This window comes from Magallana gigas, chromosome 5 (assembly GCF_963853765.1).
Source record: "Magallana gigas chromosome 5, xbMagGiga1.1, whole genome shotgun sequence".
In the NCBI taxonomy this organism is placed as follows: domain Eukaryota; kingdom Metazoa; phylum Mollusca; class Bivalvia; order Ostreida; family Ostreidae; genus Magallana; species Magallana gigas.
In genome coordinates this window covers 35500221-35560740 of record NC_088857.1, presented here as the reverse complement: position 1 = coordinate 35560740, position 60520 = coordinate 35500221, and the positions used below count along the sequence as shown (strand labels likewise).

Below are 60520 nucleotides of genomic sequence, written 5' to 3'. Positions count from 1 at the left end.
CACCAAAGCAATACACATGGCACACAAGGTTTCCAGTTAGAGGTACAGAGCTTGACACAACATAATGACGATGCCGATCAGTCTAACCCAGAAAACGTCTATTTAGCACTGGATATGACATGTCAGGAAACTTCTGAAACCCCTTATGAGGAATTGAAAATATAAAGTGACTTATGCATAAAAACCTTTCAGAATAATTTTTTTTACTTATTTCATTTTCTTATCTTTTTATAAATTCATGATTTACATGTCTTTTATTTTTATTTATTATTTATACCAACGAGCGTATATTAAAGCTATAGATAAATTGTACATTTTTATGAAGTATTCATTTTAGTGCACCTTAGTTGAATTTTAGTAAAAGATCGGTCTGACTCCGTAAGCATTGTATGCAGCGGAAATATTTAAAATATTATAAGTGGCTCTAACATTTTGAAATTTAATCCTTTGTTTGACGTCACATAGCTGGGCCAATCTTCGTTCAAATCTTTTTTTTTTAATCATGAAGTTTAAATTTGTTTATTTGAAGAGCATTGCCTACTAAATAAACAGAAACTTAAGTAGGATAGGCATGTTAAAAGTTTCCTCTTCGAGAGCGACTTGCATTATTCATATATATATATATATATATATATATATATATATATATATATATATATATATATATATATATATAATTCATATATTGTAGATTGTAGGAACTATTTTGTTTTCTTATTACGACCCCCCCCCCCCCCAAGTACAATAACCAAAACCCTACAAGCAATGTAAAGTTTACATTTACACTGGACACATGCTGGTGTAATACAAGGAATTTTGTTTGAAATGACCAATTATGAGGCAACGAGGTTGTGTGTTCATGGGTTTGGTTTAAAGATTCCTCCTTTGACGATTTTGTTGCGTTTAATTTCTTGATTCTTGACAAAATTTTATGTTGTTTCAGTTTATCCCTGTTATTTGTAATGGTATATGTACCCTGTTAAATAAAATCAAAATGTTTTACATAAATATATGAGTCTTGCTCGTCTTAAAAGGTCCATACCTCTAGGTAAAGTCATTTTTAAGATATACTGCATAGGATATTTTCAATATTTTGATATTGTTTCAGAAAGGGTGTATATATAAAATTATACAGCGCAATATTTCATCAAGAAGTCTACCACATTGCCTGACCAGAAATGAGTCAAACATAAACATAAATTGCCGTCTCATTCACCTCAAAAGTATACCGAGAGGTCAAAGTCATATACAGTAAAACACGCTTATAACGAAGTCCCAGGGACGGCCAATTCAACTTCGTTATAAGCGTAATTCGTTATATCCGTCAAGTTTACAACATGAAATAGAGACTTATGGAATGAAATTCACTTCGCTGTAAGCGTCAATTCATTATAAGCGTGTTCGCTATAACCGTGTTTTACTGTATATGAAATGATTAGAATAAGTATTGTGAGTTTTTTGGTGACTGATACTAGTCCACTAAGTAAACTCAAATATATAGAGTTTTTTGTACTATATAAATACGTAATATCTTCTTCATTACGGAGTCATCTCTTAAGAACTTATTATTTGAAAATATAAAATGAACACAAAATAGAATTCAACACAGAATATAACGTATTCTTTGAACAATTATACAATTATCCGCAATCAAATTCAAACAAAGTAAATATACCTGTAAAATAAAATGATAAAGTAATGGAAATATCAGTAAAAATCAATAAAAATAACAGTGCTAGTATGTTTTGAACACTCGCTCCATATACATTTGCTTCTATATTTCCACTCTAAGCGCTACACCGCGAAAGTACATAAAAAGACCTTTAAATTGCAGTACGTTTTTCAAGGTATTTAGACCTAGACGTTTTATAATCTCTAAACCTGAATAAAGAAAATTACGTTTTTGAAATAGAGTGGATCTTCTTATCAAATTTTTTATGTGAAAAAATGTAGACCTTTTCACTTTCTTTCGTCATTGGTTCCCTAAAAAATGAACCAACTCTATGCGAAAAATACATAGAGTTAACACTTATATAATTGTCTATTAAATAAATAAATAAGTAGAACTAAAAGTTGCTTTGATAGGCTTTTGAGCTGGTGCACAGACTCTTAACGGGATATTTCCCATATCACGGGTCATACAATTGTAGAATTTTGCAATATTATATTGACTTTTAAAGTTAAAATAATCTTTGACTTCTCTAACACTTTAAATATACTAGTTTTGTTCATTTTAGGGTTAATATAACGTATAACTATTCTGATGTATCAAAGCGATATGTGCCGCATTTATGGTTATTTTCACGAAGTTTGAAACCAGATAGACCCAAAGTTTGTCAGTACGATGAGCTGTGTAAAACAATATATTGTGTCAAATGCTGCACATTATTTATAGATGTTAATTGAGTTTCAAGGTTATTTAATGTAAGGGAAAATGGGAATTTTCAGATGTATATTTCTAAATGATTCACGTTTTATGAAGATTGTTGCTCGTGGGCAAGAAACTTAAACAGCAAGGAGATAGAGGCATGACAATTTATTTGTTTGTAAAATTAATTAAAAGGAAAAGTCATATGTAAATAATTTTAAGTTATATCTTCAGAACTTTCCTCACGAATGAATAAAACTATATCAATAACATAAAGACTATAATTTTTTGAGAAAATATAGAACGTCGAATAAATACCTGTCTCCGAATACGTTTGCCCACTATCAGCATATCGGTCGCTTTCGGGTCGATATGATGTCTTTTGAATCTTTTAGAATAGTCTAAGTTTGGTAATACTTCAAGCATCAATGTTGAACTACTTATAGTAAATCAAATTATGAAATTTTTACTTTTGTAAAATTAAACCTTCAGCACAGTAAACGCAAAAAGTTTAACAACGTTTAACCAATATAAGTAAAGTTTCAGAGTGGTAACGTATGAGTGCTTACTTTAAACGTTTTACAATAAGTTACACACATTTAACTTATACAAACAATGTTTAACTCTCATGATAGCTATCCATCTTTTTCTTTTAGTCATTCAGTTATTTTCTGTACAATCTATATTTTGCCAAAAAGATCTCTAGGTATTTACTTTCCTTTATAAAAGTGTAAGGTTTCACCACAATTCATATCTAAATGGACATGGTTACGATTTGAGCTAAACATTTTTAGATTTCATTTATCTATTTTTGATATTACACTTTTCACTAGAGTACTTCTAATGCTCAACCAAAATTTGGATGTCAGTTGTATATTTCTAAGCAAGATACAGCGAGAGTTCTCATTTCTTTCTTATATAAACCAGGCTCGTTCTAAGTTTTTGTTGAATACATAGGACGAATAAGCAGGTAAAGGTAATACTGTTTCAAACTTTCTTTCTATTTGGTAGCTCGTAATGAACCAAGATGCACGGTTTCTGGTTTGGTTTTTTTTTAAACTGAATTTATTTTAAACCTAGTAGTTTCTATTGCACACTTGGTTTACATATTAACACAAAAAACGTGTGCGCTCTGTAATTTCTCTCTCGCTGTAATTTACTTTTTGTATAGAAATTGGTATTTTGATTTAAATTTATTATTAAAAATTGTATAGAGGACGACTGAATGTATTTTAAATAAAATGATAAATAAAAAATGATCCCATGTAGGAATTTAAGATAAAGAAAAAAGATTTTGACTTTAAAATACTTGGGATCGTTACTTGTTATTGTGAAAGGAAACAACCAACGATAAGAAGCATGGATTTCCGTCAGAAGGAAGCTTCATAATTGACATTTTCATTTTTGATCTACAGATTTTTCCTGGTTTAAATTAAGATGCAGACAAATCTTTTGAATCAATGTCAGAAAGAATAAATAAATCCACAAATTAAAAAAAAGCAAATTAAGGCATCTTTTTTGCATGATAGACAATTTTTATAAGTAGAAACCATGCTCAAAATCATGACTAGTATGTATGATTATAACAAACTTAAAATATATTAGTTGATGGTTCAGAATCTTTTTTATTTTAAGTTAACTTAGCTAATAAGACGAATTTTATGAGACAAAAAGAGGTACAATCAAAACTAAAAGGCTTGTTGTGCCCATTTGCTTCTGTATGAAATGCATACAAACTTTTAGAATATTTTTGGTTTAGATATTTTCTTTTCTTCCCTGCCATTTTTCGGTATATTTACAAAATATACTGCCCTATTTAGATCACATTATGATTGAATTTTACCAATAATTGATTGAACACACCTTTCATATCATTAGAACCGATATATTAATTTAGAATATTATATGATGGAGAATATAGACTAGAGGTGAATTCGAAAATAAATAATTGCCCAAAAGCAGAAAAAAGAACCTCTTAAATCCTGAGAACTTTATTCTTATCAGCGTCAAATTTTCATTGTAAGCTATATTCCCTAATATCCTTTTCGGTTAAGCATTTAATTGTCTTTCTGTCCTTCAATACGACCGTTCTTGTGTGCGGATTTAGTTTGATATTTTTGTTTGAAAAAGAAAACTGTGACCGAGCACTGATACAAAATTAACCGGAAAAACTAAAAGTGATGCCAAAAGTTTTACTCACAGAAAATGGCATATTTGTGAATGTGTGCTCTCTTTCTCAAAATTCCGGATTACAGTTCTTACATGTATGTAATGTAAGTCTGATATCTGAACCAATAATGAGGCTATGTGATTAGTGTATCATGTTTACTTTATGACTACAACTATTTACGAGAATCAAGTGGAATAATAATCATTTTATGATTTATTGGAATGTCAATTAAATCTTTGATACAAAGAAAGCTTTCTTAAATCAGCTGAACTCATTACCACCATGAGTCAACTTGAAGATGGGGTCAAAAATGATAAAAACTGGGCTTGAGAACTGTCATATGGGTGAGCAATGTAGCTTAATACAAAATTTACAAGATGTCAGACAATGTCATGTTGTAAATTTTGAAATTACACCCAACCAGTAATTATAAATTCAAAATCTATAACATGAAAGTACACTTACTAGTATATCAATGCTTCAGCTACAACAGAATTTCACATAAACGCAAATGCACTGCACGTCATTCAATTCTGCAACGACTTTTAGAAATAAATCTAAAATATTTCTACCCCAAAACGTAAGAAAAAAGTTCAGCATTTTTATTTCTAAAATTTTACAACGGTGCCTTAATGCTCTCTGTTGATTTTTAAGATGACCCATTATCTCCGATTTAAACTTTAGGTATTTTTATTTTAGTTTCATTACATGTAGAAGGAGCATATACATGTTGTTATCCTTTATTTTTCGGAGAGTTTAAAGAGTCTTGGCACAGACAATGGACAAATTATCGTAGAAAGTATTGTTTCCGATACTAGTATGTGGATCTTTAAAGATGCATGTATTTCAAATTTGTGCATTAAGATTTTTTTTTAATTTTCTCCGAAACGATAGATAATCAGGCAACCAAACTTCAATCAATCATGGACACTTACATGCAGATGTAAAGATATAGATAGACCTACTTGTAAAAATGTGCTTGCCGTCTTCATTAGCATTCACCAAAAGTTTTTATTTCCCTTCTGTTTTATTGTATTTTATTTTTGATTTTCTTTCTTAATTATTTTATTTTAGCTCACTTGAGCTGAAAGTTCAAGTGAGCTTTTCTGATCACTATTTGTCCGGCGTCCGTCCGTCTGTCTGTCTCTCCGTCCGTCTGTAAACTTTTTTATTTACACTTTCGACTTCTTCTCCAGAACTACCGAGATAATTTCAACCAAACTTGGCACAAAGCTTCCTTAGGTGAAGGGAATTCAAGTTTGTTAAAATGAAGCGCCATGTACTCTTTCAAAGGGAAATAATTAAGAATTATTAAAACGTTGTTAGTATCTTCAAAAAATTCTTCTCAAAAACCAATTGGCCAGAAAAGCTGTTTCTTGTGTAAAAGCATCCTTAATTAGGTATTCCTAAGATCCCCTGGGGGTACGGTGGGGCCTCAATAGAGAGTAAAAATGTTTAACATAGAAATATAAAGAAAAAATCTTTTTAAAAAAACAAGTTGGCCAGAAAAGCTGAAACTTGTGTGAAAGCATCCTTAGGTAACGAGATTCAAGTTTGTTCAATCCATAATCCCCAGGTATACGGTGGGGCCACAATGGGGGATGGAGTTTTTACATAGAAGAAAAGCAGTTGGCCAGAAAAAGCTGTAACTTGTGTGAAAGCTTCCTTAAGCAGTGTTGATTCTAGTTTGTTCAAACCATGATCCCCGGGGATACGGTGGGGCCAATATGAGGGGTCAAAATTTTACATAAAATATATAGAGAAAAATTTTCTTCTCAAAATATAGTTGGCCAGAAAAGCTGTAACTTGTTTGGAAGAATCCTCAGTTATTGTAGATTGAAGTTTGTCCAAATCATGATTCCCGGGGTATAGTGGGGCCACGATGGGGGGTCGAAATTTTACATAGGAATATATAGAGAAAAAAGTTTCAAAAATTCCTCTTAAAAACCAATTGGCCAGAAAATTTGTAACTTGTGTGGAAGCACCCTCTGGTGGTGTCGATTCTAGTTTGTTAAAACCATGATCCCGGGGGTAGGGTGGGGCCACCATTGGGGTCGAATTGTTACCTAGGAATGTAATGAGTAATATCTTCTTTTTGAAAATCAATTAAGCAGAAAAGCTGTTACTTGAGTGGAAGCATCCTCAGAGAAAAATCTTAAAAATCAAATAAAAAAGATGAGGCTATAATGAGATGGGGGTCAAATTTTTACATAGGAAATAAATTTGAGTATTCTCAAAAATATATAGTTTTATTAATATGTAATAATATTGATATTTATTGATTCTCAGTTGTTTAGACTGTAGCAGTTGATAATTCTTGGGTCACACAAATGGTTTAAAGATTGATTATATTTATATGAACAGTTATTTACGATCTTTTAGAGAATGGCAATGCTCAGTATGTGATATAACTATTAAATCTTTAGTTACAAAAGGGACTCAACATAATTAAGAACATCTGTAGAATATTTTTAAAATCTTTTAATACAGGATCTGTTTTACTCATTCATTGTCCCAATATTTTGGATATGACTTCAAGTAGCAGATCTAAATATCTCTTATGTTTCTCAGGTGAGCAAGGTGGCCCATGGGCCTCTTGTTTTTGTTTTGTTTTCTGCTTTGTTTCGTTTAATTATTTAGTTTTTATGAATGATAATAGATGACTCTCAAGCACTGCTGTATAAACAATGAGATTCTTTCTTCCACCGTGTTGTCTTACTTTCCAAATGATATTTTGATGTGCTGTGCAAAATCGATTTCAAAATTCCGTTATTCGATTCCGGTCGTTACTAGAAGAAATTCGTGTTTTTTTTAATCAACTTAACCTCGCAATTCAATTGATACGGCTATAATCCGAAGAGCGAGTGCATTTCATACACACTAAAATTCATCGGCACAGATGATAAAAATTCGAGCAAAAACAATCTTATGTCCTTTCATGATAACACCAGTAGCAAAAATAATAAGTGTAGAAAATTAAAAGTGGTCTGATGGAAAGGATAATTTTGCAAAGCTTTTTTGTAGCTCATTATATATTTATATACATTTTTTATTTCGTATTGAACCTTATTAAAGGTTTACATTTTGACAGCAAAAAATATATAGTGTTTTTTCCCTGTCTTTTTAAAACCCATTTAGCACTTTGCAAACTAATAAAAAAATCTTCCATCCTGCAAAAGAAGATCTTCCATGTGCATTACTCTGGATGTAGTGACCCGTCTCGATATAGAGTGTGGGATTTGTTCGAGTGAAAACGTCGTCCCCGGCGTTGGCATGGGTCACCACAATACCCGTCCCTCCTGCCTCGGCTCTGCCGTGACCAGAATGAAAATAAACTGAACCTACGTCCTCTTTGTTTTTCATCAACTGAATGCTATGGTCATAATTGTTACCTGTTCGAAAAGTCCACGTGAAAACGTACACGCCCGATTTAGGTACCAAGAATACCCCTGTATGAGGGCGGTACCCGTTTCCAATGTTAGTTTTGACAACATCGTAAACCAAAACGCGTCCTCTCCATGGAGACCATAGAATTGATGACATGAAGGCGTAAAATGCGATGGTATCTCCAGAGGTGGAATGGGGTGAAAGAAGTCGCTCTACAAATATAAATTTATGATGCAAATAAAATACGATGTACTCATAAAAATCAAAATTTTCTGTTATATTTTTTATAATAACTAATATATATAAATAACTTTATATATATATATATATATATATATATATATATATATATATATATATATATATATATATATATATATATATATATATATATATATATATAATTAGTTGCATGGTCAACGAATTCAAATTCTTCTTACTTTGAATTTTGTCGACGCCTTGTAATCCGTTTTCAAACTCCTTTTTTTTAATACAACATTATAGTAACTGTTTCCATCCGACAGATTTCGCATCTTCTGTGACCAATACATGCATCTTTTCCAGTCTTAATTGGCGATTGTTGAGAGAATGTATGAACCTGTTGATATTCAACCCATCTCTTTTCAGCTTTGCTAAAAATCGATTTTGGTTCGCTTCAACTACATCCAATTTAGAAAAGTTGCTTTTCAAATTCCTAAGTTCGTTTAGAAATTGATCCTTTAGTTCCTTAACTTCGTTCCGATTATCTGAGAGTAATCGTTCAAGGTGATCGTTACGTTGGCTTTGAACATGAACAAGATTTTTCAACTCATTCACCGTGCTCTGGAGAGTCTTAATTTGTTCGTGTACATTTAAATGCTCCACGTCGTTCATGGCGCTCGTCCAAGTTGGAAAAACAAGGAAAGAGAACACAAAAAAATTCATCGCTTCTGAAACTCGTATCGATTTCTCATTAAACAGTATATGCTGTTCAATATAAAATGTTTTATGAAAAAATTTTAACCGTTATATATATAACATATACACCATAAATGACTATTACATTTTTTTTGATACAATGTATACAGTCATACATGTATCCATGATGACGTCTGTCAAATAGGGAATTGTCTTCAATTTTGACCTCAAATCCTTTCTCATCATGGACATTTTACTTTTTGTTTTGAATGACGACATTATGCATGATCTATGAAAACCTTATTACATAAATATCAAATATTATTATGTTTGTATAGATGTAAATCTTCTTTGTATCATGTAAAATATGTATATTTTATATATATATATATATATATATATATATATATATATATATATATATATATATATATATATATATATATATATATATATATATATATATATATATATATATATATATATGTTAGTTTTTTCCGAAAAATGACGGTCAAGGGACAAAACTTTTGGATTCAACGAAGAAAAATAGTGGCAGTAAAAGCAGTAAGTGGCGTCAAAAGGTATACAAAGTTGAGAATGCGAGTATCAGTATCCGATCAACAAGGAGTGAATTACTTATGAATTAAGGAGGATGGTCTAGGGAGGGATTTCGTGAAATGTGGATGTTGTTAGTGCATAAATCATGTCATAACTGGTGTAAATTTAGCGACACTGAGAGTACGAAACACATGGACTGTCTTCAGCAATAAAATGCTTTCTTTGGTGATTTATTCGGGATATAAAGATGGCGACATTGCAGAAAAATTACTTAACCCGTGTTATTTCACTATGCAAATTTAAGTAATTTGATTTTTCTAGGCGGGGGGGGGGGTGTCCGGACTTGAGCATATGTACATGTACATGCATTACACATATTTCGTTTGTAACTTGGCTTTTTATCTTCAAAGGTTGATCAAGCATCGAAAGCATATCCATTCTAGACATAATTTTTTTTTTAATATCAATATGCTGTCATATACGAAGGTTTTCAAACATTTATGGTAAAATTTAAGGGCATTAGAATACTGGTACATGTACTAAAAAATCAAACAAATACGCTATTGTCTTCTTATTGTCCTGGAACTAAGATACTAAACAATGTCATATAAAATCCAGAATGTGTTAATTACCATTTATTGTAGATATAGAAATTTAGCCCCCAATCACCTGTAGATATAGAAATTTAAGGCTCAATCACCTGCAGATATAAAAATTTAGGGCCCAATCACCGTAATACATGTACGTCTAATCGATAATTTATCATATTACCAACTGCTGCTAATTAAATAAATGCACATTTTATTTAACAATACTAAATCCCGACCAGGTGTTATAGACCCGGTGAGCCTAACATATATGGATACAAATTTTACATTTTTATTACAATCACATATAATATTACTGTAAAAACTTAAAAATTAATGTTTCATTTATTACTAAAAGGACCCATTTGGAAATAGGTTTTTGAGCTTTCATTGGTTATCATAGTATCACAGTTATGGTCTATAAAGCACCTTGTCTATTAAATTATAATCATTTAATATTGAAACACATTATGTAAAATATGTATGTTTATATGTATGATGACATGATACCAAATAAATGTACTACTACTATCGACATAATAGATATACATACACGCATAACATATATGGATAAATAAATTAATACACGTAATCAAATATACACAAAACCATCACATTATTCTTATTATTATGTTAATCTTTAAATTCTTCAATTATAATGAAATCAACACTAGTATATTTTTTTACGATTTCAGTTTTATTTATACTGTATCGATCGATTAATTGCCGACTATACTCTGTCCCGAGTTTTTGCTTCCACCACTTTTTGCTTGATATTTCAATAACGGTAAATACCTTTGTGCTCAAACTATGTTCATCCACTAATATGAAAAATGCCCAGATCATCTGTTTTGAAACGCCCCCTCTACCGCTTCAGGTTTCAATACACATCCAAAAATTGAAAGTCTACGGAGATTTTGCATTGAATCAGCCATTAATAAGCCCGGATGATAATGTTAAAAAATTGCGCGATGTATTCCGAGTGTATTCCGAATGGAGAAAAGATGTAAACATTTCCCATTACAAATCTCCGTAAGAAAATTGTTTTCGTTCCTGTGAAATTTTATGAGTGAAAAGGGATAATTGTTCAATGAAGACATCTTAGATATATTCCCTTTCATCGATTTCAATTGTATTTCTTTCACAGGTATGTGTATTTTTATTAAAAATCATCAAAAATTGATGGAAGCAATAACTTGGGACAGACTATAGTTAAAATGCTCTGGCATCGCTAACACAATTATTGCAGGCATGTAGCTTCAGGGGGGAGGGGGCTGCCCCTCGCATTTTTTAACACAGCAAACAGTTTTCTTAAATTTACATATAAAAAACCGAATTATCAAGGAGTTGGACCCCTCACAATTTTTGTGCGAATCATGTAAAAATATTAACAGTGAAATTGAAGTTATAGAAAAACGCATACTCCTAACCCCCCCCCCCTTTCCCCACAACGGATTAGGATTTTCATGTTTGCGAATTAATTTATTTTCTTTTATTTAAAAAAACGATGACTCGTGTCTGTATCTTGTAATTTTTATTGATTTAATGTACGTGATTATGAAAACAGTTTTATACGTTTTTTCTTACGGAAAACGCACCCTAATTTGTCGGTACGTGAATCCTGACCACCACTCCCATCCCCTAAGGACCTCCCCCATTCCCCCACCCCCCCCCCCTCCCATCTTGAGAAAAATTCTGGATCCGCGCATGAATACGTTCCCGATATCTCAAAGGTACGTTTTCTCCAGGTTACGTTTTCTCCAGGGTACATGTACATGTACCTCTTTGCACGCCATCTAGCGTTAATCCAGTGCATGACTGTTGGTTTAGCATCGGTGATCGTTTGTTTTGCATCGAAGCCTGTTGATTTTTCAAAAAAGGCTGTTGATTTTGTTTTAAGTTGGTGAGACTAGTACTGTTACGAATTTTACCATGTTTTAAAAAATTAGTTTTTCGTTTTGCATTAACGTCTTTTTTCCCCTTTCCGCCGCCCATACTAGTATAACTGAATATGAATTTAAATATAAACAACAAAAGCTGTCATTGGGGGTCAAATGAGCTATAAAGATATCGACCATTACGGAAAAATCAATGCGTAACCGTTGTGGATAACCCGGTTACGTATTCACATCAAAAACTGGTTGCGTATATTACATTTACATCATAGTCAGGATATAAAACAAATAAATACACATACAAAACAATTAACTGCATGCAATTCAAACGCCATCTTCTAACTGTTAAAACGCTAAATATCATTTTAACTGTAAATTAGTGCCGATTTCACCAATGCTAACAGTGTTTAAATCCTGGTGAGCTTTAGATTACGTTTACGATTTCGTATTTGTCATTCAGGCCACAGGCATTGAGGGATATCTAAATATAGGATTTTAAGGTTCATAGATTAGACCTGTATGTAAACAACTGTCATACGATAAGTATATGATATCATTACGGTGCATGCACGTATGGAGGCGTCCTCTGAAGTAAACTCTGACTTGGCCAGAGAGAGAAGCAGGGCCACTTTTGACAAGGAAAACCTGATCAACTTTCTTTATGGAGGACCCGCGGCTGTTCGGAAGAAACGGTATCTTGGTAAGCTAGTTAATGGGTTAATGAATCGGGGTCATAAAACAGAACGATGTCCACTGTTAATAATATTAGCAAATCCCATGATATACACGATTAGACATCTTTTAAATGGTCGCGTTTAAAGAAAACAAAGTTCTGCACGTGTATTTGCTTTTGTAGTCAGATTTGTTATGAAAACAGAAAGGAACGACAACTCTGCAAGACTTTAATAAAGCGTTGCGATCGTCTTCTTATATTTGGGTGAACAGCGATGTGATGAGCTCTAAACATATTTACAAAGTTAATATATAAACTAAATTTATAACATAGTCATTATAATTTTGTTTAATTTTGTTTATTTATCAAACACAAAGGTTTTAGTTTAAACACTTTTTAGCTCACCTGAGCCGCTGTAGAGTTGTTGGCGTTGTTGTCGTATAAAAGAAAAAAGCACGACATTATACGTACTTCTCAAGAAGTTAATTGGCTTTTGAAATACTAGTATGTGACAATGAAAGATAGTATACAGAACTTTTGGGTTAGTCATTTTTCATCTATGTTGGTCAAAAAGGCAGGCGGAGAGAGAGAGAGAGAGAGAGAGAGAGATTCAGGGAATATATATATAGAAAAGAAACAATGAAAACAGAGGCTTTAGTTAATGAAAACTTATATGAAATCAAGCTTTTATGTTGATTTTTTTTTATTTAATTGTTTAAGCGTGTGTTTTCCTAAAGTTAAAAATTATTACAAGAATAATGATGATTATTTTTAACATCAGATTGAAAATTAATAAAAGCCTTTCTCTGCCAAAAGGAGCTTATTGTTTTAATCACAGGTTATCATTTCTACAAGTACAATGTACTTACACACTTGAAAAAAGTACTGTTTTAATCCATAATACGATCTAGTAAGGATTTGAAATAAAGATGAGCAAAAATCTTTAGAAAACATCATCAAACAAGACCCAGTTCTACAGAGAGGGCGACGATGGGCATTCCAGTCCCGAGAGGAACGCGCCGACACAGGTGTGTGGAAACACCTGTATGTGGACAAACTACAGGCGGATCTAGGAGTGACTGATGTCAAGGAGCGGGAGTACCTCCGAGAGTAAGACAGTAAAATCAAAGTGTAAAATCAAAATCAAACTAAAGGAAATGCTATCGTTACTTATTTGTACATGTGCCACGCCTCATACAGACTATACTATTTTGATGACTGTGAAAGACTTTTATGATATATCAGACTTTCAATTCATACTTATTTTTTAATTATATATATCAAACCGTTCAAAATGTTCAGATCACTCATATGAACAAACCCACTGCAATAAACCTTAACCAGTGAGTAATTTCAACTGTAGGGAACATTATGAATCTGAGTATTTTTCAAAGACTAATAACATGCGTTACGCTACGTTAAAATTGATATTGATTAAAGCCAAAAAATGCAATAACTGCTTATCTATTTATCATATTTAACAGTTTATCAATATATAAAACGTTGCACATGCATGTTGGCAAGTCTCTAAATCCAAAAAAGTACATGCATAAATATTGTATTGCAAGACATTTACATATAGGTTGAAGTGAAATGCAGAATTTAACGACTTCATTTGTTTTAGAACACTTGGATATCTAGTATAAAACTAAAGCGCACATAGAGAAACTACTACCACACGCTTCATCCAATCTTTTAAAAAATTGTATCGATATTATATCACTTTTGTTCACTTAGTGCGGCAGCTGCACACGAAGGATATGTACTGGGTCTCCACTTCGGTATGATCATTCCAACAATCAAAAACCAAGCCTCCGAAGAACAGCAGAAGAAATGGTTACCGATGGCAGAGAGCATGCGCATGATTGCCACGTATGCTCAAACAGAGTTGGGACATGGTTGGTGTTCATAATTTTTTAGCGTTCTGAAGAAAAGATAAATATAAAAATGTATATTAACGAATGTACTTTCAGGAACGTTTATACGAGGTTTGGAGACCACCGCTACTTATGACCCGAAAACGGAAGAATTCATCTTGAATACCCCAACATTGTCAGCCATTAAGTACTGGCCTGGTGGATGTAAGGCTATTGAACCTAACCTTGAGTTTCTGCCAATTTTAAAAGAATTATTATATTATACGAAATACGAGGGTTGTCCCAAAATAGCGTAGACAAGTGGCGTTATTCAGTTAATCGAAGACAAAGGAAGATGAAATTTGTGCCACAAAGGGTTCAAGAAATTTGCATTCAAATAATGTTTTAAAATCGAACATTGTTTGAGATTAAATTAGTGAAATGAAAGCATGTTAGATCAGAAATTCGACATGCGGCGCAATGTCAAAAACAAAAAGTTAAAATCAACATAATTAATTGAAAATTGGGAGGAAAAGTACTTTTCGAATGAAAAAATTCAAATAAAACATACACTGATATTTGATAATAATTCTATTATTTACTCAGAAAATGTTTTGGCTATAACAAAACTTTTAAATATTTTATAGCGCGTTTTGTGACAAGTTGAAAAGTTAACTGGTAATAAAATGACGTTGTCAGCGCGTAAGGCGGCGCAGCAGTAACTGATACAATTTTGTAAAGACCATGAAATAAATCCTATGCGGCTTTGGAAGTAAATGAAATTAACAAAATCGATGAGAAATGCGTTTTGTGAATAAAAAGTTAAACAACATTGAAACTATTTGAACAAGTATGATGACAATAAGTGGAAAAAAGAAACCCCGAACGATATCAGTGGACGTCAAAATGTTGAACGACACATTCGGTAAGACGGACGTTAGACAACAAGTAATACGGGGCAAGTTTGGAGCCGACAGATCGTTTGTATTTAGAAAATGTTTAAAAAATACAAAACTAGAAATATATATTGAATGTGCAAGCAGGGTACATGTTCAAAGATAATATAATTTCTAAGACATTATCGGAAATAAAACGTAAATGTTATCGTAAGCGATATGGAGGGTTTAGCAACAACGTCAAACTGGAAATTTTCGACGTCGCATATTGCGCTGCCTGACAAAACTTGTTGTTACTAATTATTCATTTTCTCGAGAAATAAAAAAAAGTACAGATTTGAACTTTTCAGCATTGTTTGCCAAAGGGTCATTGAAGAAAACACAGAAGTCTAATGAAATTGCTGTGAACAGATTGTAAATTATGTGTCCTGTCTACATTATTTTGGGACAACCCTCGTATATATACGAATGAGGTACTTTAATTACTTACTGTGCATTCTGCATCTTCATTCTTTCAATCAATAGTGGGTAAAACCGTTAACCATTGTGTGCTAATGGCCCAGCTGTTTACTGAGGGGGTCAGTCGTGGAATCCATATGTTCATGGTTCAAGTCAGAGACTTGGATTCCCACCTACCTTTACCAGGTCAGAGGGCCTTTTTCTAACAGCATCGAAAGTTCTTTTTGTTTGAAAACTAGATCTGAATCCTTCCTAAACAATCAGCAATTAGAAACAATTTGAATCTTCAGTTTGCCTTAGTGCTTGCTTTTGTTCTGATTTCAGTCATTTAATGCAAAAATGAATGACAAAGTCTTTAATATCTTTTAACTACTAGTATATTTAATAAAGACGCAATTTTAAGTGTAATTATGATAGTATTTCACCAACAGGTATAGAAATAGGAGATATAGGACCCAAGTTTGGATTTGAAGAAATGGACAATGGCTACTTAAAAATTGACAACGTTCGCATTCCTAGAGAGAATATGCTCATGAAATACTCAAAGGTAATATCTGAAATTTAATAAAGTTTCCTTTTACTAATTTGATTACACCCAAGGGATCTTTGATTCTATCACAGTATTAATTTGTCCTGCCATAGAAAAGAAATTGGAAACTTTTGCGGATATCCCGATTTTTTTTTTCATGGGCAGAGGTCCAGAGTCTATTTTCATACTGAACTTTATTGTGTTAGTTTAATATTTTTGAATTTCTCAATTTTTCGGTGTGTGTGTGTGTGTGGGGGGGGGGGGGGGGGGGGGGGGGGGGTCTGTGCCCCCTTCCCACCACCCGCGCATGTATGCATGCAGATATTAAACATTGTATTATATATAATGTTACATACAGGTCTTAAAAGACGGAACTTACCAACAACCTCCCAGTGATAAGCTAGCGTACGGTTCAATGGTGCTCTTGCGGTGCAGTATTACTGCTAGTGTGGCCAAATGCCTTGCTGAGGCATGTGTGATATCCATCCGGTACAGCGCCGTGCGGCGGCAAACAGAGATTAGCCCAGGGTAGATAATTATAGCATAAATTTTTAAAAAAAAACCACATTTTACATCCTCTAAATCGAAACTTACTTATATGAATATAATGATTGGATTTTCCAATAAACACGAACAGCAAAGATTTTTTTTAATCCATTTTCTATATATTCCTGCTCCTCGAGAAGCTTTTCCAATGGGATATTGTATGTGAAAAATGTTGTTTTGGTCTGTCAATCAGTTGGGTTTTTTCTGTCTATCATATTGGTCATTTTTGTTAAACTACCAAATGATCGAATGAAAGGCCAGAGGTCAATACATGTATTGGTATAAGGTCATGGTCATAAATTTATGTTGTACTTTACCAATGTCGGGGCGATATTGCTTTACAAACCCATATATATAAGCTATAGTGATTAATAATCATATTTAAGGTATACAGTGATTGATAGACCTGAATTATTTCAAACAGAGGTGAAGAGGCCCAGATCCTTGACTATCAAACTCAACAATACCATCTCTTTCCCCTGCTGGCAACCTCCTTTGCAATGCAATTTGCGGGCAACTTCATAGACGACTTCTACAGGGAGAAATATCCGGACATTGCAAAGGGGCGATTTGATTTTTTGCCGCAAGTGAGTCATGAATGAGAGCATAGTGACAGTGCTTATCTTAAATAGTGTGTGTCAAGAAAATTTGATTCGGTTTGATTTACGCTTGTAGGCTTGTATTCATTGATAAATTTAGTTTTGAAAAGTATGAAATGTCGATTTTAAAATAATCGAATAATTTATTACAATTGAAATAGAAAGTATGCTATTCATTTCATTTTCTTTAAAACTCGAGAAATTCATTGTTTTAACATTGAGGGTGAATTAAATTTGAATGAATCTCGTCTAAATGTCAAAATCATTTCTAAATATGATAGAAAGAGATAATCTAAGCATTTGCAAGCGTAACAATAAACCATAGATTGTTGTTGTCATAGACTCTATGTATCTCCTTCAGAAAAGAACCCGGTAGAAAGTTACAGGAAAATAATCAAATTTTAAAGATAAAGATGTGGAATGTTTCTTTACACTAAATAATATTTTGTAGTTTTAAAAAAATCGTTTTTAAAAGTTTGAAGTAAATTTGAAGGCTAATACACATATATAAGTTAACAACCTAGCCTCATCTCATTGTGACACGTGCTATAACCATTGTAACACATACTACATTAACTATGCTCAGCTTCACGCAATGAGCGCTGGTCTGAAGGCGTTTAGTGCTTGGACGTGTTCGGCCGGCGTGGAGACCTGTCGTCAGTGTTGTGGGGGACACGGATACTCCCACGCTAGTGGACTACCCAAAATCTACGTAGACTGCACCCCTGCCTGTACATACGAGGGGGAAAACATGGTTCTCATGCTTCAAGTAGCCAGGTTAATCATCGATTTCTGGCCCATGCCTATAGTTAATATCTGAATTTTTCGATATTCTTAAAACAGTGGCACTGTTTGAGCAGAACGTTTTCCTGTGAGATTTATTTTTGCTTTTCTTTACTGTTGTCACAAAGTGGCCATTGTTGACTGTAGGTTCCTTATGAAGGAGTATAGCAAACTGATGAACGGTCAACCGTTGTCGAGTGTCGTACAGTTTCTGAAGTGCGACTTAACAATGAAATCTTGCATGGCAGAGGAGGTGGCTTTAAAATGTCTTGTTTTGGCGTATCAACACAGGGTTACAAGGTTGTAATTTTTTTTCTTTCTTACTATTAAACGCTTCAATCGTTAAAATTCATTCTTTTAGATTAAAAAGTTAATTCTACGACATGCAATTCAATTTATCCAATAAATCTAATTTATTCAATACAATAGATTAGTGGCAGATGCTGCAAACTGCATTCAAGACATAATAGGTGAAGGCAAAAGTCAACAAGAGGCCTGGAATTCTTGTACTGTTCGGCTATTTTGGGCTGCTAGAGTATGTTTATCCTTTTGTATCTTTCCTTTTCTTTACACTAACACAAAAAGATACTTTACTGTACTTATTTTCATCATTTTCTTTTTTAAGGCCTTTTGCCACGCATTTGTTGTTGAGAACTTTGTGAACACCGTTTCTGAGAAACATTTAGATGAGAAAACTAGAGAGGTTTTGACTTCATTGTGTCGGCTCTATGGAGTCCATGGCATCATCACAAACCTTGGGGAATTTATACAGGTAGTGTCTTGCGCGTTTGTATACTTTTATCTTCGTTCAAGATCAGAAGATGAATAACTATAGCTATATTAGAACCCCCTTGTTAAATTATTGGCGTTCCCGTTAAAATCAACAACCCAGAAAAATATTGACAGAGTCTGGCCAACATATTCTTTTGACAATTTACCTTTTATGTTGTCACTTGGCTTTCTTCCGAAATGTTTACAGTCATAAAAAAGTAAGCTTCATTTTCCGAAGTTGGTGAGGGGCAAATAATGAAATATCTAAGGCAAATCAAGCGACAACATTAGAATTTATTGGCATATTTTAAATTGTTTTAGAATTTATTTCGAAACTTTTCGATCCGGATTCGTGCAAAACTAAAGATGTCGAGCATATTTTCGCAAAATTTGGCAGCTACGTAATTTGAACACTGCGCTGTTAAATGACATAAAAATACTTGAATTTACTAGGTAAACAATGTATAACCTTTTTATATTAATTTTTAGGATGATTTTTTCAATTCCGAGCAAATTCAAATCTTGAGCCACACACTAACAGTATTGTTGAGGGAGATCAGGCCCAATGCTGTGGCCTTGGTGGATGCCTACGATTTCCCTGACACAGTGTTACAGAGCTGTTTGGGGCGCTTTGATGGTCAAGTTTACCAAGCTTTGTATGACTACGCCAAAAGCTCGCCATTAAACGAAAAAGAGGTCAGGTTTACTTTTCATGTCCAAAGTAGTCATTTACTGTAGAGTTCCTATCCAACGTCAGAAATAAATAGCAAGAACTACTTCCAACGGACTTAAATATTTTTTGATTTCATTATTAGGTTTTATTTTCTGTGTTGGCAATTCGTGAACTATATATTAATATATAATTAATAACATATTATGTTATATACACCACATTTGTCATCACTATACAACGTACTACATCAAAATATTTAGGGATCTAGAATTCTTTGAAATGACCCATTAAAGACAGTTTTGTTATATTCTGAACTACATGTATATGCATGTAATTTGTGTCATTTTTAAACTTTTACAATTTACTTTAAGGTGTTCTTTTAAATTCGAGATTTATATTTTTATATTTCATTTTTTAGACTCAATTCTACTGCTATGATTATACACGTATAGCATTGTCCATTTTATTTCCAGGTGCTGGACTCCTACTACAAATACATCAAGCCAGCTCAAATGCCAAACAAAGAGCTTTTCTCGCGACTGTAGTAACCAGTGACTTATATAATTAATGGTTTTGATGATTCTTGAGATCCATTATTTATTTTCATTGTGAGAGAAATGTTCTTGTTGACCTAAACAAAACACTCCCACAGTCTGATGATATGCATATCGAAGCATATTGTGCATGATTCTGCTACTTAATGAAATATTTGTTGTTATATATTTATACGGTATATATATTGTATATCCTGATTTTGAAATAAAAAAAATACTATAGAATAACTCATTAGATAACCATGTTGATGTTTTCTTTATGAGAACAAAACGATTATTCTATATAGAGATTTTTTATTCATTTATTTTTAAATAGTTCTACGTATTTATTGAAAGTTTATTTCCTTAAAGGGACTTGGACACGATTTTAGATCAAAAATTTTATTTTTATTCTTTATGTATAAAATGGTTAACTGGTGCATTTTAAATGATTGACCACATATTGAATGTTAAAGTCAAGTTACAAGCGAGATACAGAGGTAAGAATTTGTTGTTTTGTAAACAAAGCTCAGTTTTTAATTTAAAAAAAAATGTAATGTAGAGAATTACAATTTCTAAGACAAGATGACATGTAAAAAACAATTTAAACTAATTCAATATCTTTATAAATACTGTTATCAACAAAAGAAAGATATATTTGATTGAAACTTACACCAATACAAAACATGTAAAAATGACAATATTCGAACTTTGTTTGCAAAACAAAGTTTTATGAACTCTGTATCTTGCTTATAACTTGATATTTGACTTTCAAATTATGACATAGCATTATTAACTTCTATATTTATCAGTATAAACATTGAAAAAGGAAAAATAAAATTTGAAAATTTTAAGTCAAATCGTGTCCAAGTCCCTTTAAAAGACTTGGAAATGACAAATCTCTGAACTTTTTGAAACGTCCACGTGGAACTGTTTTTGCACCGTTTTTATTATGATATCCACGCACCAAAAGTAGTTTTTGCATCTTCAATTATAAAGAGGCTTAAATGAAAAATTAGCATATTTCATGTATTATGTTTTTTTTTAATTTTTTTTTTTTTTTTTGGGGGGGGGGGGGGGGGGGGGTTCTGAAATCCTTAGTATACAAACTTAAACGTTAATCATCAACCGTGTGCTATATATTACGCTATGTCAAACGTTGCGAATCGATGGATGAAAAAAGCATTCGGGGAAAAATTACATCAAAAATTAAATCAAAGCTGAGTATTACGGGTATCTGCAGTCACATGTATGTTCATATAAAAGCCATTTCCGTGCATAGAGAACACCATACAACGTATGTACAAGACGATAAATCACTGAATGACAATCTAAAGCAATCTACAGGACTTAGTTTTCCTGGTTCACTTGTATGCTTGTACATAAAATAATTAAGGCGACTCCAGTGGCACCTGTCGTATTAATGCGGATTAAAGTTCATTATATTCAAAATACTTTCACCGGATAAACATTTTCAAAATTTACACTATTTGACCAAGAAATGTTTTAAAAATTTTTGAAAAGGTAAAAACTACATGTACAAAAGCTCCATCTGGATTCGATCTCATGACTTACAGATCCATAGATAACATGCACGGATATAGAGGGGATCAGGGGGTCCGGACACCCCCCCTTGCAAAATTCCAATTTCTTTAAATTACATTAAAAAAAAATATTTGGATCTGCACATGGATAACGCTCAAGATAACCCTTTGCGCCATGCTGTCAGGCAACAAAGCGTAATAGCTGTGCAGATGAGTTTGAACAATATGTTGCACTTTCAGTCACACTATGTTGTCTGTTTTTACATTCTTTGAGTATTATGAGATGATTATTATAGAAAGGGTGTGAAGACTTGGTTTCTGAGTGAAAAAAGGTTTGTTTTGAAATATACAAAGAAAATTACATGAAAAGTGTTGGTGCTTTTTTTCAACTTTTAATCAAGTTCAAAATAATATCAAATATCAACAGAAATAATTCTACCTATTAATCATCAAATAAAATGGATACATACAATGTATGCCTGCACATAAATTGGTGTCCAAGAATAGTATGTCCCTATGTACAAGTGAGTTTCTCTTGTTGAAACACACCCAGAGACACTCAGATGTCTTAATTAAATAACCACTGGGTGTTCTTCATCATATGGAAAGATAAATCTAAAATTTGCTCTTTGATTGGTTTATCCTCCACACTTCTTCATTGTCTCTTGTTACTGATTCTTGAAAGAAAGAAAGAAAAAGACATAAAGTTACAATTTTGTTAAAATATTTACACAAGATCTGTACTTTAACATGATATTTGTTCCCCTGTTCTATCAGACATGTGTTTACTTGCCAACTCTATTGTCCTTGAGAAGCTTGGTGAGATGGTGATATACATTTCCTGTGGCTGCTCTCTCTAACTCTGGGATCAATTCCTTGACAAAAAAGATAGAAAGGAATTCAAATTAAAGACATCCACAGCTGTCTGTATCAAAAGCTTCATAAAGATCTGATTATCAGACTTACAAGCTTATTTTTATCTAAAAATGCATACTTCCACACTGAGTATGTTACACCATACATTTTAAGCATAAATTATGTACATGTATGCAATTATTAGTTACATGTACATGGATTACAATGTTGTAAAATGAATTTGCTTTTGTGGTACCCATTCCCCATCCTCTCTACTTTCAAAATTGGTGTATCAGGACAGCTATAACACTATATTTAATTCCCAGATACAAATATTCCATAGATTTTTATCAAAAAGTGGAGAAAAAAATTTACTCCATTCTATCATATACTAGTATTAAATGTATTATAAACTGTTGCATCTTGGGATTGGAATAATATTACATTTGCTTCATAACATCATTACATCTTAATGGATAATGACTAATAATCTTTGGAATTAAAGTAGAATGTAAAAAAGCTTATCGCATGGATTGACTAGTGTAAAGTTGTGTCTGTAGTAAAGTACAGCCTTCAAATTACCGGGTATGCCCTAGGCAGAGGCATATTGATTTGGTCAACTCATATTGGTACATTGATGAAGATATGACCACAATTCTACATAATGCTTTGTCCAAACGTTTTGTGTAATACTCTAACACTAAGACAAATGCACTCACGTCATAAACATTTTTCACTATTTCCAGTGGAGTGAATAGCTTGTCTGGATTCTGTTTTAACAAGTCCATGATTTGCTTCTCCCGCTTTAGACGATGACTGATGTAAAACTGTAATTTTTCCACTGGATTTGTGATAACTGATCCATGGGCAGGAAATATCACTGCTGGTTTCAAATCTTTCATTTTTTCCAAAGACATCATGTACGTATGCAAATCTTCAAAAATCTATAAAATTTGAAGCAGCATGAATTTAATGTAACAGATTTTGTGGAAGAATTTGACTCTTGCCGACAAACTTATTCATAGCTTGTGATGATTTAAATGGTGATTTAAATGATGCCATCAGATACATGTATCAAGCATCCCTACTAATGCTGGATAATGTGGAGATTTCATGGTGGCTCAATTTTCATAGAATTGGTGTGTACCTTTCATCCACGAATTAATAAACTAGGATTTTAAAGTCATACTTATTTTTGTAGCTATGAGACACTACATGAAAAGATACTGGTAAAATTTAAGTGATCCACAAAAATCCCCCCCACCAATTTTAATGATTTCTCAGTATATGGTAGGTAGCTCAATCAGGCTTTTTCTGAAGGGATTTGCACTCAGAAGAGACAAGATTAAGTCTCTCTAAAGAGGAATATTAATACAATTTATCATGTGTATTGGGTTTTTCTTGTTTCTGACGAGTGGGTTAATCCCTATTTTAGCCCAAATAGAATATTTTTGGTAACTTTTAGTTGACAACTGAAAATTGCTTGGTTTGTAAGCCAGAAAACCACAGTTCAAACCCCCAGAAGGGGCAATATATGTCTCTGCCTCTATATTTATTTAAGAAAATCTAATACATGTAATTTAAGGTGATCTTAAATACCGGTAATGTAAAATTAATGATTCTATATTTGTGTGCATGCATATTATACCGATGTAGATTCCGCATATATATTGTCCCCGGAAAATAAGGCTTTTTCTTCATCTAAGAACAAACAGATGTGATCATCTGCGTGGCCTGGAGTGAAAATAGTCCTGAAATTAAAACGAAAGTAAACATAGAGACAGGAATAAAGACATGCTAATGCCTAAGAAGAAAAAAAATGTGTGTTTAAGGTAACACTGATGAAAAAATTAGGTAAGTTGGGATTTTTTTTATTTTATCATATTTTTGTTGCATGAAGGCACAAAAAGAAATATAAAATCCTTAGAATGATTGTTTGTGATATATCTAAAAACAAGTTTTTAATGGAAATAATATGAAAATCACAATCGGATGAAAAGAGACATCTAAAAATGGTAGGATCGGGGCATAAGTGCTTGAATATATCCTTAACCTTAGGGTTGCTCCCTCTGTTTTGTACAGATGACCATCTTCCACAAAATTGCATTTAATAGGACCAAGATCTACTTCTGGCTTTTCAGGTGGTCTTCTAAATTTGGAAACTCTGGATTTTTCATCTGTGGAAATAGTGATTGTGTTAATTCATTTCTCATTTAACATAAAGATCATGATAATCATTGTGATCAAGATTGTCTTGTTTACCCCTAAGTTGCCAATGTTTTTTTTGTCCCCCTCTGCTTCCCATACACTGGGATTGGAGATCAAGGACCAAAAACATTGGATAGTAAAGAATTAAGAGAAAGAATTAACTTAATTCTCTCATGAATGTTCCATATACATTTAATTTTAATAATCTTTTAAATTATTACCTGTTGTTGAAGAAAATGATGAACACTTCATCAGTCTTGCACAATAAGGTATACTGACCCTTGATCACATTCCGACAGACTTCAATAGTTCCTCCACAATGATCATGGTGCCAGTGGGTCAGAATTATCTCCTGAATGCTAATCTTGAAGTCTTGCAAGGTCTTCTGCAAATTCTGAATGTAATTTGGTATTCCTGATTCACCAGTATCAATTAAAATTCTCCTGAAATACATATACCAAAATGAATCATTATTAGAATAAATTTCATATCCCAACAATCTTATCTCAGCATTTTGTAATCTAATTTAAACCCTAATTTTTTTTATCATTGACTTTTTTAGGTTTTGACTGGTTTTTCAGGAATTAATATCGACTCAGCTATAATTTATAGGTAGATAAAATGATCTATGGATAAAATGACAGATGCACTCTTACGGACCTGGTTTGTGGCCTGGTCATAGTAAGATTATTTTTTCTAGTTTATAGGGAAAAGAGTATAGGTCAAAATCTATTAAAATAGGACATTTAATACAAAAGCTTTGCTTTTGACATGATTGCATTTTCACTGGTACAACACTCTGTCATGAGAGTCAATTTTTTTTAATAATCAGATATAATTAGCTGAGCTGACATGTAATATTTATTCACAAACAATTAATATACACTGCTGTTGCAAATATGGCCAAACCATATTTGTAACCAATTTTACAAGTACCCACTGTAACTAGTCACAACCTGACAACTACATAAAAGTTTGTAAATCATTTATAATCATTTATAATCAAGCAATGTTTAAAATAGCTACATCCCTACCTTTCTCCCGTTCCCACCAAATAAGTATTTGTTCCTTGAAGCGTCAGTGGACTTGGATTGCATCCTAATACTCTAATTACTCTGTCTGAAAGTTTTTCAATATTTGGAATGAACGGCAATTTTGGCGTTCCCATTTTCAACCTATAAACATTCAACCACGTGTTTGTCACATGACCGGTTCTTTGACAGTTCGTCCCTAAACTTGAAGGCTTGTATCTATAAATTATAGCAGGGACGTATATACTAGTATATACGTCCCTGATTATAGGTACATGAGGACCTGTGCATATTTTATCTCTTATAACTTTTATTTATTTATCGTAAACTTCCAAGGAAGTTGATCAATCGCGCAATTGTAAATACTTGAGCATTGGTGTGATATTATGAAAACCACACATTACGTACAATCTATCAAATTTTAAACGCATTCATAAAATGTCAGCTTCCACAAAAAAGGTGTATCAAAAAATAACAAGGATTTATTTCTGAAGAGCTATTATTTCTGAAAGAGCATATGAAAGGATATTTTTAACGTAAATTCTTTTGATTTGAGATTTTGGTAGTAATGGTGTTGGGATTCATTGTTCTAACAAACTTTTTTCTCTGTATTTTCAGAGACATCCATAAAATGTTATGTGTTATCACAGTTATGTACATGTCTCTGGTATTTTGAACAGTGTTGAAGATGTTGAATACATCCATTAATTCGTTCAACTACATGTTTTCATCTTTATTTATTACAGCTAACATGGACGATGACGATGATTTTGGCGACTTTGGTGGATTTGAGGTAAGATTAACCAGCTGTTAACTAGAACAAGATTTCCCCAAAATTAATAAACTTGACCAGGTTGGTATCAATCGCCCGAATAGGAAATGATAGCCCATTTGGGATATAATATCCTATATGGGATATAATATCCGAAATGGGATATGAATTTGAAGTGTAAAATATGGAAAATTATTTTGCTAAAATATGGTACAGTCGTTTTACTGGTAACAAATATTTGCCAGTATCGAATAATTTTTAGAAAAATTATTGGTGAAAAACGAAGTTAAGGTTTTAAAAAATCCAAGCTAGGTAATTATAATACAGAAATAAATATTCTATCGGTGTGTGGATTTGTTTGACATTTGCACGATTATTTACCGTATTATTTACAAATAATAAAGGTGACCCAGGTATGAACTGCTGGAAGTGCAAGCCAGAAAAAAACGAAAGTGTGATAACAATTAAACCTAACTATGAAAATAGGTTTGTTATTGAACACTTTTAAGTGGATAATTAGTAATTGTAATCCATTTAATGAGATAATGCATCATATCAAATAATAATCAAATAATAATTGAGCTTTGAATGAAATTACGACTTCAGATAGAACCACGTGTAGTTTTCCTAGTATCGGTTCATTGCGACAGAAGTATTATTTGGCTGGATATATTAATAAATATACAGACAAAACAAAGGCAAATGGCAACTACTTATCATTAATTACTTTTATAAAGTGTTTTCATGAAAATTCAATTTCATAAATTAACGCAAAATGAAAACTGTTCAAGTCCAGTTTCAATTTGACAGGGAAACCGTACAATAAAAATAACGATCATAATATTTGTTTAAAATAACATATTTCCACAATTATTTTTTCTTCTTCATCAATAAGTCCATTGACATGTACCTCTAGTGCATTTTTGAAATTAATCCACCCCAAAATATTCGGTCAGAACTGATAGAGGGCGCTTGATTCGTTACTGGAAAACGTATTCAAAACTAGGAAAATGGAGGGGATGTTGAAATTACTATCTCCGTAATTCATCCTTTATATTTTCGGAAATTTGATACTACAATTTAGAACAACAAAGAAACGTGATTTAAACAAAAAATAAAAACATTTGGAAATCCGATAATAATAGTCGGATGCACGACGAAACAGCATACTGGTTCGTTACCGGTAAAACGACTGTACATAAATCTGGATTAGAAAAGATGAAAAATGTAACTACTTTTGGTAAACAAATTTTTCTGTAACTGTACTGGCGTGCGACCAGTTCTTGCCAGGTACCATTTTTTGCCAGTGTTTTAATCATTACATCATTTTTCATATATAATTTTATGTGTTCATGAAAAAATGACATCGAAATGCACTGGCAAGAAATTGTCCTTGGCGAGAACTGGTGGCACACCAGTACAGTACTTGTTATTATGGAGATTAATCCTTTAGTATATCCAAAACTTTTTGGGGATTAACCTTACAAAATACACACTTATAGGAAAGCTTGTTAACCAAAAGTTTTTGCATTTGATATACATTAATGCAGATTTATATAAAAAGTTACAAAATCAAAAAATTTTCATTTTTTGCACTTTGAATTTATATTCGATTTCGGCTATTATAGGCTATTATAGCCCATTTGGGTGATTGGTCCAAATCCGATTCAGCATGCACCTTAAAGGGACGTCCTTACTGTATATCAAAAAGTTAGAAAGGCTACTGTAATATTTAAAGTAAATTTATTTTCTCCATGCACATTTTTTACATACTAGGAAAAGGAACTGTCCTTTGACCAAAAGATAAGCCATTTATTATGAATCAAATCCTTGTTACACCGTCTAATATTTAGCTGAACGTTTCTACAGTTTGATGTCACAATTTTTGAAGGCTTGAATCCCCATGTAAATGTTACTTGAGAACAACCAACTTAATGACATTTACACCGAGTATTGCACAATTAATTCATGTATATTTAAGAAATAAATTGCAATTTAAAAAGTTCACTGAGATATGAACTTGGTTGGTCACGTGATCAAATCATGTAAAGCCCGAAGGGCATCTCTGAAGATTTGATCACATACCAACCAAGTTCATATCCCAGTGAACTTTTTATTATTGCTGTTTATTACTTATATTTATGTTTGAGAATGGCAAATCATTCAGAATCATTGATGTAACTGTGTTTTTACGTTTACAATATTGCAAGCGATAAGCCTGTGCAGTTATCATTGTGACGTCATGGAAGCATTCACACAGAATTGAATGTCTTCACTATTCTATAGGTTCATATAAGGAAGCATATTTGCAAATGTAAATATCATCTAATAAGTACATGTAATTTGCTGCAATCCTTTAGGTAGCACGTGTAAACAAATGTACATTGAAACACTCTTACAGTTAAGTTCATCATGCTTATAACAAATTCACACTACATGTAACAGCCAAGTCAGTTTCATTCCCCATCAATCTTGAAACAGTACATAAATACATCTTTGTATTATTAAATTTTATGAATATAACAAACTACTGCTAGAATAAGTCTGAACTGTACTGTAATAAAAAAAAAAAAAAAAGTTGATAGTTGGAATCAATGGGAGTCCAACTAGAAATTGGGCTGTATTTTATTTAAGCCAGGAGCTCTACACCTAAGTGTCCAGGCTGATACCCACAGTTGTTTCAACAAAAAAATTGTATATGTAATCAATATGTTTAATAGATTTTGTGAATTAAAATGTCCCTGATAAATGTTTTCAACTTTTTGGAATGTTTAACTACATTTTTTTGATTTATTAAGTTAGATTTATTGCCTCATTATTTAGGCAGCAGAACCAGCCTTTCCAACTGTTGATGAAATACAACCCAATGTAGAGGCTGGTCCCTCACCATGGGCCATATTAGATACAGGTGGTTGTGCTTAAATACATTTTATACAGACAATTGTTATTAGGGAATATTGTGATTGTGTTCGCGAATCAAATGAAAAAGCTAAATCAGCTAGAACAAGATCTTGATGTATCATATTATGCCAATACTATTGTGTGTATTACTAAGTAAAAATAAATTCTGTATATCAGCTAGAAGTCAGGTTGGAATGCGACCAGACCTCCTGTGTGTTCAAAACCAGTTCCCCCCTGTCTTGGATCCGACAGTTCTACAGCAACAAACCAACGGGGAGGTGGAAGAGAGCAGCGAGCAGCCGACTGAGCCTCCCTGCCAATTCCCACAAGTCCTGGATAATCCTGATAATGCAAGTAGTAATAAATTATCATATCCAAATAATCCTGGCCTGGTTTTTGTTAAGTTTCAGCATTCAGTTTTGTTTTCTGATGTTTTAGCTATATAGAAATACTAAATAGGAAGTCTGTGTGTTCAGAAAGGAAAATAATTTACACACTTTCTATTTACTGTTACATTTAGTGGGAATATGTATCTAAGAAAGAAATTAAATGATTCAAGAAGCTTTTATTTTCCTTACCCATACTCTGAAAAATCTGTATAACAAAAGATATTAGTATAATAGTTGATGAGTAGCATAAGACCTGCAATCACTTTCCCTTGAGATGGAAATATTAAACATATTTTCATCTTTTTGGAAACCATATCAGTGTGCTGCTTAACACTTTGGGAAATGAGTTAAATTATGAAATATAGCTCAACAGTTACTCTATGTACCTACATTTTTAGTAATGATGGCATATGACAGTATGACACTTACACCCATCCTCATGCAGTGCTGTTAGTTACTCACTGAGCTGCTAGTTTCCCAGATTCAATCACTGTTGGTATTTTTCTAGAGTTTGCTTTATCCTGATTAAGCTGACTTATGTTTATATTTTATCTATAGAATGCAGCATCATTAGTCAATGATATTTTGGATGGCAGTTTCAACAGAACTTCGGAACCCAATTCTTTGAATGGTCGACCCAATGGTGAAGTTACTCTACAAGCCCCAGACGTTCAAGAAACAGACAACACAGAGGCCTCTAGACCCCCAACATTCCACTGCCAAGCTTCTCTATCGAGAAACAATGAAGCCACCACAATGCCAATCTCAAGTGATGCACTGCCAACCTCGACAGGAAATGAAAGAGGTACATTTCAGCCATTCCAGTCAAACATTACTCCAGCAGCTGAAAGCACCAGTGAAACTGCAGTGGTGGGTGGGCTGAATATCGTGGAAGTAGAAGTTCCCCTCCAGTCAGACACTGACACAGATAATGCTGGTGTTTCCCAAGGGTCTCCAATGTCCCATGTGCTTAGACTTGTAAGTTTCTTTTTTTTCCATGATGTCTTGCTTGATAATTAGCATACAAACTTTTTCATATATACAGACATATTTTTCTTTTATTGATTTTGTATGTCTGGTTTAGTTTTGAAAGGTGTTTAGTTTTTGAAGGGTATTTCATTCAAAAGTCTTTTGCAGTGTGTTTCTAATTTCAGTTTGAAAAACCTTAAGTTTTGTGATTTTCATAAGCAATCTTGCCACAAGACTAATAGAATAATAAGTAAATGCAGGGTTTTACAATGTACCAGTCCTTTCAAAATCGTCATGTCAATTTGATACTGGTATCTATACAAATGGCATGTAATTAAGTGTTGTATATAAGCATTGTGTATATTTTTTATCATCATGATCTTTTCCTGAATGTGAGTATTCATGTACAAGCATGACCTGGATTCAATTGTGTTTTATAGGATACTCAACCCAAACCTGTAGAACCCCAGTTAAATTTGAAGCAAATTCAACAGGAGTCATCTGATGCCGTAGAGAGTGTTGTACAGGAATACAAGGTAATGGGGCCCTAGGGCAAGGCTAATGTTCCATGATGTCTTATGTCTCATAAAATCTTCTATTTTCCATTTCTCCCACATATTTAGGTACAGGATTTGTCAAGTTTTCTGCTATAGTGAGTATAAAGCAAGGGACGGGATCCAAAGACATAAGAAATAAATATACATGTACCATGAAATCTTCATCAATATACATGTATTTATTTATATTACAAAAAATTGACCTGTCCAGTAGCAATGTAATATATACCTGTACATTGTACTGATATTTGATGACACGAAAAAGCTACATTTGTACTAGCTACTGGTCTAAAAAATTTAGATGGATGACCTGGGAGCTACAGTTCCGCATGTGTAAAAAAAAAAAAAAAAAGGTTGCATTTTACAGCACACAAAATCTTGCGCTAGTTTTGGATTGATTAACTTTACTTCCATATGAATTCTGTAAAATAATGTTAATCAATGCAAAACAAAAGCAAGTTTTTGTACACCATAAATTGCAATTTTTTAACACATATGGAACTGTAGCTCCCAGGTCGTCCATCCAAATATTTCCATTCCAGGAGCTAGAGGCCTGCAGGTACATTTGTACTTGATTGCTGATATGTTTCTTTATAAAGAAAACAATAGAAGTACAGTATTATTGAATTACTGTGGTTTCAGCAACATTCATTGAACACAATTTGTAGTGAATTTTGTGTTTTGTGTAACTATGCCAATCCACAGAATCAAATGTTTATCTGCTGACATTTTTTTTTCTCCAGACTTTGATGCAATCTAGTTTACACAATCATGAGGAGTCTGTGAATAGCCTGCTGCAGAAAAACAACAAAGAAAGAGAACTCCAGCTTGAATTGGCTCTGACCCAACAGGTATAGTGTTACATTGAGATGCTCCTCACTTTATCATCTTATCCTTGAGCTGGTGTCACTTATTCACTCACCTTTATTTCATTCTATATGATTGGTTGCCAATCAGCTTGAGGTCTATTTAAAGAAAACAATAATTCAAATGCTGCTGGTTATTTATATGTGTGTTTGATCATCGAAATGACTCATCTCTACCCATTTTAAGCAATAACAGTGAAACACGGTTATAGCGAAGTCCTAGGGACCAAAGGATTTACTTCGTTATATCCATAATTCATTATATCCGTATAATGAATTCGTAATAATAACTATTGCAACATATTTTCTTTCACCAGACTACAATTTTTGCTGATTGAGGCTTGAAATAAAAATTCATTCTCGTGATACCTTTAATAATTGGATTGTGAATTGAAGAATTTATGTGAAAATAAATTCATCCAAACTATTACCAGTATGTTCAGTGGTAGTGCAGACTTTTTAAACTGTAAAGAAATTCGTTATAAAAGTGTTAAATTTCATTATTATTCACCTCTAAGGGACTCAAAATAAGTTCGCTATATCCATAAATTGGCTAAATCCGAATTCGTTATAACCATAACATTTTGCAAAGATGAAAAAAAAATTCACTTAATCTGAGATTTCGCTATATCCGTGTTCATGGTAAATGAGTTTTACTGTATTAGCAAAGAGATTACTAAGTATATTTAAATCTTGCGTTAATTTGAACAAAATAAATAAATCTAAGCAGTGTAAACACTCAATGTAACTTAATTTAAGGTACTGGTTTGTCAACCTCTGAGTCTTTGTCTTCATTCTCCATTTGATGGTGAACATTTTGTATTTTAATGTAATTATATTTATCTTTTTGCTATATCACTTTCCATTTGTACTTTTTAGGAAGAAATTGCAGAGAAAGAATATTTCATTTACTAAATAATACATATGGTATCCGGATTAAACTTTTCTTATGCTCATTTTCAGAACAAAGATATAGAGTCAAAAATGCAAGAAATGAAAGCAAATTTGGGAGAGGAAATCAAAAAGATTACTCAAGAATCTGTTCAGCATTTTCAGGTAAAAAATATTGTGATATTATAGTGATTAATAGTGCAATGCTGAAGAAGTCAACCTGAACTTTCAACAAATTTCATTTCTAAAAGCTGTATTTTTGTTTAATTAATTTTTTAAGTAAAAAAAAGGTGACAAACCTCCTTTCAAAGTACGTGTATTCTGGTTACATCTAAATTTGTGACCTTCATATTTGACGTCTTGACCTTATATGAATTGGGTACTTCTCACAGGTATCTGCAAATCACACTTACATATACATCTACCAGTATTCCGAAATGATATAGTATGTTCAAACTTAGTGATTTATATTTTTTGTCATCATTGTCATCGCAAACTATTTTGTACCACATTTAGCTAGTTGGAACTTATTTTTGATAGAGATCTTATACTTGTGTATTTTACAGGACGAGATGAAAGAAATACTAGAAAAGGAGAAAAAAGAAATATGGGATGAAATGCAAGAATCTTTACAAGTAAATATTACACTTATATAAAAAGTTAGGCATATTAAATTTCATGATTTATGTCAATCTGATAATTGTACCTGGTGAAACCTTTTTATGATTAACTATAAAAGATGTTACTTTTGCAGGGTTGTCTCTAAGACCCGGAAGGCGGGGAATTTCCCCGCCTAAAGTGACGTAAATACCCGGCTTTTATTGCATTTCAAACACAATCTAGCTATAAGCTAGACCCCCAGAACCCCTTCTACTTTTTTATTTCTCCCTTCTACTTCAATTCTTAGAGACAACCCTGCTTTTGTTATTCCTTACCTTTTTGGACACAATAATCATTTTATAGAAAAAAATGTTAAGAGTGTTGTTTTGGACCGCAACATTTGCGGTATAAATGAATTCACTATACAAGTATTTCAATTCATTCTAAGCAAGCATTAACTGTAAGTTGTAGAAGCAATAAACTATAATAAAAACATTTGAAAATAACAAATATTAACATGCTATGCTGAGTTAACATTTTTTCGCTTGTAAAAGTGATTAAATATTACCGGTAAATTTTTTTGTAGAAGGAAAAAGATCAAATAAATGACCTAGTCCAGGAAGCTGTCGCAGCAGAGCGGGAAAGAGGTGCACAGGCAATAAAAGAGCAAAAGGTATAAATTGTCAAATAACATGAAAAATTACTGACAACTTTAGGAAAAACAACACATCTGAGGTTTTCATGTAGGAAAAAAAAGAAGCACATGTTCTTTAGTTAAGAGAAAATGAAAGCTATATATACATGCATTTATTCAGATCATTTGGTCAATGGAAATTTTGAAAGATTAACAAGAGAACTATGGTGCTACCAGTACATTATTGTTCAAAATTCGTGATTGGAAATGGAAAGTTAATATCGAAACACTGATCTATATTTTTTACAATTCAAAAAATGTTACACAAAGTATTTATTTTATATCATTGTCTGATAAAGGAAAGACAATATCAGTAAACTTTTTAATGGACATGTATAATAATTAATTTTATGTAGGATGAATTTCTTAAACTCATTGAGGAAGAGCAAAAAGAATCTCAAACTCAAACTCGAAGTCTACTGGAGGAACAGAAGATCCAGTTTCAGGTATTTGTAGATTTAAAGTACAGTCATATCACATGACAAATGTTATTTTTTTTTTTGATTTCTCAATATTATGTTTAAAAATTGTTTTCCAAAAACAACCAGTTCATACTCCATTTGTAGGAAACTCTTAAGGCACACTTGGAGGGGGAGCGGAAGACTCATAAAGAGGCAATGGACCGTGTGATCGAGCTAGCCAATCAGGAGATGAGGGCTTATCTTCAACAGCAGAGGGAGGTCAGTCCTAGATAGCACTATCATGACAGTCTAAACAGATGCTCTGTTGGGAACTCAGCAAGGGATTTATACTTGTGCTAAATAGATCTCACAACTGAGACCATCGACAAATATCCCACAAATTCATATAAGACATAAAAACAAAAATTATTCATTTTTAAGGGGAAAAAAACATAAAGCAGAGGCCCAAAGCCTTAACCTTCACCCGAGTATAATTCAGCCCTGTAAAAGATCATTAAATGACAGTTCAGTAATTATATGGTTATCCTAAATACATGTAATTCTACTACAGTTATTGCCAAGATCAAAGAGATGCCGCGGACATTATTCTCCAATATACCACGAAAGTCATCAGTAAATTATCAGATCAGAAATACCTATTTGTCTCGCACTGATCATGAAAGTACAACTTCAAACCGTAAAAAGTTTTAAAACCATGTCAATTTCACGTGTTAGTTCCAGTCAAAACGATGTGTATTGCCTCAAATGTTTATTTTTAAGAGATCAATGCGGCTGTTCCTAGGACCTCCCTAGCACATTTTCACTGCGTGTTTTTACATCAAATATATAACGTGTAGTAGTAATTATCGTATTAAATTGCCCTTAAAATATTAGGAACATGATTCGAAGATATTTTATAAATAAGTAAAGAGTATTAAAAATCCAAAGAAAAATTCTGTCGTCTGCATGTGATTCCTTTGATCGATATACACATGTAAACATTACTAACAAAACCATTGGGGTTACAGCCGTCAAAATGACCTAGATTGTCTTTCTATAGGAGAAACGATCTGTAGAAATAATGAGCTGTTTGTAGAATATAAATAAAGTTCTTGTTATCGTGAATGTTGCAGGATAACCTCCTCGGTTTCGATATGTTGTTTAAAATTTAAAAGCCTCGGCTAACGCCTTGGCTTTTACATGTATATTTCAAAACAACATTTCTCGACCTCGGAGGTTATTCTGCAACATTCACGAAAGCTTGTACTTTATTTCTCAAATACATGTATATTGCTCAAAAATAAGATCTGCAATTTTCTGAACTTTTAGGGAGGCCTTCTTAATCATAATCAGCGTTTGCTTTGTTTGTCTGCTAAATATCCTATTGTAAGAAGATTTTAAAGATGGCATAATTTTTTAGAATATTCAACCACAACTTATGGCCCCTGGTTAATTCCAGTTTTTTGAGTTTATTCATTAAACTTGAGAATAAGCAGGAGACATTGAGACACAGAGTCTGAATGAAACATTAAGTTACATGTAAAGTTTGATGTTGTGATTGATGGTAGACTAGATATGCTGAGATTGCTTTTGACTGACGAACACCTAGTCAAAAGAATTTTTATAGAAGACATAACATGAAGGGAGATTCACTATATGAAATGAATTGAAACTATTGAAATGACTTTATTTAAGTTTTGAACTCATTAATTATATTATGGATGTGTAGAGGTAATCCTTACCTGTTAATCTATATTACCAGTATTTAATATAGATTCAGAGAAAAAACTCATACTGTCAATGAGAATTTTTGGTCTGATATGAAATAGACAGAGACTGGACATCTTGTAATTTGTTGGCTTTTGTTGTTTAATATGGTTCTGTAGCATTGCTTTTAGACCAGACTTGAACTTCTTCTTTAAGGTGGCTCACTACACCGGGAAATATTTTCTCAAATCAGCAGAAAATTACTTGATTATGATAGATATCATATTAAATGGATAAGAAGTATTTTTTAAAGTCTAATAGGCAATAAAAGTCTTCTAGGAAAAAATGTGCAATTTTGGACGAAAAATTACATTTTCAAAAATTTCATTCAGTTAACATGAACAAAAGCTCCAGGCGTATTCAAACTCATGATCTGTGGTTCAGAAGCCTTATACTTTAACAACTGACCTACGACAATATACAACCCAATCAAACGATATAAACAGTTTAACAAAACATTTGAATCGCCATCTTGTGATGTAGTGTCTTAAAAAGTATAAGTGTAGGTGTAGTGAGGTATCTTAAGATATTTCCAGCTGGGCAGCCCTGTATTAATCAAACAAATGTATATTGAATACTGTAGTTCATTTACATTATAGGTGTCTTTCGATGAGTGATACATGTGAATTATTTTCTTATAACAAAAAAAGATAAATCTGGAAACATACATTACATTTCCAAGTTCCGACATTCATAATCCATGTACAGTATTGAGAATTTTGATTTTTATATCATATTTTTATAAAAAGTTCACTACATAAAACATATTTTTTCCCCAAGCATATACAGTATAAAAATGAGTAATAGTGTGAATGTCTTGAAATGTAGTTTGGCCTGAAATGTGTTATTTCATGAATCCTTCTGTATTATCGTACATTTGTTTTTATGACTAAAGTCTAATATATTAATTGGTATCCATGCATACATGAAGAGAAATTATATTTCTATTTATAAAAAAAAGTTTTTTCTTACATGTACATGAATCTGAAATTTCTTTACTTGTAGGTGAATAGACAGTTGCACCAAAGACAGTATGCCAGTTTGGACGTGTTTTTAAATGGAGCCAGACAGCAGTTACAGCTGCTGATGGACAGTGACCCTGTGACGTCAGGTGCTGGGGATAATGGAGGAGAGAAAAGCAGTTCAGAAGACAAAGATTCATCCAAAGACACATAAATATGTATTCATCATTTGATCAAATCTCATGTTTTCCCCTCCAATATGATATTGAAAAGTCATTGTGATCCATAGTTGAATAATATATATTTTTTCTCTTTCTGGTTGCTTTGTGGCATTTGTTGCTTGACCAATAATGAATCTAACTACCTTTGATCTCAGTGAGAACAATTATAACCAGGTTTCATTATGACTAAGAATTGCATTTATCTCGTCAATGTTAACCTCTTAGGAAACAAGAAAGTTTAAGTTGATTATGTAAAGCCCAATGTGTTGCAGAAATATTCCAACTAAACATTATGCATTTATTGCATGTTGGTGAGGGAGATATGAAGATTTATTCCCTCGCAAGAAAAATCAAATATGATTTTCTGGGGGAAATAAATCTTTATATCTCTTAAACCTTCAGGCAATTGTTTACAACACCGAAGGATTGGTAATTACATAGAAAACATCAGGTTTTAAAATTGTTTTTCAATATTTGTAAAGCAGAAATGTAGTAAATGTTTATCAGTTTCTTTCCATGTAAGTTTTCTGATTCAAAAAAGTTTGAAATGTTGATATGATCCAATATTGTTTTTAAAACTAATTGTTTGATGAAGTCTTATGCTCATCCCCAGGATTTTTACACAAATGGAATGAAAATTCATGTGGCTTCCGAAGGGATGGAATATAAGAAGAAAAATATCACAGATAAATAAAAAGTGTTTTATTGTCCTGGCACGTGATTGTCTAGAACCAATCAGATAATGCGTTATATAGAATAATCATATTGAGGTATAATAATATTATTTATATTGTTTGAATGCATTTTTAAATATTCCAGACAATTAGAGATGTTATGATTATTTATCTGTTTTTCAAGTGTTTAATAATAATAAAACAAATGTGTTCACTATAAAGGTTGCTTAACAGCTCGCTTGACTATTGATTGTCTTCATTGCTCTCTATATAGGCCATCTAGTTTTACATATAGCAGAAAGTTCTAGGGGAATCGGTTCTATTGATACTGTCACTTCATCTATGATGTGTTTACTGTTCCGTTGAATACCTACGATTCTACAGGCTTGCATGTACTTTTCATACTCGACAGTTGCTATGGATGTGCACTTGTATTACGGAACGATGTCAGTAAAAATGAAGATATATAAATACAAATGAATATAGTTAAATTATTTGGCATATTTGTGACCGTGTCACCTAATTTTAGCTCCGACTTTACTAGATGTACATTATAAATGTGTGATTTGAAAGTGAATGAAATAAATATACATGTATCTACTCGGCTTAAGTGCAATAGACATTGCTTGGTAAATATGACTTTGCCAAAGACAATTAAAGAGCTATTTTTCATGAATAGACAAATGTGTTGATTGATTTGTTGTTCACTTGTCTGCTTTGCGCTTTATGTGTTTGATGACGCATGAAATTTGAAACTGGTAATGTACTGATACATATACATTTTTTTTTATCGAGAAAAAATTGTCAAACATTGTTGAAGATGGATAGAGTTCAGGAAGGTTTTTTTAGTTCTTTCCATATTGATATTAATGGACCAAAATTTGACATTTCTGCGAAATAAATATTTCTCCGTTGTGAGAAAAACCTGTGAAATCTAATCATGGATTGATATATTGTGTGTACTGTTATTCTTTGAATCATACACAGCAGCGCGAAAAGTGTTTACGAAATAAATGTCACGTTAAGAAGCCACTTGCGTGATTGTGTGTCGTTATTTGAGGTTAAAAAAATCAGATTTTTGCAATTAAGGACTGAATTTTTTTTTATTTCAAATTGACTGAAAAAACCTTTCGGCCTTCCGTAGCCGAAAACTCCAGAACGGTTGCAGGAGAAATATTCAATGCGATTATTACCAACAAGATTCAACCAGAACTTTCCAATTAGGTCTGTTATACTTCTCTCAATAACAATGCATTTTCTTCTACAACAAAACCCGGTCATACATGTATTTAAGGAATCATTCTTTGAGTATTATGAGGTGATAATTTCAGTCGGGGCGTGGTCAAATCCAATAAAGCCCGAATGGCTTTATGATAGATTTGACCACGCTCCGACCGAAATTATAACCTCATAATATTCAAAGAATTATTCCTTATTGCTTATAATTATATTATTTTCAATTTTTATACTTTAAAACAATACTATTTTAAAACTACTATTTTATATGTAGCACATGCTATGTATTACTATGCGGCGCATCCAATACTTTTTCTCGGTCATGCTTTAAGACACGCACATTTTGTGTAACGTATGTTTTATGAAGTTATTGGGTTTTAGTGTTCAAAATTGATTCGTAATGTTATCATAGACAAAGACAGATGAAAATGTAAATATTTACGGGTATAGCGAATATGATTTTATATTCCAGCCAGCTTCGTTGAAATGCTATGAACGAGATCTGCGGTACTTACTATGATAATGAGCAACCTGTATAAGAAATATGAACATCTTACCTCAATCGGTTAATTCTATATTCTCTAGAATGTTGAAAAAGGACTCTCTGTACATAGTAAACGAGACCTTGATTTCTGATCTCGTAAACTAAATGGAGCTCTTTCTCCTTATACAAGCAACTGAATGACCACAGTACCTCGGCATAGTCTATCTACATCTGTAGCTCGACTACAGAGTGTTGTCAGACTTAGTCTATGACGACCTCGAGAATGTATAGGACCCTTCCGATTGCCACGTATAAGCAAACTGTTTTACAAAATATAATCATCATTTCACAACGGTTCTAGTCTCTATCTTGCTCACAATGTTGGAAAAAACAGATACTCTACGCCATACAAATTCACGGACGTCAAGAGACGGGGGGTATACGAATTGGTTAAGTTAATCACTTACCAAAAGAAGTTGACCGAAAATGATGCAAAGTTTGCATCATCTGAATATATTCAGTATAATTATTTCATAATTATGTGATTTGGGGATTTCGTTTGCAAAATTAAGGTTCAGGATCTGAATTATTTTCCGTCCAAACTAAAGATTTGCAATATTTTTTTTTAAACAGAATTTAGATAAATTATCTTTACATTGCTGTTCAAATGTCTGCCCTTCACTTCTTGCTATATCGGAGAGTATTGATTTCTAATAAGCATAAAAACGTATTTTAAACAATATACAAAGAAATGTCTGACAATGAAACCATTTTAATAAAGGGTACATGAAAACATGTTTAATGTGTAAGAAATGATAAAATGAGAAGGACAAATCTGAAGATAAACAGATCTTTAAATTCATGAGAAGATGACATTTTTCATTTGAAAAATCGACATTCGTTCATGTATATACGTACAGTATGTTTTTTTTAACGCCGTGCAACTAATACAAAGTGACGTATTATCTAATAAAAACAATTATATTCTATAGAACGTTTGTATTTGTTTCCGCCTTTCTACTGTAACAAATAGTTAAAATTAAGATATGGAGTCATGTATTCGGCCTCAGGAATCCCAAGCTCCCGGTGGTAATTCACGAAACATGTTTTGTTCTTCTTGCAAAGAGGGACGTCACATTTCCTGCATCGGTTCTGAGTGTAGATATACCACCCCGACTTTGTCCTGGATTTCAATTTGTGACAGTATACACACATTTTATTTTTCAATCCTGGGTTAGGCACCAATACATGTCTATTATCATCATCAACATCTCCTTGGCTGGATCCAAAAGCACCATATACATCCGGATACAGCTTTCCACCGGAAATGCGACCGGAAGCGTGATGTGGATCGGATCTGAAAACTGGACCGGAACTGAGTATCACTGATTGGTTGTCGCTTCTTGGGGACTGATAATATATGGACGGTACCCAATTGGATTTTTTACCTACAAGAAGGAAAACCAGGTAAGCTCCAGCTACATGTATGTACACCGTTGGCAATGTATGTACGTTTTATTTTATAAAGATACTATACTCTGTCCCGAGTTTTTGCTTCCACTACTTTTTGCTTGATATTTCAATAATAGTAAATACCTTTGTGTTCAAACTACGTTCATCCCTTTATATAAAAAATGTCCAGATTATCTGTTTTGAAACAAACGCCCCCTCTACTGCTTTAGGTTTCAATACACATCCCAAAATTGAAAGTCTACGGAGATTTTGCATTGTATCAGCCATTAATAAGCCCGGATGATAACGTTAAAAAATTGCGCGAGGTATCCCGAGTACTTCCGAATGGAGAAAAGATGTAAACATTTCCCGCTATAAATCTCCGAAAGAAAATTGTTTTCGTTCCTGTGAAATTTAATGAGTGAAAAGGGATAATTGGTCAATGAAGATATCTTGGATATATTCCTTTTCATCGATTTCAATTGTATTTCTTTCACAGGTATGTGTATTATTATTAAAAATCATCAAAAATTGATGGAAGCAATAACTTGGGACAGACTATAGACTATATTCGATTCGTACTGTGGTTTATCTTACTATGCTTAATACATTATGGTAAATGATTTCAATAAATAACTTCCCTTTTGTTAGATAAAGTCACGTTGTTTTATATCGGTGATATATTCTCGAGAGGGGACGCAAATTAACACACAACCAGTATTGAATTTCCTTTAATTCATATAAACAGGCACTTGTAATCTACAATTTTAAGGTCGGGTACTCCTTTTTTTATTCCAGTTTATAAATCAGGTACATACCGTAACTAGTATTTTATAAACGAAACAAATATGATAACATCAATTTAAAATTTTATGCAAAAATTTTCTTTTCATGTTCATACTACACGTGAATTGATAGTATAAAATGTTTCATAGGCGACTATATATGTTTTGAAATTTTTTGTTTAGTATCAATATTGTCCTCTCTCGATCCCTTCTTTTCCATAACAACTATCTCACTTCTCTCTAGCAGATATATGTCCATTACAACTCGTTCGTGATGATGTTCAACTGTTTACTTTATACTAACTGTAGACAATCTGATCAAAATCAGGCACGATGTTCTTGAGAATTCTTATGTGTCGTAACTTCTATAGCTATTCCTTTTCACTTGACATGAACCATTCCGTTCATTATTAGTGTACATGTTTGTCATACATCTGCAGACCCCAACTAATTCATTCAATGATTTAAAATTCATCTGACAAACTTACATTTTTTTAGCATTTCTCCCGACAAAAAAACACCTCTGTGCTTTGGTAACGTGATTATAAAATTACCAACACTATAATCTTGGTTTCAGGCATTCATTCAATGGCTACCATCTTCCTGCACTGGACCGCACTACACTTAATTAAAACAACAAACACATGGTTTTTTTCTGAACACACTTTTCTAATTTATTGCTAAAACAAATACAGATCCACAAAAATTTTAATTTCAACAAAATCCCTACAATAATTACCATGTTAAATAAAGCTTTGGCAACACACTGTAAAAAAAACGAACTAAAATTGCATCAAAATAGACACAGATCTTTTGATATTGAAAAATAAAATACTCATAAGCATTTGAACATGTAAAAGCTCAATACACAAAAGTGTAAACAAAAATCGGAAAATATCTCAAAATCTGTATAAGCCTTGATTCACAAAAAAATCTACCAAGGTATTATATACAAAATGAAAAAGTAATACTCTATGCGTACAAAAAAATACCAACGAAATCTACATGAGCACAATACTATAAAATAATACTTATCGACAACCTGGCGTAGTATTGTTGACCACAACAAACTGTAAAATATATATGGCAATGGTTTTGCAGCAAGCAGTAAAAACTGCTGATAATTATACTATAATCACTTGGATCAACCTTTTATAATTATATATCTTGGGAGATTAAAAATGGCAATTATAGATTTATAACAAAATATTTTTTTTATATATTTGGAAGAAGAAAAAAATATATAAAAATGTATATATGATCACTTTCTGACGATAATATCAATGACACTGAACGACGCAGCAGGACTCACGAGAGTTTAAGTACTAAATAGTTGTCATCAAAATGAACAAACAAAAACCCTGACAACATTCAATAATAATCATTTCTTTCTTTGTTTTTAAGTCCGTCGCCATGAAAAAACGCATGAAATGTAATATGGCCGACAGCAAAATGTGTGATTCTTACAACCTCTGGATCGAAGCATGAAATATGGCAAATGTAAACACATAGACATAGAATCTTTGTAAGCACTTCATAAATCCCGACACAATAGTATCGACTCTGTTTTCCTTTTACAAATACAGCAGTTTTGTGTTTAAAAATATATATATAAACATGGCACAATAGTATTTCAAAATTTGACACAATATCAACTAGACATAAAGGATCTAATTTCTACACAAAAAACACTATACAACAGCAAAAAATGCGTCCAATACGTAAAATACAACCCTTATTTAAGCAAAGGGGATATATTCTTGTTCAGGAATGCCCAAATCTCGGTGGTAGAACATGAAACAATTCTTATTTCTCTTACACAATGGTATCTCGCACTTGCGACACTGGTAGGTGGTGTAGCAGTACCAGCCAGATTTGGTTTTGTGTTTTACTTTCTGACAGTAGCTACAGGTTTTGTACTTTCCCTCAGGAATTGGGACCAACGCGTGCATGTGTTCCCCAAACCGATCCAACCCCTTTCCCAAATGCCCCATGGAAGATATGGAGTTTTTGCACTCCGTTTTTACCAGATTCAGGGCCAGTTGATCAGCAGTAGAGACATCCGACTCGTTTGGGGAAGAGTGAGAGAAATCTAATTCAGAAGCGGCAGTACCGGCAGCCATATTAAATAGTGGCCAGTCTGTCGTCTTCATTTGGGAGATAAGAGCCCGTCCATCGGGGCTGCTGACATTTATTGGTAAACTAGCAAGAGACAGCATGGACTGATGCATGGTCTGCATGGAAGACAGGTACTTTTCCATGGCAGCGTAATTCTCCATATTCAGCATCTTCTGTATGGACCTCCGTTTTTCCGCCTTTTCCTTGGAACGCTTAGACAACTTGGGATCAATCTTTGGTACAGCAACACCGTCGTCCGTCGATCCTTTTGTTCCGTCATTACCCTCAGCACTGGTCCCGTCCTCTTTATTGGAAGTCTTGTTCGCTGCAATCAAAATGAGGATCTAATTTACAATGGGTACAACAGTGACAAATATTGCTGTTTACAATTAATTAGTGTGGTAAGATAAGCTATCACCGTAAAACTACCCCAAGGAGTATTGAAAAAATGTGCAAAAGAATAATGAAGGAATAGTATATGATGTGATAATACAACTTTATTTTCAAAATATACAATAAAAGGTAAAATATCATTTCCGCCACCAAATATGAGAAAAACAGCATGCATTTAAATGTTAAAACACTAGGAACTCACAGGATATACCAAATTTACACATTACCGCAAGATAATCACATATTCCATATAATACTGTTAACAACTTTCCTATACATGCTGAATGCAATGGAGAAATGTCGATTACACCAAAATATCCGTTCTATTTCATATTCGAAAACAACATTCGCGGATCATACTCCGCAATGATTTCTGTTATTCCACGTTCGCGATGAAAGATTTCGAAGCATCTTCTTGTTCCTCTGCCTCCAGTGCAAAGTGGAATATTACAGTGTTCACATTTAAAATGGGTGTACACCCGCCAGCCTTTCTTGGTTTTCGTTTTATCTTTGTGACACTGAAAGCACACTTTGTACTTATAGTCTTCGTTTCTGACCAGTCTATGCTGAGCACTGTGTAGTTCTACGGCATTAGCGGCCAGTCGCTGGATGTTAAACAAATCGACACTGTTCGAGTATTCGATTGGAAAGTGTTCATTGCATGTCCTAGACCCACCCTGTGATGCCTTCTCTCGCACATATCCTGAAAGAAGGAATCAAAGTACTGTAAGCCACTTAGCCCTGTCTTTTGTGCGGAAGAACGATGCAGACCACACAATTTATATTGCCATTTCAGACTTTATTTTAGCTAACATAATTATGAACTACTATGAACAACAAAGTACTGTTTTCAGTTTAAACTTTGAAAATAAACAAATGTCACTGCACATTTTAAAATCTCGTTTTAATTATAGTTTTATAAATTCTTTAAAGTGACACCCCTCTGTGTGATGAATGTTTGAAAAAATTAAGTGATACGTGTAATAAACATGGGTTAAATAAACGAATGGAGAAGAGGATTTCGATGCGGATGTTCCCACACAAGGTTCGGATATTGGGTGGTTCGTAGCATTTCGTGGAATTGCTGAAAGCACATTCGATCACCAATACACAGACTTATATCGCAACATTCACACTTATACGAAGATCGACAAATCCTTTTCACTTTGTTGTCAAAACCAGGACTTGCGCTACTACTCTGAATGCGTCGTCCGAACTGTTTGCATACAAAACACGTTCTTTGCATGTGCGTCGACACAGCGCGGTGCGGTAGTCCGACATTTTTAATCACAAACGAGGCTGTTACGTTCCTTAGAATCACTACCAGTGGCAGGTCCTCAGTGTTGGTCATTTGGCCTGTCCACCTATCATCCGTTGTGTTCCCGCCTGCAATACAGTAAAAGTTGCTTATCGCGATGGCGACTCTGTTATAGATATGAATTTGATATAGATAATTCATGACGTTTACACAGTTTCATCAAATCGCTATAAGCAATCTTACTGCTTGATGATTATAATAATCCTTCTCAATCAATCGATCGCTCTGATTCGTGATTGTACATTATACAGTGCAACCAACTGGATTTTAAATATACAACAAATGAGAGCAGAAGTGAGTAAATATTCAAAATTTTAATTTATTGTCATAAATAAAGGTCATGACACAAAAATCGAAACAATAAAGTAACAGAAAATTAAGCACACTGGCTATAGAATAAATACAAATATGATAATCATGCACCTAGTTTGGGAAGGAAGGTTACATTGCACTTTTATACATGTATTGTCAGGGCATCATATCAGCTATGTCTATATTCATGTGTTTATGGTATCGTTCAAAACAGTTTCGGATTTGTGGTCTGCACAGACATGCATCACAGGCTTCACATCTGTAGTACGATTTGGTCGGCAAACCAGTCGCCGTTTTTACACCGTCCCATTTACACACAACGCATGCCTTATTAGTTGACCCCAAAACCTGAACCATCATGTGTCGTGGCTCATAACTTGCAGACAAAATGGACGTATCAGAAGTGGGTCGAACATGCGCAGCTTCCTGTTTTTTCCAGAAGCGTAATGGCCATGACTTTGCGGATCTCGAGTCCGATCCCGGAACATTAAATGTCTCCTCGTATCTCAATCGCTCTGGAAAAAATACATATGTCCTTGTTTTAGTAACATCCGTACAGGTGGGGATGACAGTATGCAAGTATTATAGACTGAATTAATGACCACAAAAGATATGATCTTTGACACTTTTACAAAAAACAGTCAAACACTGGAAAACATCGTACGTAATCAAGTTTAATGCCCAGTTAGAGATACAATTTACAAATCACACAAGACACAAAACTTTGGAAAAAATTGGTACAAATCACCATGAATCCAATGTTTCACTGTTTTATAACTTGAGAGCTCGTGACTGTCCACAGCGATGTGTCTTGAGGTCTTTCTTGTGTTTGTATCCTTTCCCACATTGTAAACATTCAAAAGGCCTGTAGTCCGAATGTACACGCTGGTGAATGGTAAGCATATTTGAAGTTGGAAACATCTTTTCACAAACGTTACAAGAAAAGCACTGGTCTCGAGTACCGTGTCTTTGTTTCATGTGGTTATCATAGCCGAGTTTGGATGAAAACCCTTTGAAGCAGATTTTACACGAGAAGAGAACAGTTCGTTTTGCTTTGAAAACGTCAAAGCGTCGTCCAGAGTAAAATCGCTCGTTTCTGGCGATAGGAAATTGAAAAGACGTCTTTTCAACTTGCGAGATTTCAGATGCACCACCATGCAGAGAATCATTTGAAACAATGGTTTTATCGCGTGGAGTTGTCCAGAGTTCCTGGGCATCCCCTACAAGGATAGGAAAACTGTTCAGAAATCTGCCATCAGCAATTACCGGTGTCAACGGACATAAATCCCTATCAGTAAGGGTGTGCTGCTTTAATTGGGATGCCATGCGAAAAAAGTTCATTTAGAGTCACATTGAAAGACAGATCTTGATGGGTCCTCAACACCTTCGGTGAAAATTTCTTACAACGGCACAAACTAATTTAATTTTTGTACATATGTGTATTTACACCCACAGTAAATCTAAAATCAACAATATGACATTATTTTAAAAAGATGATATTTTGCATTTTTGGGAATAAAAAGAAACTTTTTTTCTCGTTTTTTTTTTTTTTTTTGGGGGGGGGGGTGTAAATATATTGCAATCATCATGGTAGCGTTATAAATCTCTTTTGTATTGAAACTCAAGATCTACAAATCAGAAATTTGATGCTTTATCTACTGAGTTTAGAAGATGTTCACACAAATGTGTCCATTTAATATGATTTCACAGGACATTTGATTTTTAAATTTTCAAGAAAAGTTAAAGTCATGGGGGTGTAGAAGACCCTTTAGTTTTTCTGTTCCAATTGATAGATTTCACAGTTTTTAAACATTTCATCTTAAAATTAACTTATATTTTATCATATATCATATTTTTCTAATCTATGTTTTAAGTACAACGTACAACAATACACATCTTAACAGTCAATTAAAGACAGCATTATTGGTCTATTTACTTCTAGCAAAAAATCTTTTTTTAAGAATATGCAAGACAGAACTAGCAATGAGATTGCAAAAACTTAAGTTTTAGTCTAGGGGTAAGAACAGCCTTAGCCACCTTAAAAAGACCTCCAGTTTACCAGTAATATGATCTATCATTCTTAATGATGGAGCTTTTGAAATGTACAAATTTACCATAATTTGAAAACGGAGATGTTTTCCAAAGAACCTATATAATTATTCATAGTACTGTACGGTACCTACGATGACTAGTATCTTTAGTCTTTATATACCAAGTTGCAACCCATTCATTAAAAAACTCATCATTTTTTTTAAATACCTGTTATATTGCTAACTTTTCAGGAAGTATTAAAACATTAAAATAATGTTCTTTATATAGAGGATAAATTGATAAAGTCCATGCCTGAATAAAATCATTGGAATTATATATACACAGTAGCTAATGCTATAAAATGCATGTCAAGCAATGCAATATTACAATCTTTATTTTAACTAATATAATTAACTACATATGAAGCAACAGAAAACATTTCAGCTCAATATTTTTTTACCCTGACAATGTAATGAGTAACATGCTTACAAATCACCCCTTCAGTTGGTAAGCCATAACCTGTGTTGGTGTAGATATTAAATTTACTCAAAAGATTCTGCTTATTACAAGTACATCTAATCCCAACCTTTGATGATCAAACTTGTTATGTTTACTGATTTATGGAGGTTAAGTTTCAACAAAGAACCCATCGCATCCACAATTTCTTTTAAAACCATTTTTTTTATCCATATATTGGGTAAAAAATACCATATGTTTCATTCTAAAAAGTTAAATCTAACTTAAATATGTTTTGAAGGTTTATTCAAAGTTCTTCTTTTCTAGGAGGTTTAAATAGCCTGAAAATTGTCATGATAATCATCAAGCCCCTTTAAAGCCTTGAAAAATTTATACATATTACTCAGATGTATGTAGGACCTAAAAATTCATTACATTTATCCTTATTAAAACTTTTGAATTAAGGTAATTTTTCCCCAAAAAATTATCAGCAGACACAAAATTTAGTATTGGGTTAATGCATGCATGTCTTATTTAAATAGCCAATATAATATTTTCCCTCATTAATACTGTGTTTGATATAGTAGTTTACTTCAAATAGAGTCAGCATATCAAACACTTCTTGGTACAAAATGTTTCAATCAAAAACGAAACAATATTTGCCACGAACGAAAAAAAACTTCCTAAGATTTAGGATTATCAAATGTGGTACCTAAGCAAAGAATTAAAACTTTTGTAACCATTAGTACATTAGCAAGCAAGCTTAAATGAACAAGCTTTTCCTTCAAGATCCAGAAATAAGAAAATTTGAAAGATGTATTTGTCGTTATTACCTTCTCTTTCTCAATATCCTGCTCTGGGCTCTTCTACACTCTGAGCAAATATCACGACAACGGAAAAAAAAAAATATTTTCGGTTCATTATTTTTTTTTTCCTAATTGTGTAAAATACATCACATTTTCTGCCCATTCTCATTAATCAGAAACCTATGACTAGTCTTGCATAACCTTAATGACCATGGGCCAACTCGGAGATATTTCCATACCAATTTATACATGTATTTTCTTCTGTCCACCATCGGGGATGCAAAGACTCTTTTTGGAGGTATAAAAACAAGTTATTTTATGAAACCACACAACTGTTGGCAAATGCATGCATAAGTATTATCATAATTAGTGGATAATTGGAATAGGATGAGTTGGCCCACAGAATGCAAGTCTTTGTCAAATGGCTGTTGGTTTTCAGTGATGGCAGTTGAATATTCAAACATGTGCATATCAAATAAATCATTAACATGTATCTTTAATTAAGTCAAGTTTTGAAAATTTTCTCAAAATATTTAAGTCCTGTATTCTCTGAAATCTACCACGTTACAGCCAATGTTAATTTAATGCAGACTCAAACCTATATTACCCGGTACATGTACATGTAGTAAATTGCATGTACAATATCATTCAGCTAAATAAGGCAGCAAAATCAATGATACAAAAAAGGGATGTTAAACATTACCCAAAATATGGATCTGGAACAGTACTTGATCAGTAGTGTCAGTACAAACAAAGGTTCTTGCCTGCTTTCAACTTACAAAAATTTACTAACACATACACATTGTATATATTCAATATTGGCTGTGGCAGTGTAAAAATCACCTTTTCCTTACCATCTAAATTCTAAATATTCGACAAACTTGATTGTATGATTTTTTTCACTTGAGTACTGAGGCATATACTGGCTGTTTATATATCATCCCTTTATTAGCTCTTTATGTAGAAAGCAGACCTCTTGGTAAAATAACTCTATTACCAAATCATACATAAATGTATAGTCTTCTAACTTAGACTCAGTAAATCACAAATTCATTCTCATCTATTTTTGCACACTATCATTTAAGTTTGAATACCAAGTAAACAGGAGTAGAAATGCCAACCCTTGTATTGTACCACGCAGTATTTGGTACAAGGCGACTTAATATAATAAAGTATCATCTAAAGTGTAGCAAACTAAAATACAAAACACATACCAATAAACCAATGCAGACATCAAGGATTCTTTGTTAAGCAACTAATATTAATTCCCCATACAAAATATATATATTATTGGTGAGAAATTCTATAGAAAATGATTAAATTAATTTTTTTTTCTGCCAATCATTATCAAAAGATATGGTCACTTCCCTCAAATCAATTTTTGAAATGCATGACAAATTTCGATGTAAGTCCTATTTGGAAAGCTATCAGTGAATTGCTATTGACATTTTCTCTCCTTGATACCTGCAGCAGAGGAAATTTGCTGTTTAGAGCTGTATGGGTCTTTCACATGAAAAAACTTTTCCTTCTAATTAAATGATGATCAATAAATCATCAATTATGTGATCAATCCATAAGCATTGGCATAAAATGAGGCCAGGAAATACCTTAGGTAAAAAGTTATGAATGCATATTTCTCTTTACCCCACTCTGCAGGGTAAAAATATGTTTATCATTCAAAAATAACTTTCCTAGTAAATATATGGAATATTAAAACCACTTGATATATGTTCCTGTTGAATTAACAGTATTACAAAATTTTCCGCACTTTTTGCCCTCCTTGTCAGAGGACAAATTTAAGACCGGGCGAATTCTAATGTCTCAATATCGGCTCAAAATTGTTTCTCTTTAAACATAACTATGTCTGGGCAAATTTAAGACGGTGCAAAACCATTTTCAAGTAAAGAATGATCAAAATAACTGAGGCAAAAATAACCCTGCATACAGAAGTATAGCCCTTACTTTGGAAACTACATTTAAATTTGGTCGATAAGAAAGTGGGGTAAGTCTAGGATATATCAATTTAACAAAAGTTATTTTCCTTTCGCATGCAGCCATGAGAATTTCTGAATCTTATTCAAATATTTCAAGCTATTCCCATAATCTTCAAATTTAGAGAAAATCCAGCAATATAAATAGCATTTGCTAAAAAAAGAATATGCTACCTACAAAATATATGTATTCATTGTTTCAATGTATATCATATACACTTAAAGATTAATAAATTAACTGATAGAAACAAATCAAAGGAATATGTTCCTGATGTTCAAAATTACAAAAAAGAAAGGAAAATGTAGGAGGACTGCTGTTGAGATTTTAGCATACATCTTGAACAGCAAATTTCCTCAAAAGAAGCAGAAAGAACAAGTACCCACCTTTGTACTGGGCCTGACTGCCCGGGGGGTAGACCCAGGAGTTGGACTGGTCACCACTAACATTGCTGTCCTCGTTCGACATTTCATCCCTCATCCAATCAGCCTGTGGGTCGCCTTCCTCTTGGTCAGTATGGTCTGCTCTCTGGACCCGAATGGATTCCCCTCCACCACCAGACATGTTAATGTACATTTCCATGGCACCTGGATCCTCATCTTCGTCCGATTCAATTTTCACAATGGACAGATTGGTCGATGGTTTGTCGGGGGTTGGGGGCTTTGTAGGCTTCTGCTGGATCTGCTGGCCCTCTTCAGACATTTCTCTTGCACTAAAATAATAGATTTTGAGTTTAAATTTATGAAAAGTTTGGTCAAGTTAACTCATACAGTAACTAAGGAAATTTTTATTTAGAATGCCTTCTACCTTGTTAATGCTATTGAATTTCATATGTTATTTAAAAAGTAGATCTTTCAAAAGAATGTTGCACTCAGCTACTTTACAAGAAAGCAACAGCATTATTGACATCAAAGAATAAAAGAAAACACATTAAAGTATGATTGCTAAACATTATGTTCCATTAATTTTTATAACATAATTTCATCTTACATCCTATTTTTAGAGACCATAATATGAACTGCCAAAGCCTTTGATGTATTTAAAAATGATGTAGCCTTATCTTTTGAAATATGATACTCTAAAAAAACATGAACATGATGGATGGACCAAAAAATGTGAGATGAACTAAAGGGGGCTAAAAATACACACCTAGGCTCAGATACTGTCTCTACAGTGTTTGTATTGCTCGCTATTTCAGAACTTTGTTGTTGTGGTGGCTTGGAACTCTGGCTCTCACTTCCTGCTGCGAATGGTTTCTGTGCTGAAGACTCTGGTCTGACTTGTGGAGAACTGCGATTGTTGAATTGTGAGGATGATGGAGACATGGCTGGTGGACTGTTTACCTGTAGCTTCTCATTCATGACAGGTGTGGAAGGGTGGGTGGATGGCTTGGCGGCTGGATGCGAGTTTGTAGACTTTCCATTTTCAGAGACAGAGTTGGTTTGATTGGCAGGTGCTGTGCGTGTTTGTGAAGGCAGACTGGTACGAGATCTTGCTTCAGACCTGGCCTGTTCTGTGGCCACATCAACCACTTGAAGGTCAGTACTAGAATTGACTTGGCTAGCAACAGCAATAGAGACGCCTTTCTGGGAGGAGCGCTGGTCTTTTCCTGCTCGACCCCCACTGGAGTCGGGTGGATCAGTCTCAATCAACTCCAGACTGTCCTCCAACATGTCAATCACTCCTGCCTGCTGGGAACTCTGCCCAACCCTGGTATGGAAAGGCATTCCAAGCTTTGGGACTCGATCCCATGGATCTGGAGCCATGTGCCCATAACTACTGGCCATTGAGGTTGTATCATCAGCGTGCATGTCTTGCGTTCTTTGTCTCTTGCTTCCTGGGCTGGGTGGTCGTGGATAATCAGCATTTCTCTTCACAGTCCTTTCCTGCACAGTTTTCTGCATCTCTGAAGACCTGACATGCTTAAACTCAATCATGTCATGAAATGTGTACTTATATTGGTCATTTGCAGACATCTGGCCTGTCTTTGTGCCCAGACATTTGTTAAAGTCTGCACAACACTTGATAACACTATCCACCTGCAACAGGCGAGCTATTTTCTCCACATCACGACTGTTCTGTTCTGTCAGCATCATAAAACCTTCATACAAGTATTGAAGAAATGTCTGAATGGACTCTTGTTTAATATCTGCTGCCAGACGGACTTCTAAATGAGATCCTACAGCTGCATTTTCCATGGACTGCAACATTGGACAGGCTGCTACCAATACCACTCGATGAGCCTGAAACATCAATAAAAGCATTTGATTAATTTTTGTAAAATTCATACAAATACTGATAACATTTTAAAACAAGAGGCCCAGGGGCCACATCGCTCACCTGAGCAACAATTGCCTTAATTCTGATCAAATTAGCATTACAGTTCAAAATATCTTGACAACTAAGTACAGTAGATCTTGCTAAAAAAAAAATGAAAATCTGCAAATTTTTATCCACCTCTTTTTTTGGGGGTAAATACCAAGCCCCTTTTGTTGTTGTACCTGTAAGAAGATTTTTCTCTATCCTATATACCCCTACCCCCCATTTTGTGGCCCCACTTTTCTCTAGGGAATCATGGTTTCATCAAACTTAAATCTGCATAACCTGTGCTTTCACACTAAGTACTGAGTTTTGGACTGAAAACTTTTCCAGAATATTTTTTAAGATTTTCTCTATATATTCCTATGTAAAAATTCAAACCGCCATCATGGCCCCGCCCTACCACTAGGGACTGTGATTTTGCAAACTTGAATTTACACTACCCAAGGATGCCTCTACACAAGTTTAAGCTTTTCTGGCCAAATAGTCCTGAAAAGAAGATTTTTAAAGATTTTCTCTATATATTCCTATGTAAAAATTCATCCCCCATTGTGGCCTCACCCTACCCCTGGACTATTATTTAAACAAACTTGAATCTATATGATCTGGGGATGCTTCTACTCATATTTGGGCTTTCCTGGCCTAATAGATTTGAGAAGAAGATTTTTAAAGATTTTCTCTATATATAAAAATTTATCCCCCATTGTGACCCCGCCCTACCCCCAGGGACCATGATTTGAACAAACTTGAATCTACATTATCTGAGGAGGGTTACAAACCAATTTGAGCTTTCTTGGCCAAATAGTTATTAAAAGAATTTTTTTAAAAGATTTTCTCTATATATTCCTGTATAAAATTTATCCCCCAATTGTGGCCCCACCCTACCCCGAGGGACCATGATTTTACCAAACTTGAATCTACACTACCTGAGGATGCTTCCACTCAAATTTGAGCTTTCCTGGCCTAATAGTTTTTGAGAAGAAGATTTTTAAAGATTTTCTCTATATATTCCTATGTTAAACTTGATCCCCTAATTGTGGCCCCACCCTACCACCGGGGACCATGATTTGAACAAACTTGAATCTACACTATCTGAGGATGCTTCCACTCAAATTTGAGTTTTCCTGGCCTAATAGTTTTTAAGAAGAAGATTTTTAAAGATTTTCTCTATATATTCCTATGTAAAACTTGATCCCCCCCTTGTGGCCCCACCCTACCCCCAGGGACTATGATTTGAACAAACTACACTACCTGAGGATGCTTCCATTTTAATTTGAGCTTTCCTGGCCTAATAGTTTTTGAGAAGAAGATTTTTAAAGATTTTCTCTATATATTCCTATGTAAAACTTGATCCCCCCATCGTGGCCCCGCCCTACCCCCAGGGACTATGATTTGAACAAACTTGAATCTACACTACCTGAGGATGCTTCCATTTTGATTTTAGCTTTTCTGGCCTAATAGTTTTTGAGAAGAAGATTTTTAAAGATTTTCTCTATATATTCCTATGTAAAACTTGATCCCCCAATTGTGGCCCCACCCTACCTCCAGGGACCATGATTTGAACAAACTTGAATCTACACTACCTGAGGATGCCTCCACACAAGTTTAAGCTTTTCAGGCCGATTAGTTTTTGAGAAGAAGATTTTTGAAAAATACCAACAAATTTTCAATAATTCTCAATTATCTCCCCTTTAAAGAGGGCGTGGCCTTTCATTTGAACAAACTTGAATCCCCTTCACCTAGTGGTACTTTGTGCCAAATTTGGTTGAAATCTGCCCAGTGGTTCTTGAGAAGAAGATGAAAATGTGAAAAGTTTACAACAACGACGACGACAACAACGACGACGACGACAACGACAGACAACGGACAAATTGTGATCAGAAAAGCTCACTTGAGCCTTTGGCTCAGGTGAGCTAATAAAATTAGGCATTTTTTGGAGGGGCAAAATGGGAAAGAAAGATTGTGTCTCTATTTAATTTCACATGAAAGCAAATTCACAAGAAAAAGTGCACTTAAAAGAATTTAAATTGAAAAACTTGAATGTTAAATTATAAAGTAATTTTTGTGTTTGACCACAGTTAAAAAACTTTAAAAGTCCATGGGCTTTAGCAATCACCATAGTTTTAAGCAGCCCTGTGAAAGATCCGAGAATGACCTTTAACAATTATTTAACTGTGTTTAATAACACAAAATATTCAATAAATATATAAAGGGAAAAAAAGTATTTAGCCAAAAAATAAAATGGGTGATTAGCACACAGTCAAATAGAAAGGAGCCAATATCTGAAGGGTTTTCAATACACAAGGATAAACAAAATAAGAACAGCAACAAATAACAGGTCAGGTAAACTAAAAATATTTGATGCCAAAAGTTAATAAAAACATCTGGATCAGGTATTTTGGTCAGTTTGTAAGTAGAGTGCAAACAAAAGAATTGTTTTTAAAAAGAATAAAGAGCAGTAAAAGTTACTACAAAGGGTCCTTTCATCTTAACTTAATATGAATGCTTCCATGCTCATTTCACATGAATTTCGTCCAAGGCACAATTGGCAGTGAGTGTCAAAAAAAGGAAAAAAAAAATCGTTTTTTTTTCTTTCAAAAAAAAAATCTAGAGTTAAGAAATTTAACTGAAGTTCAAAATATATGTTTAAATCATGATAGTTTTTTTTTTTTTTTGGGGGGGGGGGGGGTTTGGGGGGGGGAGGAATCAATAAGATTTAAAGGGGGAAAATGTGCAAAAAATCTTAATATGTGAATAGTAATTGTGCTCTGAATAAAATGATTTCCATTTCATACAGACGTCTAAATAAAAAAGTGACAACAATGTCATAAATAAGAAATTTTTACTACAGTCTATATTCAGTACGGTCTAAAAATCTGAAGTAACACAGCACAGAATACCTATATAAATTAGTAAACATGTTTAAAGAAAAATAAATAATTAATTCCATGCTATATTTGCACCGACTTCTAATTCCTATGCCGAACATTACATTCATTGTTCGTGTATGCACTGCTCTGTCTAATTAATCCTAAATTTACATGTCCACTCATCGTTACGTACATATGTAATGACAATGTAAATGTTGATAACGTGCAGAACTTCAGGAAATTAATTAAACTGCAGAAAGCCCCTGCTTGTCACTGTCTGTTTAAGTTTTCAGGTTTCTGCATGAAATATTGATTTATTCTGGTCCTCATGTACATGTATGCAGTGCATGCTTAATTGCCTTGATTACATTGTCATGTACAGTGGCTCAGAATAACTTGACAATTTGCCTTGGAGGGGAAAAAGCCAATGATTTTGTTAACAACATGTAGACATGTACTTTTAGACAATGACATCAAATAAATCATCAAGCCCAGGTACACTACATGAATTGAAATCTTACAGATGAATAATTAACATGATATGAACTACATGTAAATTCAGTCATTTATGTTCCGACATAAAACTTATTTCTTTACACCGAGTGACACCGACAGCTTTTTGAAGGAGTGACGAAACATACGCAAAGTATTGGGCAATAATAAGTTAATTTATCTCTAAAATAAATTTACATGTCAAGTTTGAGGTAAATATTACACAACTAGTTTCTGTTTTTCAAAAATTATTATTCAACCGTGAGCAATGTCGCAACGAGTAATTAACCAGTTAGCATTACGTTTAATGTGCAAGCCTCCTCAATTAATCAATAGACACAAAAGATTTAAAGTGCACATAACATGACAACATACTTTAAAACAAACCAATAAAATCATTATTTCTTTCTGACTCTGTGCGACACAGAAGGCTGATAGTAAACATTTTTTTTTCTCTTAAAATCACTTGTCTTGTTTTGGGAAGATGTTATAGACTATTATTCCTAAATTATCTTTTAGTGTTTACATTTTACAAGGTGTGTTATACTTTTAATTAGTTTAGTAAAGAAAAATTGCCTTTATTTTTGTGGATTGTTTTGAATTTTATAAACAAATAAAAACAATTCCATACAACACACAATCATTTCCCCTACCCCCTACCAAACTTTCTAAACAAATAAATTTGAATGACCAAGATCTCTTGTGACTCAAATTCAGCATACAATTGGTATCTTTTTTTGCTGCTTATGTGATGGACAGCTATAAAGAGACTGTTAGACACACACAAACTATTGTCTTGTAGTAGGATAGAAGGAATGAGCATATAAATACATTAAAAACATATGGCTGGACCAGGAATCAAATCTGCCTTTTAATCTGGTATCCAAAACCAGGACCTCTACCAAGGAGCTACCCAGACAGATATCCACGATCCATGTAGCCCCAACTACTACATTCCTCCCTCTTCCGGTCTGATGTAAAAAATTATGCACTGGACCAAAGACACTGCACATTAGGTCTGACAGTCTGATGTCTTTTGCATAGACTAAACACTAAAATACCCCCATCCCCCAAACTTTTTTATCTTTTAAATCAAGAGTAAAATAAATGGGATCTTGAATGCTAAAATAAGTTGGTGTATTACCTTTGTGATTACAGATCCAGATCGGATTATGGCATCACATAGCACCTGGCTCTTCCACATCGTAGCTAACTGACATAGCAGTGAACTGGAGTGGATCTGGTTGGTATAGAACTTTTGGTAACAATTCATGGTGACTGCAATGGAATATATATATGATGTTTGGTGACAATATTTGTTTAACATTTCTAAAGTCTGTCCCAAGTTATTGCTTCCATCACTTTTTGATGATTTTTTAAAAAAATACACATCCCTGTGAAAGAAATACAGTTGAAATCGATAAAAGGGAATATATCAAAGATATCTTCATTGAACAATTGTCATTTTTCACTCATAAAAGTTCACAGGACGAAAACAAATTTCTTACAGAGATTTATAATGGGAAAATCTTTACATTTTTTCTCCATTCTGGAGTACTCGGGATACCTCGCACAATTTTTCAACGTTATCATCCGGGCTTAATAATGGTGGATGCAATGCAAAATGGCCATAGACTTTCTATTTTGGGATGTGTATTGAAACCTTAAGCGGTAGAAGAGGCATTTCAAAACAGATAATCTGAACATTTTTCATTTTAGTGGATGAATGTAATTTGAACACAAAGGTATTTATGATTATTGAAATATCACGCAAATGGTGGAAGCAAAAACTCGGGACAGAGTATATATTGTACAAAAGTCATCAAACTGATTAAAGCATTCACCATTATAGAGTGTAGATTAATGTTTGGAGGGAAAATAGCTAGCAGTCATATATTTTGCAAAAAGGATCTGTCTGATACCAATGCATGTGATTTCAAACATGTCCCATCAACCACTAAACCCTGCACTAATCCATCCCCCCACACCCCTTGTAATTTAACTCTTTGTTTGGTTGTGAAAAACTTGAATTCGATGACAAAACAAAAAATAACAAGACTGTTTAGTTGATACCAGATGTCACTTTTTAAACGTTGACAGAATCAATTTTCAATTCAAAAATAATTTGTATATCCCCCCCCCCTCCCCACCACCCAATGATCCGCACCTTAAAATATCATAATGAGCTCTATCAAACAATACTTTAGAATGAACAAGATTTGTGTTAGGTGAATGAAAGATATTCAATCTTTTCTAAAGAAATAAAAAGGTAATTCTGATTAACATGGCCTCTTCGATCTCCAAAAATAACAATCTGTAAACAAACAATAGATCGTACTACGAACATGCCGACCTTCTCTTTATCAACTAAAAATTGGTCACCAAACGACAGTACAGAAAATTCACACACCAGGATAACATTTTCCTCTTGCAATATTATTCACTCACCTTATGATTAGAGATGAAAATGTCGAGATGCTTATGAAATGAAAATTCTCTAACAAGCAGTGTGACAGGAAGTGCAGATTTCCACCATTGTTCATCAACTTAACCGAATGCGCATCCTAAGTGCGCATGTTCTTTGTCGTTGGTACATGGGGAACCTTGAGGGGTACATGTAACAAGTCACGTACATGTAGCCCATAGATTCTATATGTACGATCGCCCAGGGCAAGATAAACAGGTTTTGCTCTACTGATATATTAATCAATTTACTGCTGAAAATATTTCTACAGTTCTTTGAGTATAGAAAATTATATACTATATATTTGCAAAACTGAATAAATTAAAACTGATCACGAACAGATTTCTTATGATTACAAATTCCAAATATTGTTCAAATTCAGTTTGATATTTGTCATGTATACAATACAAATAAAGTAAACTTATTCTCTATAAATAAAATACAATAGATAAATTGATGATATTTATATTTGACTCTCGTGAATGAATATAACACATAACAATTTTCACGTCG

At 33.4% G+C, this 60520-nt stretch overlaps 4 protein-coding genes across 11 annotated transcripts; 2 read left to right on the top strand and 2 right to left on the bottom strand.

The window, feature by feature from the left end:
- The first annotated feature begins 12323 nt into the window (after nt 1-12323).
- On the top strand, nt 12324-20441 carry LOC105325279 (peroxisomal acyl-coenzyme A oxidase 1). The gene is made up of 14 exons (XM_011424775.4): nt 12324-12562; nt 13483-13645; nt 14273-14433; nt 14509-14616; nt 15813-15932; nt 16178-16293; nt 16634-16803; nt 17246-17408; nt 18007-18197; nt 18351-18503; nt 18633-18738; nt 18829-18975; nt 19464-19670; nt 20121-20441. Exons 1-14 carry the CDS (start codon nt 12436-12438, stop codon nt 20190-20192), a joined length of 2004 nt encoding a protein of 667 aa, XP_011423077.2. The 5' UTR covers nt 12324-12435; the 3' UTR covers nt 20193-20441.
- A 1669-nt stretch (nt 20442-22110) lies between these two features.
- LOC105325280 (endoribonuclease LACTB2) lies at nt 22111-25988 on the bottom strand. Its single transcript, XM_011424776.4, has 7 exons — nt 25822-25988; nt 25067-25230; nt 24633-24756; nt 24228-24330; nt 23299-23523; nt 22518-22599; nt 22111-22401 (listed from the first exon to the last, which is right to left on the bottom strand). Exons 1-7 carry the CDS (start codon nt 25953-25955, stop codon nt 22340-22342), a joined length of 894 nt encoding a protein of 297 aa, XP_011423078.2. The 5' UTR covers nt 25956-25988; the 3' UTR covers nt 22111-22339.
- A 245-nt stretch (nt 25989-26233) lies between these two features.
- On the top strand, nt 26234-39178 carry LOC105325283 (coiled-coil domain-containing protein 91). Its single transcript, XM_011424777.4, has 13 exons — nt 26234-26354; nt 26565-26611; nt 29414-29498; nt 29669-29841; nt 30439-30858; nt 31290-31385; nt 32150-32257; nt 33236-33328; nt 33730-33798; nt 34350-34436; nt 34814-34903; nt 35024-35137; nt 37631-39178. The coding sequence occupies exons 2-13, from the start codon at nt 26570-26572 to the stop codon at nt 37799-37801; spliced, it is 1548 nt and encodes a 515-aa protein (XP_011423079.2). The 5' UTR covers nt 26234-26354; nt 26565-26569; the 3' UTR covers nt 37802-39178.
- Nucleotides 39179-41123: 1945 nt separating this feature from the next.
- On the bottom strand, nt 41124-60143 carry LOC105325284 (myoneurin). Of its 8 annotated transcripts, none has more exons than XM_066084826.1 (6): nt 59992-60142; nt 58688-58821; nt 53012-54105; nt 52249-52574; nt 46692-47095; nt 46198-46336 (listed from the first exon to the last, which is right to left on the bottom strand). In XM_066084826.1, exons 2-5 carry the CDS (start codon nt 58814-58816, stop codon nt 46737-46739), a joined length of 1908 nt encoding a protein of 635 aa, XP_065940898.1. In that variant the 5' UTR covers nt 58817-58821; nt 59992-60142; the 3' UTR covers nt 46198-46336; nt 46692-46736. The 8 variants fall into 8 exon arrangements, with proteins under 8 accessions (XP_011423082.2, XP_011423080.2, XP_011423085.2 ...); XM_020065934.3 differs by lacking the exon at nt 46198-46336 and adding an exon at nt 47329-47800 and having other exon boundaries at nt 46956-47095; nt 59992-60143; XM_066084827.1 differs by lacking the exons at nt 46198-46336; nt 46692-47095 and adding exons at nt 47106-47800; nt 49901-49940.
- Nucleotides 60144-60520: the final 377 nt, after the last annotated feature.

Excerpts from the sequence above, each read along its gene's own strand:
- LOC105325284 (XM_011424778.4), bottom strand. The coding sequence starts at position 58,816 with ATGAATTGTTACCAAAAGTTCTATACCAACCAGATCCACTCCAGTTCA. Across the intron at positions 54,106-58,687 it reads CTGGATCTGTAATCACAAAG|GCTCATCGAGTGGTATTGGT; the intron begins GTAATACACCAA and ends TTGATGTTTCAG. Across the intron at positions 44,883-52,248 it reads CAGTCAGGCCCAGTACAAAG|CGAACAAGACTTCCAATAAA; the intron begins GTGGGTACTTGT and ends TTTTGATTGCAG.
- LOC105325280 (XM_011424776.4), bottom strand. The coding sequence starts at position 25,955 with ATGGGAACGCCAAAATTGCCGTTCATTCCAAATATTGAAAAACTTTCA. Across the intron at positions 24,331-24,632 it reads ACAGAGGGAGCAACCCTAAG|GACTATTTTCACTCCAGGCC; the intron begins GTTAAGGATATA and ends TTTTAATTTCAG. Across the intron at positions 22,600-23,298 it reads TAGTGAAAAATGTTTATGAC|GAATTGATCCCAGAGTTAGA; the intron begins GTGAGTGCATTT and ends TTTTTTGTCAAG.
- LOC105325279 (XM_011424775.4), top strand. The coding sequence starts at position 12,436 with ATGGAGGCGTCCTCTGAAGTAAACTCTGACTTGGCCAGAGAGAGAAGC. Across the intron at positions 12,563-13,482 it reads TCGGAAGAAACGGTATCTTG|AAAACATCATCAAACAAGAC; the intron begins GTAAGCTAGTTA and ends AAAAATCTTTAG. Across the intron at positions 18,739-18,828 it reads GGCTATTTTGGGCTGCTAGA|GCCTTTTGCCACGCATTTGT; the intron begins GTATGTTTATCC and ends TTCTTTTTTAAG.
- LOC105325283 (XM_011424777.4), top strand. The coding sequence starts at position 26,570 with ATGGACGATGACGATGATTTTGGCGACTTTGGTGGATTTGAG. Across the intron at positions 29,499-29,668 it reads ATGGGCCATATTAGATACAG|CTAGAAGTCAGGTTGGAATG; the intron begins GTGGTTGTGCTT and ends TCTGTATATCAG. Across the intron at positions 31,386-32,149 it reads GTGTTGTACAGGAATACAAG|ACTTTGATGCAATCTAGTTT; the intron begins GTAATGGGGCCC and ends TTTTTTCTCCAG.